At 38.8% G+C, this 60757-nt stretch overlaps 5 protein-coding genes and 2 long non-coding RNA genes across 7 annotated transcripts; 5 read left to right on the top strand and 2 right to left on the bottom strand.

Annotated features, from left to right (window-relative positions):
• The first annotated feature begins 5928 nt into the window (after positions 1–5928).
• LOC129759594 (trithorax group protein osa-like) lies at positions 5929–10492 on the top strand. Its single transcript, XM_055757068.1, has one exon. The coding sequence runs from the start codon at positions 6344–6346 to the stop codon at positions 8003–8005; it is 1662 nt and encodes a 553-aa protein (XP_055613043.1). The 5' UTR covers positions 5929–6343; the 3' UTR covers positions 8006–10492.
• Positions 10493–11229: 737 nt separating this feature from the next.
• On the top strand, positions 11230–14752 carry LOC129759590 (zinc finger protein 271-like). Its single transcript, XM_055757065.1, has 5 exons — positions 11230–11511; positions 11595–12419; positions 12494–13161; positions 13244–13624; positions 14239–14752. Exons 1-5 carry the CDS (start codon positions 11374–11376, stop codon positions 14690–14692), a joined length of 2466 nt encoding a protein of 821 aa, XP_055613040.1. The 5' UTR covers positions 11230–11373; the 3' UTR covers positions 14693–14752.
• A 419-nt stretch (positions 14753–15171) lies between these two features.
• On the top strand, positions 15172–24533 carry LOC129759591 (uncharacterized). The gene is made up of 11 exons (XM_055757066.1): positions 15172–15349; positions 16790–17749; positions 17915–18016; positions 18115–18291; positions 18754–19479; positions 19696–19785; positions 19854–20382; positions 20447–20823; positions 20890–22582; positions 22771–23219; positions 23292–24533. Exons 1-11 carry the CDS (start codon positions 15221–15223, stop codon positions 24246–24248), a joined length of 6189 nt encoding a protein of 2062 aa, XP_055613041.1. The 5' UTR covers positions 15172–15220; the 3' UTR covers positions 24249–24533.
• Positions 24534–24654: 121 nt separating this feature from the next.
• Positions 24655–27482, bottom strand: LOC129759593 (PR domain zinc finger protein 5-like). Its single transcript, XM_055757067.1, has 4 exons — positions 27321–27482; positions 26735–27258; positions 25742–26675; positions 24655–25667 (listed from the first exon to the last, which is right to left on the bottom strand). The coding sequence occupies exons 2-4, from the start codon at positions 27247–27249 to the stop codon at positions 24828–24830; spliced, it is 2289 nt and encodes a 762-aa protein (XP_055613042.1). The 5' UTR covers positions 27250–27258; positions 27321–27482; the 3' UTR covers positions 24655–24827.
• A 6159-nt stretch (positions 27483–33641) lies between these two features.
• Positions 33642–34421, bottom strand: LOC129759597 (uncharacterized). Its single transcript, XR_008740196.1, has 2 exons — positions 34069–34421; positions 33642–33978 (listed from the first exon to the last, which is right to left on the bottom strand). It is a non-coding gene; the product is annotated as an uncharacterized LOC129759597 (long non-coding RNA).
• A 1063-nt stretch (positions 34422–35484) lies between these two features.
• On the top strand, positions 35485–43809 carry LOC129759595 (zinc finger protein 271-like). Its single transcript, XM_055757069.1, has 8 exons — positions 35485–35510; positions 35593–35687; positions 40097–40705; positions 41034–41204; positions 41265–41354; positions 41415–41678; positions 41879–42389; positions 42447–43809. The coding sequence occupies exons 3-8, from the start codon at positions 40172–40174 to the stop codon at positions 42692–42694; spliced, it is 1818 nt and encodes a 605-aa protein (XP_055613044.1). The 5' UTR covers positions 35485–35510; positions 35593–35687; positions 40097–40171; the 3' UTR covers positions 42695–43809.
• On the top strand, positions 36181–38548 carry LOC129759596 (uncharacterized). Its single transcript, XR_008740195.1, has 4 exons — positions 36181–36582; positions 38091–38195; positions 38287–38366; positions 38496–38548. It is a non-coding gene; the product is annotated as an uncharacterized LOC129759596 (long non-coding RNA).
• Positions 43810–60757: the final 16948 nt, after the last annotated feature.

Below are 60757 nucleotides of genomic sequence, written 5' to 3'. Positions count from 1 at the left end.
GACAAAATTGACAAAATTGACAAAATTGACAAAATTGACAAAATTGACAAAATTGACAAAATTGACAAAATTGACAAAATTGACAAAATTGACAAAATTGACAAAATTGACAAAATTGACAAAATTGACAAAATTGACAAAATTGACAAAATTGACAAAATTGACAAAATTGACAAAATTGACAAAATTGACAAAATTGACAAAATTGACAAAATTGACAAAATTGACAAAATTGACAAAATTGACAAAATTGACAAAATTGACAAAATTGACAAAATTGACAAAATTGACAAAATTGACAAAATTGACAAAATTGACAAAATTGACAAAATTGACAAAATTGACAAAATTGACAAAATTGACAAAATTGACAAAATTGACAAAATTGACAAAATTGACAAAATTGACAAAATTGACAAAATTGACAAAATTGACAAAATTGACAAAATTGACAAAATTGACAAAATTGACAAAATTGACAAAATTGACAAAATTGACAAAATTGACAAAATTGACAAAATTGACAAAATTGACAAAATTGACAAAATTGACAAAATTGACAAAATTGACAAAATTGACAAAATTGACAAAATTGACAAAATTGACAAAATTGACAAAATTGACAAAATTGACAAAATTGACAAAATTGACAAAATTGACAAAATTGACAAAATTGACAAAATTGACAAAATTGACAAAATTGACAAAATTGACAAAATTGACAAAATTGACAAAATTGACAAAATTGACAAAATTGACAAAATTGACAAAATTGACAAAATTGACAAAATTGACAAAATTGACAAAATTGACAAAATTGACAAAATTGACAAAATTGACAAAATTGACAAAATTGACAAAATTGACAAAATTGACAAAATTGACAAAATTGACAAAATTGACAAAATTGACAAAATTGACAAAATTGACAACATTGACAAAATTGACAAAATTGACAAAATTGACAAAATTGACAAAATTGACAAAATTGACAAAATTGACAAAATTGACAAAATTGACAAAATTGACAAAATTGACAAAATTGACAAAATTGACAAAATTGACAAAATTGACAAAATTGACAAAATTGACAAAATTGACAAAATTGACAAAATTGACAAAATTGACAAAATTGACAAAATTGACAAAATTGACAAAATTGACAAAATTGACAAATTGACAAAATTGTCAAAATTGACAAAATTGACAAAAAAAATTTCTATCCTTCCCTTCGTGATGTTTCAACTCCATGTGACAAAGAAAGGATTTCAAATTTGTTTAAAAAAAAATTACTTTTATAAAATAGATATCAGTCAAGCTGTAGGGGTATAGTTTAAAAACTGTTTCCCAATGTGAGAAAAATACTTCACAGTTTTCTGTGCTAGTTTTGTTTTGGAAATCAGCACCAAGAAAATCTCGAAGTATCAATAAAGTAAACCCATTAGGCGCAGGATATAACAGAGTTTCCGTTCCGTGGCTGCCATTAACCCCGCCTATCATGATGATGATGATGGCCAACACGTGGTCCACTCCTTTCCTTATTTAAGTTATTTTATTTAAACGGCTTGGTGCTTGCTACATTGAAATATTTACATATGAATAGTTGCTTTGTAAATCTATGTTCTTTGAATTTGTCAGTTAAATATAAGATTGTTTTTAAAAATTACAAAATTACAAAAGTTCAAAAAATATTTATTTTAAAGCCTCACTTCAATCGCAATAACTCTCTTTGATTCAGAAGAAAGCAAAAGGCTTGCGTGACATCAAAACAATGACGTCACGTTTTGGGTTCAACCATCACGACGCCTATATTTATACCCTACGCTAGTTTTAAAGGTGAGGACTAGTCACGCCAGCAGCTGAAAAAGGAAAAATTCTCGACAACAAATAACCGGCTTACGGCAATAGGAAAAACCACATTACAAGCGGTTGTGAAATTCGTTGATCGATTGCAAGCCCCCAAGTTCTATTCAACACATAGATCTGTATACTTATCGTACTTACGCCGTTTAGTCTAGGTCTAGGCGAAGGTACGCCTTAGCTGTATTATTTAGGTAATAAAAGTATTTCAAGCTTCCTGCATTCATTATTCTTTTTTTTTTTGAAATAGCATTTTACTGGAAAGGGTTCACATAAAAACTTTAAACTTCGAGAAATTCATATTGGGTATAAAGAACTTAGCCTGCTATTATTTTCAGTTGGTAGCAAAGTATGAAAAATGATAAAACTTCGTTGAGTAACAAAAAGCGAATGAAATTTGCATTCCACTTCTCGTATTTTTTCCTGCGTACGGAAATACCGAGCAGAGAGCAAACTGAACAACCGGCTCCGATGGCCGTTTCATTTAGCATTCATGGTTTGATGCGTCATTGACAGACAAGGGCATCCAGTCAATGGAACCAAAACATCATCCATCAGAGAGAGGAGTAGACAAATACACTCAGGTTTTTTTTTACGCGGTATTTCGTCCCGCGTAAAAAAAACCCGCGTAAAAAAAACCGCGTTAATTCGAAAATCCGCGTAAAAAAAACCGCGTTAATTCGAAAATCCGCGTAAAAAAAACCGCGTTAATTCGAAAATCCGCGTAAAAAAAAACCTCGTTAATTCGAAAATCCGCGTAAAAAAAACCCGAATTTCGAAAATCCACGTAAAAAAACCATTTTAATTAAAAAATTCGAGCAAAAAAGCACGTTACTAAAAAAATGCGAAAGAACCATGATTATTTAAAAATTTGCGTACAATGATAGTTTATTTTTAAGATTAAAAACAAAATCAATTAGATCGTCTGATGTCTCATGTCTCAGGTCTCATGTTCCATGTCTCAGGTCTCATGTCTTAGGTCTCATATCCCAGGTCTCATGTCTCATGTCTCAGGTCTCATGTCTCATGTCTTAGGTCTCATGTCTCATGTCTCAGGTCTCATATCTCAGGTCTCATGTCTCATGTCTCAGGTCTCATGTCTCAGGTTTCATGTCTCATGTCTCAGGTCTCATGTCTCAGGTCTCAGGTCTCAGGTCTCAGGTCTCATGTCTCATGTCTCATGTCTCATGTCTCATGTCTCATGTCTCAGGTCTCATGTCTTAGGTCTCAAGTCTCATGTCTCAGGTCTCATGTCTCATGTCTCAGGTCTCATGTCTCAGGTCTCATGTCTCAGGTCTCATGTCTCAGGTCTCATGTCTCATGTCTCAGGTCTCATGTCTCAGGTCTCAGGTCTCATGTCTCATGTCTCATGTCTCATGTCTCAGGTCTCATGTCTTAGGTCTCAAGTCTCATGTCTCATGTCTCAGGTCTCAGGTCTCAGGTCTCAGGTCTCATGTCTCATGTCTCATATCTCAGGTCTCATGTCTCATGTCTCAGGTCTCAAGTCTCAGGTCTCATGTCTCATGTCTCAGGTCTCATGTCTCAGGTCTCATGTCTCATGTCTCAGGTCTCATGTCTCAGGTCTCATATCTCAGGTCTCATGTCTCATGTCTCAGGTCTCATGTCTCATGTCTCATGTCTCATGTCTCAGGTCTCAGGTCTCAAGTCTCAAGTCTCAGATATCATGTATCACGTTCTTAGTCTCAGAGCTAAGATTTTCCCAACTACAAAAAGATTGTAAGTGTTTTCCTTTGAAAAAGTCTTAGAATATTTTCTCTCAAAAACCGCGTTAATTCGAAAATCCGCGTAAAAAAAACCGCGTTGATTCGAAAATCCGCGTAAAAAAAGCCGCGTAAAAAAAACCGTGTAAAAAAAAACCGCGTAAAAAAAACCTCAGTGTAGGTACAAGTCGTACAAGGCGCCAGCATGCCTGATTTGGATTTAAATCCGCTCCGCAGTGTTTTTTGTTGTCTCCCGCGCGTGGACGTTTTAACAGCAATCGATTACCATCATTCATCAGGGTGAAGCTGAAATCGCAATGTAACAAAGTAATCCCATTTAACGGTGCCTCACAGAAGGTGACGATTACTGCGCCTACTTCCTAGTAAATGGTAGCCTTCCTGTTAGTAAATAAAAAAGTAAAAAGTTTGCTTGTTCCCAGCCGCCATGCAATGACGTCTGTCAGTGGAAAACAACACTTGAAATGGAAATGAATGATTCAGTCGCGAATTTATTTAGCCTTTCATCGGAAACTTCTGCCTCAAGCTTATCTCAACCATCGGGTGTTCAGTGTTTACGTCGATCGAGTGAGGATCCTCTTTTGCTTGATTGATAATTCAATTACTGATGCTGCTGATATCTACCAGCCACTCTTTGTTGTGCTTTTGATTATGATCAAAATACAATACGAAGAATTGGTGCTCAGCTCATCATAGCAGCCAGCAGCAGATATGAAGCAAAACATAACGATCGTGGGTGGGATAGGGTGGGTAGGGTGGTTGGTATTTGCTGCTCGTGTTCGTTCTCGCGAAATATTACTCATACAATGGCATGTTGTATTACGCATGTGTTTGTGTTGGCATTCAATGTTGTTTTGACTAGCACAGGGTGTTTCTTTTCATGCAACGAAATGTTTATCAAAAATGCACTATTTACACTTTTTTAGTGCATTTTTGAGTTTTGTATATTAAGTTTATCGATTTTAAAGTGTTACTAAATAAAAAAGCTGGCCTCCGAGAATTGACCACCGATAGATAGTTCGTCTAAGGAAGGCATCCAACCTACCAATGGTTGGCCACTCGGTTTGCAATGGTCTCTTCAATCAAATTAACCCCAGATGCATTCCTTCTGAAATATTTATTTTTTGTTATTAGTTACACATCTCACGCTGTCGGCCTCATACGGCATTCAGCGCTTAGGACGTACAATGCCTATTTTAACATAATTTTAAATAATTTTATGTTTTAGAATTGGTCATAAATAAACCGTTTTCGTTGCTTTGCTAATAGTTTTTTTTTTAACCAAGCTGAGTTTTGAAAGTAAGATAATTGTTTGAAATTGGAGCTAAAAAACTCGAAGGCCTTTATTTTATTAATAATTTTAATGTTAAGTTTAAGGGGGGGGGTAGGGTCTAACGGGTATAAAAAAACACAATTTTCATGATTTTTTTCTAGAGCTATCGTTCAAACAAATGTATTAAAATTTTTTGCATTATACAAAGCATTGTTAAAAGAACATTTAGTAATTTTTTCGTAGAAAAATATTGAATAATGAGCCGGTGACGGAGCACGTTCGAGGATGCCTTTTAAAAAACAGGATTTGCGGTGGACACTGTATCTCAGCACAGAATCATCTCAAGTCAAAAAATCAGAGCAAAATATCTTTAATAGATGTTTTTCTGGACCCCAACGTTTTTATTTAACTTAAAAAAATTTTAATGAAATTTTTGTGGCTGTTTTAAGTAAAAACTACGATTTTTCACGAAAAAATCCGCCATTTATCACCTGTAAAATCTCCCCAAAGTAAAAAAAAAAGAAAAAAGAAAAAAGTTGGGGTCTGGTATTTTATCTGTAGAAAATATGTTCCAAATTTGAAAAGAATCGGATAAGTAGTTTTCAAATGACGATGTCCACGGACTTTAAAAATGTGCTTTCGAGAAAAACGCGTTTGAAGCTTCTGCTCTTGCTTTCTTGCAGTATTAGATAGGAGGAGATAAAGGCCTATAATTCCTACAGTTTTGCTTCAATAGACTTGAAAATTTGACACAACGTTCTTGAAATGTTTTACAATAAGAAAATAAAAAAAATAAAAAAATCGATTTTTTGAAAGTGTTAGACCCTAACCCCCCCCCCCCCCCCCCCTTAAGTGGAGAAGTTTAGCTTTTGAAAAATCTTATTCTAGTTATTTTAGAACATCTCGCGAGTCGGGAAACACACCCACACTCATGCACAGCGTTTGGATTCGTGAATATACACACATTTCCGCCTTTCTTTCATCATTATTTTATTCGTTTCCATTATTCCGTTTCTCCATTCCATGTCGAGACAAATCAAATGCCATTCGGTCGGTGTATGTGGAACATTCGGTTGGCGTAACCTGTAGCGAATGGATCGGTGGTTCCGCGCGCTCTCATTACAAGTTGCGAAAAATATGGAAAACTATTGATTTTTCCTTCGGTTTACTTTTTAAACGGACGGTCGTTTGCTGATAGAATAAGTGATAGTATCGTAGCAGAAAATTAGCGATAGTGCAAATAGTTTGGAGTCGAATTAATTGCGCAAATTTTAACACGCAATACTTTGTGAATCAATCAAAAGAAAAAAAATCATTGCGAGATATTCGAAGAAAAGAGAGCTGATCATCGAATCAAGGTGATAAGGGAAGGGGAAGGTGTTTGCAAATTTCTGTGGGGAGGGAGAAGTGGTTTAAACCACTCAACTCGTTTTCGTGTGACGTGTTGCTCTCTGTGTTGTGTGAAGGCAAAATGAATAATAAAAAGCAACGAATACGACTAGACAGAAATAAACTGAAGGTGGTCACGTTTTGCGTATTGCTATGTGCATCCAATTTTTTGCCCGCACTGGAGGCGAAAAAGACCAGCAAAAGCCGCGGCAAGGGTTCATCTTCCGGTGTTAGTACCGGACGAGTTTCGAAACCAGCCCAGCCGGCCCCCGCCTCAACGTACAGCAACCCCGGAAGTCTAAGCTACAGTGGCTACCAACAGAAACCTAAACCGGCTCCATCAGCACCGGTCGATAATACGGCCAACTCGCGACCAATCGGGTGGAATGTCAACAATCAAGCTGGTAAACCACCAGCTGCACCACCGCCATATGCGGCCCAACCGGGCAAGCCTCCATATCCGGTTCAGGCTCAAAACGCCCATCAAAGCCACGGGGCCCCGCCGCCATATGCGGTCAACCCTCAGCACGGTCCACCACCTCCGTATTCTGCCATGAACAATCCGAATGCTCATTCGCCATTCAACCAAGCTCCGCCACCGTATAGCGCTGGAGCAGGCGGTCATGGTTTCCAGCAACCCGGCCATGCTTCGGGAGGATTTGGACAACCCGCCTACGGTCATTCAGGTGGATTTGCTCAGCCAGGTGGATTTGCCCAACCTGGTGGTTTTGCCCAACCTGGTGGTTTTGCTCAGCCTGGTGGATTTGCACAACCTGGTGGCTTTGGGGGAGGTTATCGTCCGGCAGGTGGATATGCAATGCCTCACGGAGGCTTGCAAGGTGGTGGTGTTGCTCCTGTTGTTAACTACGCCCAAGCACCGGCTTTCCCGATAGCAGCTATTCCAGTTGGAGCTTACAAACCGCAATCTTCAGGAATAGGATTAGGTACTATTGCTGCAGGCGTTGGAACCGGTTTATTGGCCGGTGCGGCCGGATCTGCCATCTACAATGCTCTCAAACCTGAGGATCGAGTAATCTATCGAGATAGACCAGTACAATCGCAGCCAGCTCCTGCTGCTGCTGCTCCAGCGGCCGATGCAGCTCCAGCTCCAGCTGCTCCTGCTCAAGCTGCCGCTCCCGCTCCGGCTGCTCCCGCGGGTGTCGCTCCAGTTGTTCCGGTTGCTGGTGGGGAAGCAGCTCCAGCTGCTGATAAGACAATGGCCAGCGTTCCGGACACTCCGACCATCATGAACAACAACTCAACCGAGCAACAAATGAACAATTCAACCGAATCATCCTCCCTACCTCCGTTGGCCACGGCCGACAATAGCACAGCTCCTGAAGCCGCAGCATCTCAAAAGCAGTACTACCCACCACCTGGTCAATATTATCCCGCCACCGGTCAGTACGTTCCTCCGGGAGAGTACGATCCAGCTACGGGAGTTTTCACCCCCGGTCGATATATTCCAGATACCATGATTTTCCAGCAAGGCCAGTTTGACCCTTTGACTCAAATCTTTACGCCCGGTATGTACGATCCAGCAACCGGTACCTTCAACCCCGATCCCAACAACGGACCCGTTAATCTGAACACTGAGCTAGCGGCCTTGAGCCAGCAGGAACCCCAGCAACAAATGGCAACGCCTGTGCCGACCACGACCGCCGGCGTAGCTGGCCCGTATACGTCTTCATTTACCATGCTGGTCGTCGCCCTGATGGCCACCATCGCACGCTTCATGCACTAAACTGCTGCGAGTGACACTCATTACTAAAATTTACATGAACAAAATGACATCAACTCACGCTTTTGGCTAGGAATCTCTTAATTTTCTTGTGCAGTAGCGACAAAAGAACCAAAACAACCATGAACAACAACTAGGAAGTACGATTTGCATTCATTAGATATTCTGTCGATAAGTACCTATCATCGGGGCAACGTATTTTAATGCTAGATAGAGAGAAATCCACATTGAAATCCATTCAAAATATGTTGAGAAAAATCAATAAAGTAACGTACCTTCTACAAAATACATCTGCTTCTTAAGCATTTATTTTGAAAAAGGAATAGAGTTTTTATAAAGCATAATTTTTTTTATGAGAACCAGTGTCTATAAAATTAAAGAAAAACAGCACATGTTAGCAACAATATTTTGTATGAAGAACCATCCTTGGTCGCTGAAAGGCTAAATTGAATTCAATTGGAATAATTAAAGTGGGAAAGAAAAACGGTCATAATAAGAGCACTTTAATTTGGAGCTGTCGTCATAGAGCCTAAACTTGCACGTTTAACGTTAGGTTTTGGTAATTTTGAAAAGCAATGATATTTAACGGCACTGACCAAGACCAGTAGGGCTACTTTTTGAAGATGGTGTTTTATCCAAATAGCAACTTGGACGTAAAAATTAGAGGAATAAATTTGTGTGATTTTACTAAGGGTAACAGAAAATAGTGCTTTTAAAAATCGTCCGACTTAGAAAAAAGAAAAGCTACATTAGAAGTCTGAAATCGGACAAAAAATGATTTCCTTTGAAACGTATAGCATTATTATCACGTCCGCAAAAAAATTATCCCACTTTGAACAACCTGTAATAGTTATGCCATATATACCATTACTAAGAACAAGTGAATCAGATTGTTGAAATTTAAAGTAGTGAGAGCATATGAAAGGAATGATAAACTCACACTGATTAGTTGGAAAATTCCAGACACACGACAATGGCATCAGATTATAATAGGAATAGGACTTAATGTTTCACATTAATTGATCACGCTCTCTCAACAACGCGAATTGCACACAAAATCACAATACGGAGTTCTAACGAGCTTCGAATTGAATGTCGCTAATGGTCATCACACTTCAACACCCGTCAGATCAGAAAAACATTTCACTCGTAACCTGTTTGCCAAATATCTTTACACAAAACGTTCATCAGCAATTGTCACATGCTATCGTAACAAAAAAATATATCAGAAATTGGAACTCGTGGCTTGGTCCCTGACCAGCAGACATTAGGCAGCACGACTGATCTTTACAAACTTGTGTATATTAACGATAATTACCATCATTTCGGTATGTCTGTTGATGAAAAAAATGGAGAGAAAAAACTAAATCCGATCTTCAGCAACAGCGTGTGTTCAACAGAGAAGCTGTTCAGATTTCAAGTGGATCGAATTTTTATCATCAAATTATAAGCATCGTAGTATCGATCAACGATATCCAGACACAGTTGAGTTTAAACACATAAGCAGACCTAGTTTTTGAGCGCAACGTTACAAAATGGCTTAAGAAACATTAGTATCTTAGCCTTTTTATCAATGTCCTCTCTTCATGAATGTTAATTTACACATTCTTCAAAATGCAGCTAAACAAAATTGCATGCTAAAGTTTTGTAAGACCTCTTGTCATTTAAAGGCACATTTCAAAACTATTGCAAAATTCAGGGCAAAAGGCCACTGTGTAATTCATTAAAAAATAAATCAAAATCTACCTATCGAGTGTGATATTAAGTCATGGGAAAAGAACCTTTACCAACCTTTCAATTTGTGACCCACGTACACTATTCACTTCTTTATTGGGAGAACTTCTTAAAATGCTTTTGTTTTGTCGTTTTCAAGTGGGTCTTTAATCTAATGTTATAAAAAAAATTTCGAACGTTGAACAACTGTTATGTGATAAAAAAAAACTAATGATATTCGATTAAATTGAAGAAAAAACAACTGAAAAGAGTGGAGTAAAAGAAACAAAAGTATTCTATTAACCCCTTCTAGCCTTTATTATTTACTAAAGCAGGTGTTGTAGGAATTCTTTATACTATTTATATACTAACATACGGTAGTAAAATAAGAATGTAATCTCTTCGATGTTCGGTTTATTACTATCGTAAACTTGAAAAAAAAAAAACAATCAAACAAACCTTCTAAAAACCACGTGGAAGAATCCTTATGTGAGCTAAGCAAATATCATTTTTTTAATGTTCCTTTTATGTTTCTTCTTTTATACAAATCAATATGACCATGTTTTTTTTAAATAAAAAAGTCAACCAGCAAAAAAAAACACCAACTATCAGCAAAATATTTTGTAGCATGTTAGAGAGAATATTCAAAAGTATAATAAGGCGCCCCGCCCAAAGAGTGTGCTTTCAATGTAATTATTGAATCTTTTTCCTTGTAAAGATGATTGTAACAACAGTTTTTGATAATTTTTGTAAATAAAGGATTTTTCCAAGTAAACAGCCCACTTTCTCGAAATTCATTGGGTCATGTAAATCAGTGATGACAGTATCCTTTCTGTTTTTTTTCTTTAATTTTCGAACGTGGACGAGTGCAAATAGTGAAGTGAAAAAGTGTTTAAAAATTGTTATTAGTATCAGCTGGGATATAGATGATTATCCGACGAGGAAGCTGTAGGAAATAAAGGATTAACATTGAATTTGACAAAACAAAATGGCATCCCTTTATCATTGAAGTGGGCGTACGAATACCAAAAAAAGAGAACATAAGAAAATAAAGAGAGAGAGAGTTTCTCTGGAAGCCGATGGGCGATGGGCGCGCTCGCAATCCCGGTATGGGCGATGGGCGTGTTCGCAGTCCCGGTATACGATTTCTCGTGTGTTAGAGAGAGAGAAATAGCCTTCACTCCAATTTCACTCCGATTAGCTGTCATTCTTATGGAAATCTGTGTAAGAGTAAAGAGCAGGCTTTATTCTTTTTAGCAGGCCCAATCCCAATTTCAATGATAAGCATCCTCATTCAGTTAAGTATAAATTTCGAGATGATAGACGCGCGAAGTTTCAAAGTGAAAAAAACATAGGGAAGCTATCTCAAAGAATACTATAGAAGCTTAACAATATTTAAAAATCCCCAGTTAAAATAAACATGCTTAAAAACTGAGACTTGTGGATGCCAATCGATTGATCATTGCAACATGAAATCTGGCATGCCTGCTAAATCTTTTGCTCTAGTACTACAATTGGTTTAATTTATATCCACAGCGACTGTTTCGGAACAAGCATGTAGTTTCGAGCAGTTTTTGAGAATTTCGTCTGAAATTTTACTGAAATCGAAAGCGCTTGTTTACGTATTTCCACCGTAAAATTTTCCAAAGTGCAGTGAAATGGCCGCATCAGAGGAGGATTATCGATGCCGAATATGTCTGGCCACCGAAGTGAACGAGCTGATCTCGATGTTTTGCATAGCATCCACGCAGAATATGCTGATCTCGCATATGACGCTTGCCTGCACTGGCGTTCCGGTAAGACTACCTTTTTTATATAAAGTCATCCTTAAATTTTGATATGCGCACCTTTCCCCATATTGAATACAATGCTCTTTCAGATATCTACACGCGATGAAATGCCGCAGCATATTTGCGACGAGTGTCTCGGAAACATGGACGTGGCGTACGCCTGCTGGAGGAAGGCACGCGAGGCATGGGGAAACTATAAACGTGCTCCAACATTGCGGCTTAACGAAGAAGATTACAGGTGTAGGATCTGTCTCAAAGATGAAGTTGAAGAACTGATATCATTATTTTGTCTCTGCGATACTCAGCAGCTTAAAATTTCTGAAATAATAGAACGATTCGCCGGAATAACCGTGGACGTGAAGGACCGTCGACCGCAATACGTTTGCAACGATTGCTTGGCTGATCTGAATGTTGGATTTGACATTCGAAAACGTTGTCGTAAATCCACTGAGAAGCTTCGATTTGAAAAGGCTTTCAAGCCCATTGTTGTCGAAAAACCACGGCCCGTCCCTGCCGCAATAAGCTACAAGGATGATGAGGATCCCGACTGGGTAGATCAAAATGAATCAGCTGATTCATCTGATGACGAACCCATATCAAGAAAGAAGACTTCGACAAAAAGTCCTTTTAACCAACCAAAGGAAACTAAAAATTCAACGGCAAAGAAGTCCACACCAGAACCACTGGCATCCAAACGTGGGAGACCTCCCAATAGCAGAGAAATGCTCCCACCGGAAAATCGTATATCTTTCTCGGATCCCGCCGTATTGCGCCAGCTGGCCGCCAAAATTATTGCTGCCGGTAAGGCCGGTGGCCTGAACAGCAACACCATTGTAGTCGATGAAAATTTTACCCAGTGGAAGGCAAGTGTTTTCCAAAAACAAATCAACACCGGTAACATAACGCTAAAATCGGTAGGTATCTTCATAAAAAAGGATATTTGGAAAACCACGAAACGTTAATTTATAATAAAACCTCAATCTTTTAGGCTCCTGAAATAACCATTCGTCAAGTGTTTTGTGACGATGGACCGAAAGTCGGAAAAGCTTCTGGCACTAAGAACGATCCGAAAAATGAAAGTAAAACTACTATGTTGGCTTTGCAAAGAATAAAAACAATAGAAGATGACAAGTGGAAACAGTACATCAGATGTCAAATACTCAGTGTAAACTGTTTGGTTTGCTCACAAACCTATAACAATATCAATGCCGTCACCCTTCGATGCAGCAGTTGCAAATTGAGCTTCGGAAATTACTCTCAACTAATTCCTTTTATCGATAAACGAAAAGGAGAACTAAAATCATACTGTTGTAAAAAATGCGGCTTTCTTGCAGCGCCTCTCGAGATCATGCAATCGCACATTAAGAGTAAACATTCAACTGCTAAAAAGCCAACCGTGATTCGCCCGATCGCCATGTATGAGGTTGCAATGGACCTTCCGATGACGGCGAACGCAAATGATGATGCTGATCCCTTGGAAATGAAATGCGAACCGGAAACGGACACGGAGATTGGTCCGGGAGATGTTGATCGCAAACGGCGCCTGTCCGCCAACAACAGTCAGGATCAGGTGCCATCTGCTGCGAAGCAAAGTAAAACAATTTCATCTGCTGGTAAAAATCAGAAACAACTTCGGCATAACGTTAAAAAAATAAAGTAAGTACACTCGCGCGTTCAGAGCATGTATGTCGTTTTTACAGACATTGTTAATTACGTATATTGCTTTCTCTTTTTGTAGAGACTCGCCGTATGATTCTCGTTTCGCAGTCGAGGAGGATTGTGAAAATTATACGCTTCTAAAGTTGGACGGAATCGTTTGCTGCGACTGTCGATCGATTCAGAGCTCTCAGGAGGACATGGACCTACACAAGCAGACGCACAACCTTTACCAGGACGAAGACGGCGATGATGATGAGGACGACGAACACATGTGCAAGTTCTGTTCGAAAAGATGTGCTAATCTGCAGGAGGTGTACAAACATCATGCTCTAGCTGCTAGGAAATTGTTCTTCTACTGCAAACTTTGCGACTTTGTTCTGTGGACCGATGAAGACTATGAGGAACATTTTGATAATTTTCATCTTTCCGAGGAAACAGAAACGGTTCGCATTGATGACACGTGAGTATTTCATGCACATTTCAATAGGTTTCTCGCATTTTCTCCATACCAGCTTTGAACACAACGCTGCAAACAAAGGTTTCCTTACACTTAGTTATCAAAATGCTTATATTTCCTTGAAATTTCCCAACTGTGTAAAAGTCGCCTATAGATAAATCAACATATTTAAAGTCAGTTTGGATTTATCTATAAAAATTGCCTAGTTATTACTATTATTTAGTTTACTAGAGACACTTTACCACTCCTGGGGTGTTCGTATCTTTTAAAATTAGTTTACAAAGATGTAATGTAACATTACAAACTAAATAAGTTCAAACAATTTCGCTTCTTAACCTATGATTAGAAAAAAATTCGCTTCTTTTGCAAATTGCCCGAATATTTCTTCACTAAATAAGCTTGTAAGTGGCTACCAAATCATCGCTTTAAATAGCAATTTAAGCATTGCTGTTTAATTTGAATTCGAAAAAATCTTCCGATTAATTATTCAAATGTAAAAAAAAATATCAAAATCATTTGATACAATAGATGCTCTGAACTGTTGTAAGTTTAAAACTCCGTTATATCGCCTCAATATCATAAGTAACTTAATGATTATGTTTTTTCATTCCTTTCAGTAACGATGAACCTGTTGATATTACAAGCATGAATAAACGAATATTCGATATTCTTCTGGAAACAGATCGTTACATTTTTCTCATGTTGAAGGGCCATAAATGCTGTGGCTGTGAGGTGGTTTATCAAAACAAATCTTCCCTGTTAAAACACTGTATCGAGCACGAAACGTCAGAGGAACCGAGTCCATCGAAAACCTTTGGGTGCAGAATTTGTAAGCAACGCTTCAAATCGAAGTGCGATCTGCAGCAGCATGAGTTGAAACAGGTCACCCGTTTGTACTACTCGTGTAGTGCGTGCCACTATGCACTGGTTCAAGATGAAACCGATATCAAAACACATTTTGAAGAATTCCACAACAAACGTAAAATTACCGTTACATCCAGGGCATTGACACTGCCGCAATCTTTGCTTGTGACCAAGACAAATCGCAATATAAAACTGTATTTTCCTTAGCATCTGTGGCAGTTATTTTATGACAAAGTCGTATGAAATAAATATTTTCATAAAAATCGATCAACCTCTCTAGATTTCTATATCACCACCAAGGTCTCTAGTTCGGGTAATTTATTTTTTGTTAAATGATAAATACAGACCCCGTTCGATTTTTGAAACATTTATGCTTGACCAAATATCATTTGTTTTTGGCAACAAATTTACGGGCATGTAGCCAAAATCGCACGGGGTCTGTAGTATGTCCGATTTATCGATTTGTTGTATGCCAAGCGCCATCGGCTTCAATAAAATCGAACCAAATTCAAACACCTGACGATTCAAAATGTGCTAGTTTTTAATTTCATTACAGAATTACTAAAAAACAATTTAGCGTGTATTCGAGCAGAAAATTAATCGTGCAGATTTAGCGCCAAAACTCGCATCCCAAATTTGTTATAACTTTGTGTATTGAGTACATTGCCGTAATCGTGTAGCATGAACCGATTCAACATCGAAATCTCATTAGATCGCAAAGTTCCACAATCGAATATGACGATGTCTTCCGCAAAATGTAGTGTTTGTTCCACTCCTTCAGAGATTGCAGTTAACCAACTGAAACCGGAGTATCTGAAGCTGTTAAAGGAAATGATGACAAATCCGTCTCCAGCGGAAACACAGGTGAGTTTTGCTTACTTTGTTTGTAATGTTTACATTTAGTAGATAGCGGGCATTTTTCCGCAAATGTATAATATGCGGGTCGAAAATTCGAGCAGTCCCACTTTCAGAATATTTCGACTATATTGATTCACGATGGTAATGTTTAAAATCAATAAAATTTGCGAACTGACCGCTAGTGTTCGTGATAGGTTGTATACTGTTTACCGGAATTCCATTTACCGGAAAACCATTTACCGGAATGCTATTTACCGGAAATTCATTTACCGGAATGAACCGTTTACCGGACTGCTATTTACCGGAATGAACCATTTACCGGACTGACATTAACCGGAATGTACTATTTACCGGAATGCCATTTACCGGAATAAGAATTTTTAAGAACAAATCTATTATTGCATCCCGTTTACCCGTGAACTTTTGTCCAGAATGATTTTTGGTCGAGATTTCGGTACTTTAATTGATTTCATGATAACCAGTGAGTGTGGCTTTCAAAACCGTTCTCGTTTTTAGTATCCGACTCCTCACGCTGCGCGTTCGAACTTGAAAGACATATTGTCCTTCACGCTGTCGCGTGGCGGACGGGGCTAAGGGATCACCCCTAGCTTTCACGCAGACCTAGGAAGCCCCGACAGACCTAGACCAATGTAATAGGGCCGCCGCTTCCGACGGCGGGTCGGCGGCCGCCTCGGATTTGGGAGCCTCGGCGGCTTTGTGCCACCTCTGCCCCTTCATCCTCGTTGGTTGCGGCTTTGCCGCAAAGAATAATATTTTTAAACCCTCTTTTTTAGAAACAAGTTCTTTTTTTCGGATTCCAGTTTGTATAGAAATATTCAATACTCTGGGAAATGGTCCTTCAGGCGAATTTTTTTTTTTTTTAGAAATGGTAAATTTTCGGGGAATTGGGGTACAACCCAAATTTATACGTATCAAAAAAATTCCGGTAAATGGGACTTCCGGTAAGTGGTTTTCCGGTAAATGGTATAGTCCGGTAAATGGTTTTCCGGTAAATGGTATAGTCCGGTAAATGGAATTCCGGTAAATAGTACAGTCCGGTAAATGGTATTCCGGTAAATGGTACTTCCGGTAAATGGAATTCCGGTAAACAGTATACAACCTTCGTGATATTATAGTGATATTATGCTGGTTGTTTCACCAACACTTTCCAGTTTTAGGAAAATTAACCTAAAAAACTTCCATGTTTGTCACTCGTAATACATATTTTACACATTTTCATTGAATAAATATTCATTTTTTTTTTGTTTCACACATAAACTTAGGCACTCATTACAAAATACCGATCTACTAAAGCATTTTATAAAATTTTGAATCAAGGAGTGATTTTCGAAGTAAAATATCCCAGTTCAAAAACATCCTCTTAAACTTTAAACTGCGTTTTCTCTACCAAGAGCCATTTATATTTTACTGCTATTGGAATTTCAGGAATATCATTCTCATCTGAAATCAAATCTACCGGAAGAGATGTGCAAAGAGTGCTTCACAATGCTAGATAAATATTACAGCGTTTGGCAAAGATTTAAACGCACCCGGAAACCGATAAAAAATTGCTACCTGTGTGATCGTTGGAACAACAACATGGTGTCGGTCTTCGTCATCGTGGATATGTGGAAAGTCCAAATTTCAGTCATGATATGCTATTTAACAGGATTGTTATTTCGGCGTCAAGACTTCAAAGAAGAGCCGCGTATTTGTCCTATTTGTATTAACGAGCTAAATATTGGATACGAATTCAAAAAACGACTATTGAAGGCAAATGAGTCGCTTCAAAACACATCGGCCGAAAATGTATTTTTTATAAGTGCCCCAGCACGAAAGAAGGCAAATTTTACAAAAACGTTCGTGAACACTGTCAAGATTAAAAATCGGTGTGAGAAATTAGTTCCACAAATCACAAATGTGTTAGCCAAAAGAATTATATTGGCAACACAAACGGAAACACAAGAAAATCATCAAACCACGCCGGATACATCACTAGCAACAACAAAATATCCGTGGGAAAAGATGACCTACACATCGAAAAGAGAACCACTCCATCTGCTGGTCGACATGTTCGCTACCCTGGTACCCGTATGGAATGAAAAACATTCCCAAATGGTTATTACGGCCTACCGCTGCTCGGTCTGCGGGCTACAGGAGAACAAAGTTCTATCAAAATGTCCTGGATGTTTGTTGGAGATAAGAAACAGTAGAGATGTTCAGGAACTCAGCAAGTTGTCAGTTTGTTTCAATGCTCCTATTAGAGCAAGGATTCCTGAACCAAAGCGCAATTTTATTGATCTAGAAAATAAAAACGTCTTCGAAGACGATGAAATTTCTATAATACCGGAAATGTGGTGCAACGAAAGCTGTCCCTTAGATCCATTAGATACCAAGTACGAACAGGTAAATATATATATTTTTAAGGACTCAAGTACCGGACCTATGTAGGCTGGAACCAGTCATCCATCATGTCTATTACGAAACGTACAAAATCGTTACGCTATCAGCCCAGTCCTGTGTGTTTTGTTTCGGTTTTATTCTGATGAAATAATTTTGTTTTATTCGCAGATTTTTCATGAACATTCCTATGCTCGGTGCAACTCATCCGATGAAAGTGTAGACGGTACAACAACTGGGGATTTTGACATAACGATGCACAAAAAAACTTCGGTAATATCGATAATTACTCTACGAAGAAAACATTTTACCTTCTCAGAAGAAAATTTAGATGCAAAAAATATTTAAAACCTGATTTTTTTTTCTTTTAGAGACATGATGAACAGAACAGCGGATACGAAATAGTTTACGATTGTGCACAGTGTTGCTCAAGATTCACCAAGAAAGCAGAGTATGACATACATTTGCAATTGCACGGAGAAGAAAAGTGCAACCGATCCGATCACTTACGGCACCTCGTGATCAGTGGACCTGTTTTCAAATGTACGGTAGGTATTTCATCCGTTGAAGCTTTAACCCGCTGTTTGCTAATGAATCACGTCAGTGAACGTGTGGAGAAAAAACGTTATCAAAGGTAGTGGTGTAAGTAATTTCAGAATATGCTTATTAGAAAAAAGCTCTGCTTCGCTGATCCGGCTGTTTCAGGCATGACTCTTAGACTTCATTGGCGCTATCTATGAGCAAATAGCGGATTATGTTCAAGTTCAAGCAATGTTTATGGAGTGGAGCCCAATCTCTACCATATGTACATATGTATGTATGGTTCCCCCATCGGACACAAAAGTTTTGTTACCGATACCGGGAATCGAACCCAGTACGCCTGGGTTACCAGACTCGCGCCAGCCTATCCGATAGACCATCTCAGCGATCTTGAACCCTAATCTTTACCATATAACTACAAATATACAATAACATAAAAATAAATTTTATGATTTTTTTTCATGTCTCAGACAACTGACTGTATAGTTGTTTGTCGAACTCTTTCTGCAATAGAACAACACATCGCAAGCAAGACGACGGTCCACATCAACTGTTTCGGTTTAAAGTTTTCTGCAGCCGGCGGCTTCCGTTACACTTGTTGCATACCGGATTGCACGTATCGATGTGTTACTTTCGCCGGAATGACTGACCACGCTAAGGAGAACCACGTAGACCTGCTAAATGCTAACCAATCATTGGTCGACAGAAATCCGTACAGTTGTCCAGTTTGCTACACACGTTTAAGCAGTAATGATGTTAGTAGCGTATTGGCTCATATAGCCTCTGCCAGTACAAGTTCGACACAAAGAAAAACCCAGGCAGACAGTAGGATACAATATCCAGTTTCAACGTACACGACAGCGCAAGATGAGCAGCAGAAATGTGACGATTGCCTGAGAGCGTTCGATAGCGCTTATGCCCTTCGATGTCATCGTATATCAGTGCATACAAAGGCTAAATGGTTTCATTGCAGAAAAGGATGTACACAATCATTCACCTGTTCTGGGCTCAGAGAAAAACACGAAAAAACCAAACACAAAAATTTATCACAGATGATAAGAAAAGCCGATGATCGTGAGAATAAATCGAGAAACGTTGAAGACACTGGATTCGATCACTCAAAAGTGGTTGCAATGAATGAAATAATAATAAGTTCAGAAAGCGAAGATGCTTCTGATCGAGACGATCTGCTAGAGGTTGGTAGATTTTCTAGTTATTCATATCTCTCCATTATGTCTTAGTTAACAGCAAAGAAAATAAAAAACCAAGGCCTGATGATGAGTTGAAAATAATGTCTCGGTTGTTCTAATACGGGTTAATGTGGGGTACAGTTTCGATCGAGCCTGACCGAGGCTTTTCACCCCTCTTACGTTTATCATAAAGCTAAACTTCATAACAAATGAATCCATTAGTTTCAGGTAGAACTTGAAGATCGAGAAGCCCAATCTGATAACAGTTTGATAGATTTGTCGAATGGTGAAATCGTGTCCAGTCCAGCTGAGGTTAGCGACATAGGAAAGGTTAAAAAATAAAGTAAAAAAAAAATAACTGCAGCATTCTATGATTACAGGAAATATCATACGAAATTTTGAAAAAGAAAGAAACCGAGCCCGGTAAAAAATACGTCAACCACGAGATCCGAATTTACCAATGTTGTGTGCCGTTCTGTTCGGCTCAGTTCCTGGAGGCGGATCATTTGAACCAACACTTGAGCTTTTTTCACAAAAGTGACTTCGAAGTCTACGAAAATACCTGTCAATATTGTGATGGAATCTTTGAAAACGAATACCGTCTGTTGGAACATTTTTCAATTTCAATTGTAATGTTTGAGTGTCGTCTGATGGCTGGTTGCGATTTCGTCACTACATCAATCATGAACATGGTTGGGCATTTCAAAAGAAATGTACATGGACGTCAACCGCACCTGGAACAAATACCATTCATTCAGTTTGATGTACCTATTTTCAATCCAATCAGCAGTTGGTATGGTCGAATGCTTGTCCTCCAGCTGGAGGCCAAATTTTGCTGCGGTTGTAAACGGTTTTTCCGATTCAGTTCTGAATTTGAATTACACGTAAAAAAATATCATCCTCGGAAAGGTTAGACAAAAAATAGTTGAGCCCTCATAAATATTTACTTAAATGATCATCAAAATTGTTTCAGATAACAAACCTCTACAGTGCGACACGTGTTCAAGAGAATTTCGTCGAGGGGAGAATTTGGCACAACATGAAGAAATGCTTTCGAACGAAGTTTTCTACTACTGTAAACCATGTCGAATTTTGTTCTGGCACAAAGAAGAAGCACAGAAACACGATCTGGAAGTGAAACATTCCGACGGTCGCTTCGATTTCCGTTCCACTGCTTGGGACGATCGGTATGACATTGTTTTCGTGTGCGACCACTGTTGTCTTATTTATACTACAGCAGACGAGCTAGAAAAGCACCAAAAAACACATCCTTCGGAGGAAAATCTAAGCAAATGTACTCGTAAAGATCATAATCATTACTCGATCAGTGGCAAGACATACAAATGCAAGGTATGTATGTAAAGTTTCATTAAACGAAAAACGAAAATTAAAAGGCATGTTTGTTCTACATTTCAGGTGACTGACTGCTTTTTCATGTGCAAGGAAATATCCCAAATACAAGATCATATAGCGACTGATGACAAATACGTTCACGTTGATGAATTTGGCCTAAATTTTAGTGTCATTGAACCTATTTACAATAAGTGCTGTTTTGTCGAGTGTCGCCAGTCTTACGATTCCTTAGAAAATCTTAAAAACCACGTCAAAAAGGATCACGCTGACCAACTAGAGGCAAACCAGCAAAAATTTGAAGACTATCCTTTCCAGTGTGCTGTTTGTCGGAAAGGATCATTTTACGAAAAAAGTCGACTTAGACATCGAATAAATGTTAATAAACGGGAAGGTGAAAGTATTGGAATGAGAATTTGCTCGAGAAGGTCTATGCTCAATCGATGCTGTGTTGATAAAGGTTGTGACCATCCTTATGAACTGATGGAAAATTTAATTCAACATGCTAAGGATTGTCATGCGGATAGGTTGGAAAAGAACCAAACTCGACAGCGAAAAAAGCCTCACCAATGTCCAGTGTGCTTGAAAACATACCTCGATCCAGCTCATTTAGCAAAACACCGAAAAGCGGTGAACAATGGCCTTTACAAATCTTCCCAAAAAGTCATATGGGAATGCTGCTGCATAGCGAACTGTAACCTAGCTTTCGATAGTCGTGAAAAATTGATTCTCCATGCACGACACAGTCATCAATCGTTCATAGAGACGCAATCTTTGAAAAAAAAGAAAAAAATGCATTGCCAGGTATGCTTTAAAGGCTTTAACAAAAATGGTGGTTTGACAAACCATAGACTAAAGGCAAATAAAAAAGCTAAAGCCTCACACATGAAGCTACATAGAACATGTGAACAAAAAGTTTGTGAGGTATGCCTAGAAACGTTCAACGGCCAAGCTGAATTAGACAACCATACACTAGTGCATTCCAAGCATTCAAATGTTTTCCGTTGTCGATACGGATGTACACAGTACTTCTACGACGAAACTCTGAGACAATATCATGAAAGAAAAACTCATAACAAATCCAAACTTGATAATCAACAGCCTAATGTTATAAATCAAAATGACGATGAAGGAATGGATCATGGCTCACCAGAATATTTAATCGAATATATTGAACATGACATTACAGAACCAAATACTGATCAAACTAGCTTCGCTGCTGAATCCGAAAAACTCGAAGAAGATTTTGATGAAGAAATCATTATGCACGATCCAGTAAACTCGCAAAATTCTAAATATATCGTTAAATTTAAGTCTCGTTTCAAATGTTGTCTGCCAGCTTGTTCTGATTTATTGCCTACGCGCAAAGTGCTGCATCGACACCTATTCATTTACCACCCAGAGGTAGTTTCTGACAGTACGACAAGTTGCAGTTATTGTGGAGAAGAATTTAACAGCGAAACAGAACTAAATCAACATTTCTTGGTAAACGAAACGAGATACTATTGCCTCACTCCCAAATGTAAGTTTTCTACATATTCTGAGGCTGCCATGCGAGACCACCAGATTGCAAACATCCATCCTAAACAATACATTGTGTATGAGATGCGTGACAAAAATCAATTTGAAGTAACGGGTGTGTTGAACAATACTATAGAGATCGTAAAACCGAAAGGAAAGTTTTGCTGTGGCTGTTCGGCCATTTTTACAAATGACGACGAACTGCAGCAACATTTAGAAGAAAACCATCCAGCTCCAAGTAAGTTTCTTGTACTTTTAGTATGAGTTGAATTTGAAAATTCGAGTTTGCTTTGAACAAGCAAAATGTTCTATTTACGCCATCATAACCGCATTTACTACACCACAATGTGTGCTGATGCTGACACTGATTTACTCATAATCGATTGTTGTGTTCTTATCATTTTGGTGTTTTTTTAACTGTTGCAGGTAGTTCTTCGAACCTAGATCCAACAACTTTCCAGTGTGAAACTTGTAACTCACGTTTTGTGACCCGATGTAGTTACACCAACCACCTGTCGAAGTTCGCAAAAGATGCATATTTCTACTGCACAGAATGTAGCAAATTTTTCTGGCAGATTAGAGAAGCCCAGTGTCATCACGTACGAGAACACGTCGTTTCTGTCGAAGGCTTGGATGAAGAGTTTCGTGACAGGTTCAAAGTAACCATCGAAAATGACCATAGCTGTTGTAGCTGTGCTATGAGATTTGCTACTCGCAAAGAATTGATCGAGCATCAGGATAGCATTCATCTATCAGAGAGTGCTGACCTGTGTATCGGTGATCGACAGTGTAATCTTTGTAGGGAACATTTCAGAACTTTTGAAGAATTGGCTCTTCATCAACAGACGAACGATAGTGAATTTTACCAATGCAAGGTATACTCTGAAAACTATATAAGACTACTTTATATTATAGGTAACTTTAAAACTTTTTTTTCTTTCTTCCAGACAAACTATTGTGTTTTCAAAACAAAGAGTTTCGAAGAAATCAAACGGCACATAACGGCACCCTCGAATGCTGTGGTACACATAGACAGCGATGGAAAGAAATTCAAAGCTTTGGACCATAATCGTCAGCAAACTGCTTGTTGCCACAATTTTTGTATTTACACAAATAATGACTATGAGGAACTTATAAAACACTGCTCAGAGGAGCATTCCGCTCAGCGAGAAATGAATCTCAAGCAAAGTACCGGGGCATTTACTTGTGATCTGTGCTGCAAATCGTTCTCCTCACAACGTAAACTTGGAGCACATAAAATTCAACGACGTGCTACACTTTGCAACATTTGTAACAAATTTATCAGTCTTCAACAATGGGCTCTACATACTGAGAAATGCACTTCGAAAACAACTGTATCCTGCAAGCATTGCTCAAAAATTTTCAATTTTAACAGTGAACTTAGAAAGCATGCTCAAACTTGCGAAAAACGAAAAGGTAATGTGAAAGAACCGAAAAACGCTGAACTGTGCAACATATGTGGTAAAATAGTACCTTTGAAATCGTTTGAGTATCACATGGCTGTGCATACTAATGAGCGGAAATGGAAATGTTCTAAATGTCCCTTGGCGTTTAATTCAGAATATCTGCTTGGACAGCACGAGAGTAAGGTGCATTCCGACGAAAAGTCATGTGTGTGTAGATTCGGATGCGGTAAACGATACAAGTATAGCAGCGATCTAGGTCGTCACGAAAAACTGGTCCACCTTGGAATCAAGCCATTTAAATGCGTGGATTGTCAAGAGACTTTCGTGAGAGATCGTGATCTACGATTGCATCGGCGCAAACATACCGGTATAAAATTGTTTCCCTGCGCTCAATGTGGGGACAGTTTCGACGTGAAAAGTCAATATGATCAACACGTTCAACAGTGTGGTTCAGAAAAAACTCTCAACGCCCAATAAAAATATTTCCCAACATCTACGAACGGGTTCCCAGCCTACGTGTAACGACAAATGGAATGCAATGAACGAAATTTTATACTCTTTTCAAGTGTTGGTACTTCAAAGCTTCTTAGATGTTTGAGAAATGTAAATGTAAATTATTAAAAACTATGAATAGCTCATCACTCTGTTGGATGACATCGAACGCCATCATTATTCACTTCCGTTGGGGCCGATTCAAACCAATCAGTTTTGTTCGCAGCAGTAAGTTATCGGTTAATTTTCGTACAAAACTTTGAAATAAGTTGAAATTGAAGAGTTGATAAAAAAAACACTTAGGCTGGCTTAGGTAAGTACAAACAAATCAATGTTTAATTCACAGAAATCTTTACCTTCCTTAATTCAAATATTTAGTTCTATTTTTTTGCTAATGACTTAAGAAATTTTGAAAGGCGTTTGGGTTTAACATCTTATTGGAACGAATACCAACATCATTAGGGTACCCTTTCAAGCGAAATTTAAACGCAATCTTTTTTTTTGTATTTTAAAAACGGAATTGAACGAAAAAATAAAAACATCATTGTAAGATTACACCTTAAACTAATCCATCATATGATTTTCCGTATGGTGACGAGTCAACTCTCGACCATTGTTGGTGGAGAAGTTGCAGCCGACAATCTGACAAGTGTGAAGTTTTACCTTGGTATGGGTAGTCATGTGCAGCCTCAAATCTCGATCCCGTACAAATGCCATTGCGCACATTGTACATTGGAAGGGTTTCTCGTTGAAATGTACCGTTTTGATGTGCCGCCTCCGATCCTCGCCATGGCGGTACGTTTTGTCACAAAACTCACATAGGTACGGTCTCTTATCGGTGTGCGTCAACAGGTGATTCTGTAACAGAGCTTTGATTCCAAATTGTGCTGGACACACAGCACACTTGAACGCCTTTTCGACCAAATGCATATTTAGTTCGTGTTGCTTTAATGAACTCTTTTTGGCAAAAGCTCGTCCACAGGTAGGGCACTGAAAGGGCATAACATTTTCATGAACACGCTTTACATGTTCACGTAGAGTATATTTGGTGGCGAAGCTCGACTCACAGTGATCACACTGGAAGTCCATTTGTGATTTGCGCTCGTGATGAGCGTATTTGTCATGTCTAATCAACAGATCCCGATTGACAAAACGACGGTTACACTTCGGACAAACGTGTTTTCTAGAAGTTTGACTTTTGATGTGTTCCCGATAGGCCACCGGAGAGGGGAAATCGCGCAAGCAAAGCGGACATATTCCCCCGGAGTCATCCGTGTCTTTGCTAAAATGATAATTGTTACTGCGTTGGCCAGCGTGTTCCTCCTGAATGTGTTCTTCAAGTTCTATGCGGGTGTCGAACATAGAATTGCACAAGCGAAAGCAACAGAAAAACTCGCATGGTTCCTAAAAAAGAAATAGAAAAAAAACAATTATGCTCGAAAAACAAAAGAAACATAATGACAGTTTACTATTTTTACCTCTTCTTCTATCGGCTTCGACAAATCATCCGAATTGAAGTGATTGCCAAGTTCGACATGTTTCTTCATTAATATGCGTTGATTGGTCTGAAAATCACAGTCCGCCATACGACAGCAATACAAACGTGTCCCGGACGAATCCTTCAGGTGGTCAGTCAGTTTCAGCATGTTTGGAAAACAACCGTAACAAATCATACACTGGAACCTGGGATTCGGTGGTTGCTCCAGAAAGTGTGTCTCCTTTACATGCTTCATCAGCTGTGCACCGTCTTCAAAATCATCCCCACACTGGCAGCACCTTAAATCCGGGTCATAGATTGTATCTACTTTACAGTTAAACTTTTGCTGTTCCTCCGCCGACTTTTCTAAAACCACATGGAAGCGTGTATACTCGAAATGTATTTCCAATGCGCTCCACTCTTGGGTGATAATATTGCAGATCTTGCACCGGAAGTAAATTTTATTATCGCGTTTTTCGTGGTGTTTTTGCAATGCCAGTGCACTTTTCATGTGTTTGTTACAGTCTTTACATTTGATATAGCTCCAAGATTTTTCTTTAACTGAGTGGAAAATTTGTCGATGTTCCTCTAGATCAAACTCGTCCAATGCAAGATTACCGCAGCAACAGACATGTCCAGTAAACTTAAGTTTTTCCCAGTATTGCTCAACTTGCAAGGTTTCAAAATATGGTCTCAGACGGTCTCCATTCACATCCGCAGCATCTAAGTAAATAAAACGGTCCCGCTCTTCTTCGTCCAATCCGGCAGTTCGAGAACCAGATTCTTGAAGTTTACGTTTTCTTGTAAGCGCCGGCGATGACACGCTCTGACTTAATCCATCTGTTTTGCGATTGTTGAATGGATCAAGCTGGATTCTAGACATGACAGTGTTGCTTGCAGATTCTCGAAGTTCTTTCCGTAGAGCAGTGTCCGATCTATTTTTGAAAAATTGTTAGATGAAGTAGAAATTTTTATGGAAGTAGAGAAAACTTACTTATGTATATCCACTCGGAAATCGTATGCCTTTATCAGTTCATCAAAGCACCGATCACAGATGTTCTGCGGGTAACCATCATCCTGGGCCGGTCGTATGGCTCCAGTAAATTCCCGAAATATGTCAGCTACCAGACGCTGGTTATCGGCACAAATGCAAAACATCGATATCAGTTCTTCGACCTCATCCTCGGATAAGCACATTCGGCACGCAAGTTCTCCAACAGGCTGGCGTTGAATTTTCTTGCGCCTCATGATCCGAAATGAGTCGAGAGCTTTCTGCTGTAAACGGTAATTTTGTTCCAGCTGCTGGAAGCACTCGCCACATATGTATTGGGGCAAACGATCGCCGATTTCCGGTTGCCCAAGGGCATCCATAAGGGACGAGACAAGTTCTACTACTAGTTGAGTGGATTCCGGTACATTTTCTATTGTGCATTCGCATCCGAGAGAAATGAGTTCGTCTACATCGTAAGACAAACATAAACGACAACAAACAAGTTCATCGGTTTCCATCACATTAAGCTGGCGGTAACAAAAAAAAATTATAATGTAATCACTGCATCTAGATTCATATTTTCACTTACGCTTTACAGTGGCTTTACCTAGGTCTAACTTTCCCAAAAGAAGTAAAACAAAATAAAACACCGAGTTTATTTGCGTTAAAACTCTTTAGAGCAAAAAATGACCAAACAGTGAGGAAAAATCCCAACAACTTTGTTCACCCCATAGGAAACGCCTCCTACAAGAGTCAGCAAGTTCTCTACTTTCCCCCTACTTATTTTTCAAACTGGCACTGGAAGACTGGAAAAACGATACATAATTCGTGTTGATGTCCTATAGGGTTTTCGAGCAAAATCGATCGGAATGATGCATGAGCAGGGATGCCAGGTGTTGAGGATAAAAAATCTGGGCAATTTTGAAAAAAAGTCTGTGCGTGTCTGTGCACAAGGAAGATATCACAAATTTGGTAACAAGAGTTTTGCCGATGCGTGTGAGCGGGGGGGGGGGGGGGGGGGTGTATTCGGGTTATTTTCGAGTTGAGAACTATATAACTAACACTGTTTCCTACCCCGTACCATGCCAGTCTTATTTAAAAGAAAAGTTTAATCAATGATTGGTCGAATACCCATGAATACAAGCGAGATTTACAGTCTAATCTGGCACTTACGGATCAAATTCGATACATGAATATCGATTTCATCACTACATTTTGAAAGTCTGTAAAATCTGGGCACTCCAAGCAAAAATCTGGGCAAAATCTGTGTCTGACCAATATCTGGACGAAGGGTCAAAAGTCTTGGTTTTACAGACAAATCTGGGCACCTGGCAACCCAGTGCATGAGACGCGCAGGTTCATTGGACTCTAAGCTGCCCGAATAAAAAAATACTGTTACCAAACATTAACTATAATAGTTATAAAACTATTTGGAACAGCGTAAAAAAACTTTTAGGAAACGACAACTGACATCGTAAAAAACATTCCACTAATTGTGAATTCCAAAACGACGGTCTGCTGAATATGGCGTTAAGTTATGTTACTGTTAAGAACTGTTAAAACGATTGTATGAAGAAACTGTTCTGCAAACTGTTGAGATAAAGTCGAAAAACCGCTCGTGGATAACGTATCTCGGTCATCAAACTGTTTTCAGTACAGTTATTCTTAAAGTTCTCTTGTGTCTGAACATTTGCAGTGATAGTTCTGAAACGATTTGACAAAACGTTTCTTCCGAAGGTATGCCTACGTTTACTGGAATCATACGTGATTGTGGAACGCACACATGTGCAAATTTTTATGCAGGGTTTTCGGATATTTTAATGAAACCATTTTTGTAAGATTTTATTTATTTATTTTGTTTTGTTGGCCTACATTTTCATATACACTTTATACATATTACTACACCATTTCACATAATTTTGTTCGTACACTTTTTATATATACATATTTCACTGATCTTTTTCTGTTCAAAACCTACCCATATGCCACATGCACCTGCCGCAAATACCACATCCTGCAGGTTTACTTCGATATTCCGCATCACAATCCAGCTCTTGTAGAGAAACTGCAGTGGTCGAATTGGTTCCGAAAGATTGGCCGGGAGTGGGCAGCATTCGGGAACTTCATACTCTGCAATATAAAAACTTCAATCAAAAACTTTTTCATGGATTTCAAATGCATTTGCCCTACAAATGCGATCATAAACAAAGCTCACTTACCTACTTGAAAACCAGCAGCATCAACGATTTGCAGTTGGATAAGTTAGATGAAACCGCTGGCGAACCGGTTCCCGGCGAATTAGGATTAATTTTCGTACAATTCGATCTTTCTTATCCGAATACGGACTCGAGAAAACTACGACGCCATTTTAGTTTCTGTCCCTCTGACAAATGTCAGCACTGATGCCAGGTATACTGTTTATTTTTACTACACCTGATTTAAAATCTTTGAAATAATATTTAATTGAAAAGTTGTAAAAAATGCTTTGACTTATTCAGAATTTGGTAATTTTTTATAATCGTTAGGTTTGATTTGTTTGGTTGGCATTAACCAATTAATGTAATGATTTTTCTTAATTTTATATCTTGTCGCATATTATTTGACAAAATTCAAATTATTGTTAACAATGTATTCACGTTTCTATGAGAGATTTGATAGTTGTGATATACTTGTTAAAATGTATATTTTAGTCGAACACCTAGTTTTTCTTTTTAAGGAAAAAAGAATAATAGGAATAGAACTGTGAAAATAAAAAGGGTTTTTAGCGTGGATGAATGAGGACTTTGAAACGAATAAATTACAAACATGAAAAATTCAGTTCACTGAAATACTTCTGGGATAAAAAAAATTATATTTCACTGTCTCAATACTTATTTAAAATAAAAAAAAACGTAAGAAAAAATATAGCTAAAAGTAAAATATTGGTGTATATGATATTTTTCTGAGTTGTGTTAATACTGATAATTGAAAAACCACCTGGCATCCTTAAATGTAAGTTTGGCCGGATGAAAAAGGGGACGCTTAAGGTTACAGTTTGAGGTTGTTTTTACTTTTCACATGAACATCACCTTTTAAATTAACGTATATGTTCCGTTTTGATCGTTCTTTGGAAATTTTGCAAAAAAGGTTTAACAAAACTTTTACGATTACATGAGCAGTCACTGTTTCTGGATCACTTTAGTTAACGTATTGACGTTCAAAGTTATGGTTTTTTCGTATGCGGGTGGTATAACCCAAAACCAAGTTGAAATGCCGCAAAATCGGATGAAACTGGCTCCCGACGAAAATAAGTTTGAGGGGGTTTTCCCAAACTTGAGAATAAACGTCATATTTGCAACTTAATTTTGGGGCCTGTCATGCGGCAGGGATTTTTTTTTGGGATTTTTTCATTTGATGAACCAAATATCAAAAGGGGGTATAAAAATTTTACAAACATAATTTTTTTTTCACATTTCCTTTTTTATTTTACTTCAAAAAAAAGTTGTTCACAATTAACTGACCTTGGATGTTTTTGACAAAGGTAATATAAGAAACCCGAGCCTGATTTATCCCGGAGCAATTTTCAAGGGATTTGGTCAGGAATTACAGAGTGCTGTTGCCAATTATTAAGAACGAAACTTAAAGCACTTTAAAGCTCACATTTTTCGTTCAGAATGGACCTGAATCTGACCTGCAGGATGCACCAGGAAGGAAACCAGGCTGCAATCATCACTGCAATTGACTATCCGTTGGATAATTTAGACGGCTACGATTGATGTGCAGAACAGCCGATTTCATTGTCGAAAACACCTAGTTTAGGAACGTCGTGTCCTCACAATCTTGAGACCTCCTAGAATATTGCTATCCGAAGCTCCCGTTTTCAATAGCTGGCATATGCTGCCATTGCTCCAGATTGTTCTCCGCTTCTTCCGATTTCCCATTGGTTATTCTTCCGAAATTCTCTGGAGGCATGATGTAAATACTGTTAGGTACGGCTTCTGAAGAAGGTATAATGAATGGAAAAACGTTTTCTGAAAATATATAAATTAAAATGAATTAAACATAATCAAATTTTATCAAATTTAAAGCATTTTACCAGACACGCAGAAAAATATATTTTAAAAATAATAATATTTCGGCCAAAAATGATAAAAATTTTGGTTGGGAAAAAGCACAAATATATTTCTGGTCACACTGACTAAAAATATCGATTTGGTTTAAACTTATCGTTTGATTCAAAATAAAATTCACCCTTTTTGAAAATGATCCATGACTCTTATCAAAATAAAAATTTTTTTGGGTAAAACGCATAAAAATTCATTGATTCGAAAGTAATAATAAAGTAAGGTTTTAAGCAGTTTAGTTTTTCCAATTAAAACTAAATTAAGTTATATTTCTTTTAAATTTATGTTTATTTATGAAATTCGGAATTTATAAAATATGAAATTACACAAATATAATGAAAATTCATTTTATTTCGGAATCAGCTCCGATTTGTTGCCACTATCAGAGCAGGACATCTGCGCAGTTGGGTAGCCAGCTTGCGGTCCTCAGATGCGGCACCACCATCACTTTGATACGGACCAGGTACGACGGTTTCAATTGACCTACCTTCCATGCAACTGTCGTCCAAATTTGAAAGCCAAATGCTGCAGCCAATGGGTCCGGGACGTACTACGACAGTTTTTAGGTGATTCTTGGGTCGTAGCATCTGAAAAATGAAAAAAAATATGTAGGAAAAATTATTTCAATTGGCAGTAGAATAATTTTGTTTTCCCGGACGGGCTTGGGTACCCGAATAGAATTGTACGATGAAAAGCCCATGAATTCCATATTCACAAACCATAAGTTTTATGGTTTACACAATGCTTATTATCGTCCACGATACCGTGAATACACATTGGAATTCATAGTTTCCGACCATACATTTCATTGTTTTGGCGAAAATAACCATGAAAAAGGGGTATTGTTATGCAGCGTGACCATGAAAAAAATGGCGATTTCCCATACATTCGGAAGCTAAAAAATATGAAGTTCATGGTGATAACAGCTTCCACTTTTTCATAGTGAAACCATGAAAATCCGACAATTTACATTGTTTGCCCGCTGAAATAAAAATTGTTGCTCTTGCCGGTTTTTTGTTGTTGTTTTTGATAATGTCATCATTGTCATAGATGGAAAACAAATGAATTTATTTATATTATTTATTAAAATTATCTTACCATCAGTCGAACACACAAACTTATTCTCACAAATCTTTTCATCTGAGTTCCACGGTAGCTGGGGTATTTTAAATGCCACTAAAACTCCCTTTTTTCGGCTGACATCCGGGTCTGCCTCCATCGGGATTCCTCGGGGACTCGATCTGCCACAATCTTAAGTCTTTGCCTGAAAAAAACATCCATGCGATACAAGCAACTTCAGTTGAATTGTTTGATCACTATTTGTACTTACTTTCTTTAAAACAGCTAGCTCTTCGGATAAATTTAGTTGGAAATTTTTGTCAACACCAAACACGAAAACATAGACTTACTTTTTTTATTCAACATCAAATGATACACGCTCATTTCAAAATCAAACAAACTGCGTAAGACATACAATGAATTAATATGAATTGACTTTAATTTTCACGGTTACTGTCATAATCATGGTGTTTTCACCGTCATCTACAAATTTTACCTTGAGAAAAAATTATAATTTTACATTGAAACTCACCGTTACCATAAAAATCATTGTTTAATTACTGTAAAACCACGGTCTTTGCTATTCGGGTAGTTTTCAAGACAAACAGAAGATTTCGAAACCTACCTTGATAGCTGCTGGCCGATGGACATGCCGTTGTTGTTGGTTTCGGATCATAATTTTTATAATTATTTTCCGCCTGGGCCATGGCCAGGTGTACTCCGACCATTTTTTCACTATTGTTGTTCTTTTTTCGGTTTCGCTTATTTTTTCTTTTTTCCATTTTTTAACTTATCGTTACACGCTCTTTTAAATAGACCTATTTTCGTTTTAATTTAAACCAAATTTGATTTTTAAGTAATAAAAAATGTGAGTGCACAAATAAAAAAATTGTATTGCTAATTTCATTCGAGTTTTTTATGAAAACCACTGAAAAAAATGCATAGGAAAGCTAAAATAAAATAACAAAACCGTTTTATTGAAACCATTCCCCATTCTTTTTCTGCGTGGAGATAGTTTTCGATGCGACTGACTTTTTTTTTCTTACACACGAAACTAACGGCAAATAAGAGCAAACGCACCAATAAGTGAGTATACGCGGCCCGGTTTTGCTCATTTCAGCGGACCGGTTTTGAGATACACACTCTTTCGTGCACCGGGCGGTAGCATAATTATTTTCAAATTTAGCATTGCACTGAGAAAATTTTTGAAGAAAATCTAAATCTTAAATTAATACGTACCGAGTAAATTTTCGTAGTCGTCTGTTTTTTGCTGAAATTTCGATGAATGTTGGTCTTAAAAGGGCCTGGGGGTGTTGAAAGTTATTTGACGGGATAGCTGCTATACGTATCGTGACGTCAAAGTCTACATCCTGGTTGAACATGCCATACAGCAGCAGCAAGGCCAAGCAGCTTCGAACACCAGCAATCGGGTCCGATGACGGATGCAGCAAGAACTTCCGAGCAGGATGTTTGCTTCGCTTGGCCTCGTCACCATATCTATAGGACACCGCTCTCAACCGGTGGTGGTTGTAAAGCGTTGAGTTTCCCTTACGGTGTTTCCAATTCCGTGTCACCCGTTTGCTGGATTGTGATTAAAAACTTTTTGAATTGTAGGACGACTTGATTGAATAAAATAAGTTCAGATAAGAAAATATTTTCGAATTAAGCTCGATTTTACTTTCAACACGCCGGGCACTTATATTTCCTAACACATGGACCCGAAAAACAAAATTCAACAAACCAAACAATTCAACTAAAATTCAACTTTATTTGTTTATTATATTTATATTAAAATCATACTTTTCTAAAAAATCATCAACTTCTTTTTCTATCCAACGTACTGATTGAAATAATTGCTGCTCCGAAAAACTGGGTCCCATTAGTTCCAAACTTATTGAGAGACCTCGTTTCGAAAGCCGAATCGGTAGGGACAGTACTGGAATGCCACCCATATTGGCCGGTTGGATACAAAAATCATGCACAGCGCACTGGTCTCGATTATTATTACTCCGAGAAACTCCGAGTGACCATTTTTGGTCACAAATTACGATGCTTCAAGTTCATCTGTGCTTCAAGTTTGTTTATCTGAAATTGAGTGAGAAAGGAAAAAATGTTATCAAAATTCATAGGTAGAAAAAAGTCAAAAACAGTATAAAATCAAAATAAATAACTCACCATCATCACCAGCATTTACACTTTCTCGTTCAATTCCTGGAAAAACCCGAAAAAATGTAACGAAATTGCGAATTTATCTGGTTATTACAAAAAAATCCATCCACAATTTTAGTCTGATTCAATTTTTTTCTTAAAATAAATATCAACAAACATCTACACGCTGCGACATCGTTTGTTTATTTCTGCTCAAAACGGTAGAATTTTTTCAGTGCATGTTTGCTCTCGCCCCTTTCTAGTGAGCAAATTTGGTGATTTTGTCGGTCCCGACGGCATCGGCCCTATTTTGCTCACCTTCATACTAACCCCCGGTGCGGTATGGAAGTGGATAAACTCGTGAGCATTTTCACTTTGCTCGCGATTGCTGCGGATGCCCTAAAGGGAAATTTTTTTGGGGTGGTCAGTTCGAGCTTCGAACTTTGATTTTGGTATATTGACAGCAGCCCAAAATCAAGAACGCCAGTCGAACTTTGTTTTGATGCACTGCCGTTCTTATTTTTGGGTTGTTTTGATTCTGAGTGGGTATTTTTTTACCAATTATTTACATTTTACTGTATACCCTTGTAGTTTAGCTTTATTGTTTACCTTTTAAAATTTCCGACAAAATTGTTTCGTTACTTTAATTTTATATAATTACATTACTCGCAGATGAAAGAGGTCAATACTTCATTGTAACAAAATGGATTTTCAATGTCGCATTTGCCGCGAAACTGACCAGAAAAAGTTAATGCCAACTGCAGCTATTACATCGGCGCGGCTAATGCCGGTTTCCGATGTGATTGACAATTTGATGCGACGAAACAAGGTAAGATTTCTCCCTTGAGTAGAACAAAGTTAATTAAGCTGAACAACATAATATTTTATTTGTTAAGATTATTCATTGAACATTGTTTTTATATTAGACATCCGACAACTTGGGGCAAAGTGTTTGCATTGCATGTGTTAATCTTCTAACGAAATCATACAGAATGCTGGAGAATTGTCGAAAGGCTACCGAACATAAAGGCGATAGCACTTGTTGCTTCTGCAGTCGGGAATCCGCATTGATGAGCGTTAATTCCGCATCTACGAAATGGCAGCTAACTCGTTTCACAATCGTCAAACGTTTAATTAACGTTTCGCTTCCAGAGACCAAAAAATGTTGCAGGCTGTGCGCAGAGAAGTTGGACAATGTTTTCAGCTTGAAAAGAAAAATATCCGAAAATGAGATTTCCCTTCGACAGACATCCGTATGGCCATGGCAGAGAATGGATGTAGTATCGCAGAGCCGTCGTCATTTGATTACTGATTTGACTAGTAAATTGATGCCCGCTAATACAGATCAAAATACGCTTTTGTGTTATGTTTGCAATCTGAGGATTGAGACCGGAGATCTACCAGACAAGTGTGCAGGTTGTCTGTTGCCTTTTACTAATGTAGAACAACTTCGATCTACTCCACCTGCAGTAAGTATCAAACAGGCCTTTTTTTAATTCAATGTTCGAAGAGTTAAGATCCTTCAATTATTTTGGACATGCTTTTTTCCAGAAAACTTTACTCAATTGAATCCTGAAAGCATTTTAACGTTAAAGCACAAGAGCGGATTGAAAGTGATCATCAGAACGTGCATATATCGCCAAAAGGTAATATTAACTTGTTTCCTAAATTCGTCTTCTAAACTGTGGTCTATATATGTCGTATGTTTTAAGATAAGAGTTCAAGGATAGTCCTACAACAAATAATTTGCTGCCAGACAATGTTCTTTAGATTTGAAAAATACAACGAATACTACTTTTTTTTAATCTATACACAGCAAATCTCGGATTAAAATTATTAATATTTGCAAACGGTTGGACCTCTGGTTATGAGTTTGATCCGAACAATTCCTCTATGCAATTGAACTCGCTATAGCTCGCTTAGTATGTTTAGCATTCAGTTTAAACCGTTTAAACTCAAAGATAAGAAAAAAAATCGAGTTTTGATCTCTCGCCCTATAAGAGGTACACATTTAGCTCAATCTTATATTTAGCATATTTGAAGAATTACTATGCCCACTATTTTCCCAACGTAAACTACAAACAGCTAAGCGTGCATCTTTCTTCACTCGTGCACGGAAAAAAATTGCATGGGCTTTTCAAATACAGAGTCATGATAATTTTACTATATCCATCATTTAGTATTTTCAACCATGATTTAGTATTTTTTACCGAAAATCTGGGCGATAATACTACGACATAGTATTTTTACTATGCGAACTTTGACAGCTCATAGTAATTTTCTCGTGTCTTAATTACCATGCGCATGATATTTTGATATTACACAATTCGTGTTCTTGAAATTACTATGCCCATGATAATGTTGAAACACCGTCATCTGTGTTGTCAAAAATACTATGCGCATTATAATTCATAGTAATTTTACTATATGTGCTTCGTTCGAGTGTTTGTTTTTTGACGGGTCAGCCGTTCGCAATTTCGGAACGCGAACAAAAATTATCGGATTGTCGGGAAATGATGATCGGGAAATGTATTCCCTCAGGTGAGTAAATTGTGTTTTTTTTGGTTGTACCTCTGTCCGCGGTTTTCACATCAGCGGTATAGTGTTTGGCGGTATGCTATTTTTGCGGTTTACCATTTGGCAAAAGGACCTAAAACGCGGTATGACATATGGCGGTTTGGTCGATTTGGCGGTTTACCATTTGGCAAATGGTCTTGTTTGGCGGTTTTATATTTTGCGGTATGAGTCTTTCCGCGGTTTGTCTTTTTGGCGATATGCAACATTTCGCGGTAAGATATTTGCTCAGAAATATATACTGAGCAAATGTTGTACCCAAATCTTTTTTCTGGTTTCGAGACGTTTCTGAGACGGCTCCTTTTTTCTAGGTCTACTGAAAACCTAGGAAGGCCCCGTGTTTCTAGGTTTACCCAAAGCTAGGGACAATCCCCTAGCCCGGTCCGCAACGCGAAGCGTAAGGACCATACTTCACCCTAGTTCGAACGCGCAGCGTGAGGAGGCGGCCTCTTAGTTTTGAACTACGTTTCTGAGTCGGCCCCGTTTTTTCTAGGTTTACTGAAAACTTAGGAAGGCCCCGTGTTTCTAGGTTTACCCAAAGCTAGGGACAATCCCCTAGCCCGGTCCGCAACGCGAAGCGTAAGGACCATACTTCACCCTAGTTCGAACGCGCAGCGTGAGGAGGCGGCCTCTTGGTTTTGATCTACGTTTCTGAGACGGCTCCTTTTTTCTAGGTCTACTGAAAACCTAGGAAGGCCCCGTGTTTCTAGGTTTACCCAAAGCTAGGGACAATCCCCTAGCCCGGTCCGCAACGCGAAGCGCAGGGACCATACTTCACCCTAGTTCGAACGCGCAGCGTGAGGAGGCGGCCTCTTGGTTTTGATCTACGTTTCTGAGACGGCTCCTTTTTTCTAGGTCTACTGAAAACCTAGGAAGGCCCCGTGTTTCTAGGTTTACCCAAAGCTAGGGACAATCCCCTAGCCCGGTCCGCAACGCGAAGCGTAAGGACCATACTCCACCCTAGTTCGAACGCGCAGCGTGAGGAGGTGGCCTCTTAGTTTTGAACTACGTTTCTGAGTCGGCCTCGTTTTTTCTAGGTTTACTGAAAACTTAGGAAGGCCCCGTGTTTCTAGGTTTACCCAAAGCTAGGGACAATCCTCGTAAGAAAATCCTCGTAATTATGATCATTTATTCGGACTTTTGAACATTTGAAACAGACCGCGAAGTGACTCAGTTGCCAAATATCCATACCGCCAAATAGTCTTACTCGCAAATTGGGAGACCGCGTAATGTTACAAACCGCTGAAAGGCAAACCGCCAAAAGGGCCATATGCCAAATGAGAAACCGCCAAGTGTTACAAACCGCCAAATGATAAACCGCCAAACAGGTTCATACGCGAAATGTCATACCGCCAAAACGAATACCGCGAAATGGTTTACCGCGAGCTGTGATACAATCGTTTTTTTTTGTTACTTCAAATTAACTGCTTATGAAATATGCTAACAGAACAATTTTCCTATATTGTTTACGAAAGATTTCCCAGATTGTGTCGTCGACCAGCTGGAAGGGGCCTCAACGAGCCTTTGAACCAACACACCCGGAGCGGGACAGCAGATCAGTCAGGTCGGAAATTTTTCAGGTTAGTGAGATTTCGTTCTATTTCATTCACCAGCTGATTTACCATTTTTTTCAATTCCATGTGTGATACTGTTTTTTCTTAATTTATTTAGTGTCGGCGAATGCGCTAGAGTTCCTCAACCTCCCGAGATTGGACAACGTCGGAGGACATTGTGACGAAAGCTGCTAACCGGTGAGCTAGCGCACTGTTTGCGGAACGCAATTTCAGTACATCTGCCGGGCTGTTAAATGCAGGTCTTCAGATGAGTGATCGTATTTCCTATAATTAATTGTTTCCCGTTTTTTTTCATTTTCGTTTCAGACGCTAAGTGTGATGCAACCCCTGTGCCCCATTCGTGGGTGGTGCTACCACCATGAATTGAAGTATAAAGAAAAAAAAATTGAATAAATAAATATTTTAATTTGTAACAAATGAATTTTATTTCGAGGTCTTTATACAATGCCGCATGGTAACTTTGTGATGTATATCATGATAGGGTACTCATTTTAATGTGTTATTACGATAATGGAAAATTGCAATTTTACTATGCTCGAAGTAAAAGAGATCATTCTACCATTGACAATTTTACTATGAACGTAGTCAAAATTACTATGCGCAGCCAAAATTAAGACAAAGTAAAATTAATATGTGCATGGTAATATCAAGAACAAAACATTATTGACTCAAAAATATGGTTGCGTGTTGTTCATTTAAACCACGGATCTAGTAATTTTACTATGCTTTTTTTTTGTGTGTGCACTCATGGGTCAGGATAGCTAGATTCTTTAGGTATGCTACTCCGTTGCTTGCATGTGTATTAGTAGGCCAACCAAAAAATAGTTATAGAAATTCCACAAAAATGTATGGAATTTTTTTAAACTATTGGTTTTCTAGAAAAACTACTTATTTTAAAATTCTACAAAAAATATAAAAATGTTAACCAATGTATTTACAATTCATTAAGCACTTATGCGGTTGAAAAACATAATTTTAACGTAAATTTTTTATTGAGTTAAAAAAATTGCTTTTTGCTAAATTCCTAATAACTGATTGTTTTTAAATTTTGTTTTACTTAAAATAAAGTAGCATTCATTACACGTTGCAACAAGTCATTTTTTAGCATATCTTTATAACTATATTTGCAAAAATGCTTTCCGAAATTCGAATGTTTTGCACAAATACTGCTAAATTTCCAAAAAAAAAACTGTCTCGTAGTCAGAATATTGAAAGCATTAGAACATAAATTTTACTAATTTCAACACATGTTATTTCAAAGAATGCGACTGTATACTTATTTGAACAATAAGACCTCGCAATTTTCCATAAATTGTAATTTTGTTTCAAATCCCATACATATCGTTCGAAATTCCATAACTATTTTTGACCCTGCGTTTACACGGCTCCGTCGATTGAGGTTAAGCGCAATGTTTTACCTTATTCTCTACCTATCTTGCTCATGGGTGTCGTGAGTCGTGAGTTGAGCGGGTAAACCTCGCGCCTCGCATACTTTGGTTGTGTTTGTTTAAATGATTTGGCAACCCTTTTAAAGATTGTAAACAAAACATAAGTGATTCGGTTAACAGTTCGACTCGGTGGATTAAAAAAAATGGATTTCCAATGTCGTATATGCCGGCAGGAAGACAAGGATAAATTGATACCAACTCGCCTGAGAACACCGGTAAATCTGCTGGTATACGAACTGATCGACGCCCTGGTGGGTCGAATTACGGCAAGTTTTCACACTGAAATATTTTCAAATGATTTGTGTGTCATGAACACAAACACAGCTTTTAGTAATACATTAGGTTTAATTTAATTATTTATCAAATCATAAATTGCCAGAAAGCTTAAATCCACAAAGTGGATTGTTTTGTTTTCGGCAACTATTTCATTAAAACATTCATGAAAGTTTTTTTTTACAGAAGGGAGAGCATGATCAACTTGGACAAAACGTCTGTAGCTGTTGTGTAAAGCTACTTCTGATAGCGTTTCGATTAATGGAAGGCTGTCGTAATGTAAAGCCACAGAACGCAAATCAATCAACGTGTAACGTGTGCCTCAGGGAATGTTTTCAGTTCATTAATACTGACTCTATATCCGCTATTTGGAACATCAAAATTGAAACATTGGTCCAACAGCTTATCAACGCTCCTCATAAATCATTGGATTTCAATATGTGTTACATCTGTGCCCAAAATCTAGATGCAATTTATGGGCTTAAACAGCAAATACTGGATACGGAAAGTGATCTGACTTTTGAATTGCTGCATCCATGGGAAAAGTTAGAATGCGAAAGCAACGATTCGGAAAACCTTGTTGTGGACATGTCTAGCATGTTGATTCCGATTTTTCCTGATAGAAAAAGTTGGAGATGTAGCGTTTGCAGCTTGTCCATGGAAAGAGAAATGCTCTCGGACAAATGTCCCGGCTGTATTTTGCCTTTCAAAAACATCAACGAAATTTCCAAAAGTACAAACAGCGAATCTGGCAATTGTGAAATTGAGATTGAGGTGAATAATCTTTTCCCATTGGTATGGCGAAGTCTTAAACGATGGCCGGAATTCCATATACCGGAAGTACCATTTACAGGACTATACCATTTACCGGAAACAATTTACCGGCTTTTCTTTGATAATAATTATACATTTGGGCTGTACTCCGTTTCCCCGATAACAATTACCCAGAATAAAGAATCTCCACAGTTTCAATCGCCAGAAAGAACTTATTATAAGATTTTCTTCCTCAGACAAACCATGCCCAAGTCCGGTAAACGGTTCATTCCGGTTTATGGATTTCCGGTAAATGGTTTTGCGATAAACAGTATTCAACCGTCTTGACACAATCGGTTTGGATTTTCAGCTTGAAATCATTGAATCTCCTGAGAAAGAATTATTTGAAACAGATTCAGTAGTATATTCACCGACCAATTCAGATGTAATGGAATATGCACTAGCAACGGATGAGGATTTAATCGAACATGATGGTGCAGTTTTTATGACTGAAGAAAACAATTTCACCTGCTCAAGCCAGGTAAGAAGTAAGTTCACAGTATCTCATGTGTGATTGCATCAAGTTTTCAACAAATTTCAGGAAACCGGCAAAGTTACCGAAAACATTATGTTTGAAGGCACGATGAGCTGTGAAAAATCATCTGAGGAAAATAATGAACACTTGTTCATGGTAAAAATCGTATTTAAAAAAACTGTTTTTCTCAAATTAATTTGTTTTCTATATGTTTAGGGATCATCTCATCCATCACATGAAAACGAAAATGAATGTTCTGTCGGTCGTACTATTGACAAAGTAGCTGCACTCCAATGCTGCTTTGCAGGTTGCAAACCGCAATATCAGGTAAACGAGGAACTGATTCGTCGCCAGGACAGGGAACATCAGCAATACTATACCAATGACACACTGCTAACGGAATATGAATCAGCTGAGGCCTGTTCTGGTAAAGTTCAGAGTACCGTTGGAAGCAAAAAGCACAGTCTAGAAATGGAAGGAGTAAGTTTTTTTTCTAAATTAATCACTATCCTAACTGTTTTTTTTTTAAGAAGGCTACCTTAAAATTTGTTCTTGAATCTTTTTTGAAACGATTTGAAATTTGCTAGAGCGATTCACTCGAAATCTCTTGAAATTTCTTAAAAATTCATTGATTTCCTAATGGAAATAACAAGCAATATAAAATAAATTTTCTCCATCAGGAACCAGAAGATTCATTGATAGATGATTTGAGATACACTCTCTGGCGCGGATTAGTCTACCGCTGTTGTATAAAAGCCTGTTTGAAGGAGTACAAGGGCAAAAGTCAACTCCTGCAACATCTTAAAAGAAACCACGCTGATACATTTAACAGGGACGTTGAAAATGAAACAATTTGCAGTTACTGCGATAAACCGTTTGATAAAAAAGCTGATAAACCGGAACATCATCGACACTTCATCCGAATATTGAAATGTCTGAGCAAGAATTGCATTTTTCGCACTAAATCATTCGAAAAGATGGAAAAACACTGGAAGCTGGACTTGCACGATGGAGGAAGAATTTATCCCTCCATCACTTCAATAGATGAATCGTTATTCACGGTTACGGGTGCGTTAAACAACAAAATTGACGTTTTGCGATTAGATGGAGTGCAATGTTGCGGCTGTTTTCAATTTTTCAGTACCCTTCAAAATCTACAAACGCATGTTGCCGAGAAGCACAGAAGAGATAGTAAGTTTCGTTTCCAGTTTTTACTTTACATAGAAACTAATCGAAGATTATTTGCAGTAATCGAGGAATATCAATGCACCGTCTGCAGTAAAATATTTTTAAGCTCATTTGTACTAGTTAAACATTCAAAAACAACAAAGCAGAGAGTTTTCTACTTCTGTCAAGATTGTTCACAGTTCCTGTGGACTTTAAAGGCTGCAGAAACCCACAGTTCTGCCGTCCATGCTTCGGATGATTCGGAAGTTTTCGATGAAGATGAATATGAAAACAATGGCGACATATTACAAAAATTATCTTCAGGTTGAAGATGATTCTTTTATTTGCTGCGGTTGTTCCAAAACCTTCAATACTCAGGGAACACTTGATAAGCATGTTCTCATGGAGCACGTTGTTGCAAAGAATACCCGTTGCGGTAGTAAGGTTTCTATGGAGTGTGATATTTGCCATAAACAGTTTTCTTCAGATGTTCTTTTGTTGGCGCATAAAAAACTTTCTTGACATAACAAATCTATAAATGCAAGGTGTATGCGAATCTTTTCTTTTTTTTTTTCAAATTTTGAAAACCATTAATTTTTTTAGGTCGGGCATTGCACATTCCAGATGATAAATCATGCAGAGATAGAACTTCACACGTCCATTGATGAAGAAATTGGAACTCATTGAGACAACTGGGGTTTCGAAATCAATATAGAGCCCTCGACCGGTCTGTTTTATAGTTGTTGTGCTCAAAAAGTTCAGACGTATTTCAAAATACACCTGACTAAGCATGCCGAAAATTAACAGAAAAACAAATCAGTCAAAAAAGGAACTACCTACCTACCTAATAAACCGTATAGAACCACAGAAATTGCGCCAGTTAGTACCCATTTGAAGCAAAACTTTCGTCCAAATCGTTTTTAAGTGTGTGCCTGAAAGGGATTAGCAAATCCATGAACGTAAACCGTTTACTAGTTTCACTGTGAAAAAGGATTCAAAAAGATGTAGAAAAGTTAGTTTCATTCGAAATTTGTTGAAGTCGGAATAGATTTTCAATTCCATTTTTCTCAGGAATTTTAAACCAAGTAAATTTATTCATTCCGAAATAGATTTTAAGTTTCGATTAAAACGCTCCCAATTTTCTTATGAGTTAATTTTTTTTTTATTTACAACTAATTTATTAAAGGCCTTTTACTTTAACAAAGTTTAAATGTGCCGAGGGTCTTTGTATCTTATGAGTTAAACGGAACTAAATCTAAGTTAAGTAACGGGTTAAACATTTGAACCTTTTTGAATGTGAAATACAAAACTTTATCATGACAATTAAAAAAACAGTGATTCATCAATGGAATTGTATGTTGCATCCGAAGAATATCCTATTCAAAATTCTCCTGTGTAATGTTGTAACACAACTATTCGTTCCATCATAGTGCATAGCGGTCAGCAAGGCAACGTTTGCAGTTGAGGTCATTGTAGAGTATGCGGTATGCATGGTTCTGTTCTATTCGGGATAGGTTTTAACCTTTTACCCCTAATTTTCTCAGCATGGTGATATTCTGGGTTGCCAGGTGCCCAGATTTGTCTGTAAAACCAAGACTTTTGACCCTTCGTCCAGATATTGGTCAGACACAGATTTTGCCCAGATTTTTGCTGAGAGTGCCCAGATTTTGCAGACTTTCTAAATTGAGTGATAAAATCAATATTCATGTATCGGATTTGATCCGTAAGTGGCAGATTGGACTGAAATCAGGCTCGTTTTCATTGGTATTTGCCCAATCATTCATTAAACTTTTTTTTTTTTTAATAAGATCGGCATGGTACTTGGTAGGAAACAGTGTTTGTTAATTGTTATACAGTTATCAACTCGACAATAACCCGAACACCATAGCACAAACACCCCCCCCCCCCTCCTCCGCTCTCACGATTCATCGAATTTAAGTACCAAATTTGTGATTTTCCTTATGCACAGACACACACAGACTTTTTTTGAAAATTGCCCAGATTTTTCATCCTCAACACCTGGCATCCCTGGTGATATTTCTGTGCGAAATGCTTGTTTGTGAATGTGAGTGTATCAACAAAATTTTAACGGCTACACCGAAAATAATTTTCACTTTAAAGGTAAGTGACATCTGGAGTGAATTTTCGCCATACGTAAATTCATGTGAATTTTAAGTGACCGGTCAAGTGAAATCACTTAAGTGAGCGATTAAGTGAATTTCAAGTGAATGGCAAAGTCAATTTCAAATGTTTGCTCAGGTCATTAATATCTTTCAGTTGAAGTGGTTTTTAGGTGAAATTTCGGAATATCAAACATTAATCAACTTTGTTTCTACAAAACAATTATATATTAAAAAAAATACAACGTAAAAAACGTCAGTTTTTCTCCTTATTTGGGTTCAAAAAGATTTTTCGGCTTCGATCATTAATGATCATTAATATCTTTCAGTTGAAGTGGTTTTTAGGTGAAATTTCGGAATATCAAACATTAATCAACTTTGTTTCTACAAAACAATTATATATTAAAAAAAATACAACGTAAAAAACGTCAGTTTTTCTCCTTATTTGGGTTCAAAAAGATTTTTCGGCTTCGAAAAATCATTGGCTTCCTCACTTTGACGAGACATTTGGGTTCTTTTCTGAAATAATAATAAAAAAATAAATTTAACTAGTATTTATTGCTTTGCATGATACTTACTTTAATTGCACTTGAATATTTCCAAAATAAATCATCATCGGAAAACGTATCCGAAACCTGATTGCTTTAAAAAAGGTCTCTGCGACGTGTTAACCGGTTCACACGATGTTTCTGTCGGTCGACCTATGGAAAATATCATTGTTTAATAACATATAAATTACTTTAATTCTGCACCTACCAACTCAAACAAACCTCTGTTGTTTCTTTTACAAACAGCAATGAAACAATCAATACTGACATTGTTGACATTCGCTATGCAAAAAATCACTTGAATTTTAAGTGATGGGCAAGTGAATATTGGCTTAAGTGACCGGTCAAGTGGATTTCAAGTGAGCATCGAAGACATTCAATGCCGGTCACTTAAAACTCAAGTGATGAGCTAGTGTATATTGATTCGGCCACTTAAAACTTAAGTGAGAGGCAAGTGAAATGTACATGAGCCACTTGAAATGAAGAAATTTACTGCGTTTTCACTTTTAAGTGAATCTTCTAGTGTTTTTTAAGTGTGATTTTGGGTTCAGTGTATGTTTTCATAAGACCAGGCCCACCAATGGTTGCTAAACCTCGAATCGAGTACATTCAGCAACATATCTATCAACCCATCATCGCACCAACAGTCGCTAACTTGATTCGAGAAATAGCATTCGAGCAGTAGGTTGTTACAGGATGCGTTTATGTAGCAACCCGGTAGCAACGCAGCCGGTAGTTGCTATCAGAAAATAAACAAACACAAATACCAACCTGGATCGCAACAATGGGTGCGAAAATAAGTAAGTAGATAAAAACGCAACCAATCAAAACATCTAAAATACCGACCGAAATAGCAACTTGCGGTGGGCTTGGTCTTATGTAGCAGCCCGGTAGCAACGCAGCCAATCGTCGCTATCTGTTGGCACCGCTGGCACCCTTGGACCGAGCAGCGACGCCGCCGAACCAGTGAGCGCGGCGAAGTTTTGCCGCATCTGTAAAAGTGACAGAATCGACGGTTGATATAGAGCATCGTTTTTTCACTAGTCGAAGTAAGCCAACAGTAAATTTTTACCCCGAAGCGCTAATCTAAAATTAGCATTAATTTTGTCGCGAATAAGTTAGGTTTTCGTGTGAGAATCAGTGTTAATTTCACTACTGCATCGTAAGTAAAGCGACTTGTTGCGATTTGTACAATTTTTTAATAATCAGCATTGCATTTAGGCGAGCCTAGCAGAAGGCGACCTGTGCCACATTGTTTGGCAGAAAGCTAAGGGAGAAACCTTGCAAAATCCGTGGTTTTATAGATCCGGAAGTCGATCTAAACCGTAAGTTAATATAACCTTTGTCAAATCACCCTTTTCTTTATAAGGAATTTTATATCTTTAGGCGAGCCTAGTAGAAGGCCAATCGAGCCAAATTGTTCGGAAAAAATCCGAGGAAGAAAACCATTTGTTGTAAGTCGTAAACTTATCTTAACTTTCCTCTAACTAATAAATTCAATGTTTTTAGTTTGAGCTGCTACTGCTACTACTGCTACAATCGAAGTTGCTTCAAAAGCGGTTTTTTATTTCCTCGTCCGAACAAAACTCAAAAACAAATGAGTTCGGCTAGAAGCCTGGAACAGATTGAGGTTATGGATCAAAACCTCCAGCAGCAGTCTAACGCCGAGAACACCGCATATGATTGTGCTCTGTGTGAGGAGCCGAATCATGCTGACCACCATATGGTCCAATGTGACACCTGTCCGCGCTGGTTTCATTACTCCTGCGCCGGTGTTACGGATGAAATTGTCGACGAACCATGGAGCTGCCCCACTTGTTCAACCGAAACAGTTGTCGAAAATGCGTGTGGCGGTTCTCAGGAGGACATTTCCGCCCTGCAGTTTCTGGATCTTGGTGCCGGAAAGGATGCACGCTGGAAGCAAAATGAAGAGCAGCAGAAAGCTGCCGACGAGCAGCACGAATGTGATTTGATGCTGATGAGAAAGATGCAGCGTCGGAATTTCCAGCGACAGCTGCAGCGCGAGGAGCAAAAGCGCTTGGCACAGCTCGAGTTGGAACGTGAAATGCTGGAGATGAGGCGGAAAGCTGATAAGGAGTATCAGATCAAGAGGAGCCAATTGTGGAGTACATACGGGCTCAATCAACAAACACTCAATTATCCCGATGCAAATGATATTCCGCAGCATTCTGTTGGCGGCGCGGAATCAAGAAAAGTTACGTTTGAGTCGAACGTGTATCCGGTGTATTCTACTCCGCTATCCGGAAGCTATTCCCCTCAAGTACCGACGACACCGTTGCGCAATCCCGGGGTGTATCCAGTCAGAGTTATTCCAAGCAACTCGAATGCACCGATCGTTAATCATCCTTTGCCTTCTCACCTGTCGGCGCCTCCGCAAGTTCCGAACCAAATAGATGGGCGCAATCTTTCGAACGTTCCAGTGAATCCACCGGTGAGGCACAATCCGCTGCCAAATCGCGGTCTGCCGTTAGTACCAGAGGAACCAGTGAATCAAAATTCTCCCAACCAACTTTCGCATTCGGCCATGCATCGGCTACATCTAGGGGGCCCAGTGGGTCCATGCGATCCGCCCAATCCGCCTCCCCATTCGGATGCACAATGGCCGCAAATTGCTTTGCCACCAGTAGCGGAGTTGACCAGGGCACAGATCGCTGCTCGAAAAGGACCGTTCTGCAAATTACCGACCTTCAGCGGAGATCCCGAGGGCCGCTGTTTTACAGCAGCTACATCAATGGAAACTTGGCGTGCAACTGGTCGAATTTGGACAATCTTGGGAGGCTGCAGGAAGCGATTCAAAATCCAGCGCGCGCTAAAGTGCGCCACCATTTGATGCTGCCTGAAACGGTACCCGAAGCCATCGAAACACTCCGGAGGCTTTATGGGCGCCCGGAACAAATAATTTCTGCGCTTGTGCGCAAGGCGCAGAATGCGAAGCCACCATGTCTGGAAAATCCGGTTACTTTTTCGGATTTCGGCATCATCGTGCAGCAACTCACCGATCACCTGATTGCGTCCGGACTCCGGGATCACTTGGTGAATCCACATCTAATCGAGATCCTTGTGGCCAAGCTTCCTGGTCAGACGCAGATTGAATGGATCCGCTACAGACGTCAGCAAGGTTTTTCCACTCTGAAAACCTTTTCCGATTTCATCACCGCCATCGGAGCCGATGCCCTAGAACTGGAACACATCAACCGGATGCACGGTTGCAGCAAGGAGAGGCCGAAGCCAGAGAAACCGAGAGCCGACAAGAAAGTGAAGGAGAAAAGTGCTGAGGGTTACCTGCATACCCACATCGGAGAGTTCGAGGACAAGCGGGCAAGCATAAAAAGAGAGCAGTCTGCCCCCTCCTCTTCCTCATCTAAGTCCGTACAACAGCAGCAGACCCGGGTGCCATGCCACATTTGCAATCGCACCGATCATCGCACACGGTTTTGTGACGACTTTGCTAAGCTGTCCTGGGAAGGTCGCGTGAAGGAAGTGGCCAAATGGAAGCTGTGCAAACTTTGCCTCAACGAACATGGTGATTCGAACTGTCGTTTCAAGCGCAAGTGTAACATCGGAAACTGTCATGAAATGCACCACCCACTACTTCACCCAACGAACAACAACAATCCTGTGGCCACAACTGATTGCAACGCTCACAGTGTCGACATTCAACAACCAGTGATTTATCGAATGGTACCTGTCCGACTAAGTAACGGCAACCACTCGGTGAACGTAATCGCATTCCTGGATGAAGGCGCATCCTGCTCTTTGATGGAACGTGAGGTTGCAGATCAGATTCAGCTGGGAGGAGAACCACAACCACTTATCGTCAAGTGGACGGCGGGTATGACGCGCATGGAGCGCGACTCTAAGCGGGTGCACCTATCGATTTCCGCTATTGATTCGTCGGAGCAGTTCGTGCTGAAGAATGTGCACACCGTTGAAAAATTGAAACTACCCGAGCAGAAACTACTCTTCGCAGATGTCGCAAGGAAGTACCAGCATCTGGAAGGGTTACCCGTCTGCGACTACCGCTGCGAAACTCCACGAATTCTAATTGGACTCAAGCATCTGCACGTCTACGCCCCGTTGGAATCACGGATTGGGGCCCCTGGTGAACCGATTGCAGTTCGAACTCATCTTGGTTGGACAGTGTACGGGCCACAAAATTCAGCAGATACCTCCGAAATGTTTTCTGGTCACCACGACATGAGCCCGGCAGATCGCGAGCTGCATGAGCTGCTACGTAGTCAATACATGCTGGAAGAAGCCGGAATCGCAGTTTCAATTTTGCCTGAATCGTCGGAAGATCGTCGTGCTCGTGACCTGTTGGAAAAAACCACCGTGCGAATTGGCCAACGCTTCGAGACAGGGCTGCTGTGGAGGGATGACAACCCTCAATTGCCCGACAGTTACCCGATGGCCGTGAAGCGGCTGAAAGCTTTAGAACGAAAATTGTCGAGAAATCCCGAGCTGAAGGAGAAGGTAGCCAAACAAATCGCCGAGTACCTATTATATCTTTCGACCTTCACTTCCAAACCCCTTTCGCGGAGTTGTTTGAAGTGAGAGGGAAATGCTCTCTGTATTGTTTATAATAATAATGCGTTCACAATGAGTCTGATCGAAGTAAATAAATAGATCAGTCTTAGACTGGAGTTGAAACATCTAAGAAGTGATTTTTGCTACATCATCCGAAAGTTAATAGTAAGTGAATCTTCCCTAACTTCTTAGTCGTACACTTTAATTGACGACGAGGAAAAGTGTTGAATTTTCAATTCACTTCCCGCGTTTGTCTTTTGGTGTGTTACACTACAGCATCCGTAATTCGTGCTAGACACGTGTGAATTCAGAATTCAGAAAACTAATCGCTTTGAAGAGTCGGCTTTTGTTGTGACAAAGCTTTGTGATAGTGTGCTGAAACAAAAAAAGAATTTTATTTGTTCTGTGCAGGCTGCGCTAGATAGCAAGAGAGCTGCACAAGATAGCTTGCCGGAGGAACGGTGTACAGCTAAAGCGGTCAAAGCCAGTTATTAGAGCGCCATTTTAAAGTGCAGAATCGAACCGTCTGTGGATCCCGCCATTGTGCATTCCCGTCAGCAGCTGAGAGAGAGTCGAGTGGTGAGAACGGTGACTGGTGAGAACGGTGACTGGTGGGAAACAAGGGTGCCAAAGTTCTTCATCTCATAGGATTCGGGTGAGTGGTCGAAAAGTCAGCCAACATTGGTGAGTTTCCACATCGTTAACATTGGTGAGTAATTCCGTGAATTTGTGCTTTCAGTGTCCCAACCTCTTCCAATTCGAACTTTTTTTTAAAATGGCTAATGTGCAAGGCAGTATAATTGGCTCGATGGAACCCTATGTTCCTGGTACAGTGTTCAGCCAATATGCAGAGCGATTTGAACACTTTTTTGAATTTAACCAAACCCCTGATGATCGTAAAAGGTCCTTGTTCATCACGCTTAGTGGTCCAGTAATTTTTAGCGAGCTAAAATTATTGTTTCCAGGTCAAAATTTAAACACTGTTTCATACGTAGACATGATAGCTCGACTCAAAGCAAGATTCGATAAGGAAGATACCGATGTTGTGCAATGCTTCAGGTTAGAATCCAGGGTACAAACTGAAGATGAAACGGTAGAAAGTTTTATTTTGGATTTGAAACTTATCGCTTCGCAGTGTGACTTAGGGGATTACAAAGAGAAAGCTATCAGGAACAGAATTTTAGTCGGAATTAGGGACAAAGATCTTCAGCGAGAACTTCTTAAACAGGATCGCCTTACTCTGCAAACGGCTGAACGCATTGTTACCCAGTGGGAGTTAGCATCTAACCGAGCGAAAATCTTGAGTAACAATAACAATGAAAGCTCGCATGTTAGTTCAGTAAGAGAGAGGTTGGGTAGAAGGACAGTTCAAGGTGGAAATAGATTTCAACCAATGCATAGAAGGGATGCTGATTACCGCAGCCGTAGTCGGAATCGTGGAGAACAGAGAGGCAGAAGAGTTTCTTTTAGCGAAAGAAGTCCCAGCAGGAACCGTGACCGTGAGAACCGATACGTTAATCTGGTCTGCAATCGCTGTGGAAGAAAAGGACACATTAAAAGGCAATGCAGTGTCTCTTTCATCAACCGACCAGGTCCTAGCAGTGCAGATCGGATTCAAAGCGTGGCTATCCCAGCTCCTTCACTGAATACTGCTGGAAATATTCATGAGGCCCTAAACAGACTCAGAGTTGAATTGAGTGATGATTCTGAAGAGGATAACGCATCAGGTGACTACTATTTATGTATGATGGTATCGAGTAAGAACAGATTAGACAGCTCATGTTTGATAAATGTTGTTGTAGGAGGAAATAATTTGATAATGGAAGTTGATACTGGTTCAGCAGTGACTGTGATGGGAGAGAGCATGTTTAGAAAATATTTTAATGAAAAAATTTTTAAAAGTAACAGAAACTTAGTGGTTGTAAATGGTGGTCGACTTGAGGTTCTCGGAGAAGCAAATGTGTGGGTCAATTTGAACAATCGTAAAGAAAAACTACCTCTTATTATCCTGAAAGAGAATTTACATCAACCCGCATGTGTAAAAACCCTAACTTGAATAATCAATACTTTAAGTAAACTTATCAAGAAACAGTGACTGCTCATGAAATCGTAAATATTATGTAAAACCCTGTTTAAAGAATTTCTTAAGAAGATATAAAACGAATCATTTACGTTCATTTAAAACGTGATGATTATGTGAAACGTAAAGATGATCTTGAACTACAACATTGAACGTGCGCATTTTCACTCGCCGAAACTTGCAGTCCAAGATGCCAGATTGTTTCCAAATAATTTATATTTGCAGATAAATTAAATCTGTATTTTTCATGGATAATGGATCATGGATGAGCGTCACAACCTACACGAATTACGAATCAAAATATTTTTGCGTACCTTAGTTTTGAATGTTTTACCATCTCTATTATCTTAATTCATAATCAAAACCACTAAAACAAACTTGGCGCCTTCAAACATCAAGGCGGCCCTCATATGCTTCATACCTGTAACTTGAGAAAAAAAAATTTTTTAATCAAACGATCATCTGTTCTAATGAACTTTTTGAAAAATTATGTGTAATAATATAAATCTCGCGTGAGCTTTCATTACGTCGAATGAAACAAAATTTGAAAAACTTAGATATTCACTAAAAAAGCTTCATTATAACATTATCTACCTATGTGATTGATAAAACAATCAATTTAAACCCTTTTAATATATAAAATTTAAGACTTTCAAAATGACGAATGAAACAAAACCTTGATTGCCAATTTCAATGTTGCTTACGTCCCTTCTTCCAAACGGCGAATGTGCAGAGGAAGAAAATCGTAGCACATTCGCTATGGATTCCATGAGCAAACAAGTGTATACAGGTTGAGGTTATCAGAATATCAACCTGGCAATGAATATTATTTCAGATTCTTGTTTTCAAGCGTTCTTAAATCGATACTCAAGCCGGCTTTCGAACGCTGTAAAATAGTGCAGCAAGGAAAAGAAACCGAACAGCAGCAGTACCAGCAAACATAACAACTAACAGCAGCAGGCTGATCGGCAGCAGCCTGGCTGTTAGTCACCCAATCACCCGATTCACTATGCCGAGAAAATTGAAAATTTACCGGTAATTGCCTCAGAAACATTTGGGCGTAAGTGCAAGTTGAACGAATCAAAGGACGAATGAGACAAATTTCCCCTCCAGCTGATCGGCAACAGAAAGCTGATCAGCAGCAGCGAGCTGGTTTGACCGATGGCGCACCCGATTCACACATTTCATTATGCATTTACTCACCAATTTACCGCGACACTAGATATTTCACTTATTAAACAGCCACTATGCCGAGAAAATTGAAAATTTCCCATAGAGTTTGCATCAGAAACATTTGGGCGTAAGTGCAAGTTGAACGAATCAAAGGACGAAAGAAAAGAGACGAATGAAACAAATTTCCCCTCCAAACGACGAATGTGTTCAGACGTATGAACGATTTATGTTTGAATATGTCGTATGTTCCAATATGATTAAAAAATAGCTCTAAAAATTGCAAAAAATTAAATTCATAATGTGGAATATCTAAGACTATTAGTTTCCATGAATATTGCGTATTTTTTGCAGGGTTATCGGCGAAGGAATAAAATTAGGATTTGAAAAACACTCTGCAAATTTCAGAAGCGTTTTTCTCGATTCGGTGTTTCTGTTTCATTCGACGTAATGAAAGCTCACGCGAGAAATTAATAATTTGTTCAGTTTATTTGAAATTTCCTGCAATTTTTTTAAGAACTGTTAACTGGCATCACTGCTTTCACCAGAGGAAAAATAAAATCAAAATGGCGTTAAGTTTGTTTTCGTTTTTAATCACGATGTTTGTGCATTTTTCAATTAATAATTTTTCGCGTTTTCGGACTTCTCGTGGTGCACGAAAAACCATCAATCAGCACCTGCCCTGCCGGTTCATGGTTCCGGTTCATCATTTTCTCTATAGGTCGCCACTCCAGACTCCTGCAGGCCACTACTACGAATCCTAGTACCGGAGGATCAAAGCCCTACACATTATCAACCGCAAACGAATCCATTTGGGCACGGAACAGCAGCATGAAAATTGGCGGAAGTCATAATGACAGCACCGGCGAATTTGTTTCTGCTACACGGAAAAAAATTGAGTGGTCATCCCAAAGACGCTGTCATGATAATTTTACCATTTTAGCGCCATAGTATTTTCAACCACGAAAAGTTTAACATCGATTTTGTGAAAGTGCGCATGAAACAATATTGAAATTACTATGTACCTGGTAATTTTCGATAACTCTCAATGTTTGTTGTCGAAAATACTATGGTCATGATAATTTCATCATAATTTCTATCACAACTACCGTCCGCATAGTAATTTTGACATTGTGGCACCAATTCATATCAACAAAATACTACGCACATCGTACTTTTGAGAACAAAACATATTTGACTCAAAAACATAAGTGCGTATGATAATTTTACTATGGTAAATATTCTTGTTGTTTACACTAATTCAGGATCATTAATCATCAAACCCGTTTGTAAAAAAAACTAATTTTGAGCTGCTTTATAGTTCCATAACTTTGAAAATCATTCCAGAACATCGAGAGAACACACTAACATTGACCGACGTGTGTCGGAAGTGTGAATTTTCATGTTTCAAATAATGTCATAATGCATGCATGCAAATAAACAAACAAACATACATAGTAATTTTACTATTTAAATCAAGCTCCTCGCTCCTCCTAATCTTTATCATAACACATACTAGTTTCATCATGAAACATATTAATTTTACTAGGGACGAAGTAAAACAATGCATCATTTCATTGACAATTTTACTAAAACGTAGTCGAATTTACTATGCGCAGCCACATTGAGCACATGGTAAAATAGCTATGCGTAAGGTATTATAAACAACAAAACATATTTGACTCAAAAATATGGTCGCCTGTTGTTCGTTTAAACCACGGATTTAGTAATTTTACTATGCTTTTTTTTTGTGTGTAGTGAGGAGGACGAGTAAGAGAAGAAGGAGAAAAGAAAAGAGGTGGACGATGGTTTTCGGTGGCCGGGAACGAGCAAACAGCAGGAATAGTCAGTATGGATGATTTCCTGCCCTTCCCTAGTATGGCGAAATACAAACGGAGCGGAACGTAGGAGATGCAAACTATCGGTTAGTAAAGATTGTATTATAAACTTTTTCTTTAATCATTCCTTGGATCTCCTTTTTTAAACGACATAGGTACTAATTTTTTCTTTCATTTTTGTTTCAGCAACGCAAGCGGAGCAACAATGCCGGTACAATTATCGTGTGCGGGAAAGTTACCAGTTTCAGTGGCGATATGATATCGATCTCTCGGTAACACCAGTCGGACTGACTTATCCCAGTGGCGAAGCTGGACCAATTTGACCCCCCAGCTGAACCGGCTCCTTAGCTACCAAAGCTCAGAAGGATTTCCATATACAACCAGTAGTGTTCAACTCAGTTCATTATGGATGGCCTATACAATACGAGTAAATGTGATATTTATTGCGTAAGGTGGAATAAATGATAATTTCCGTAAAATAAAAAAAAACTTTTTATAAACAAAAATTAAGTAAAAATTTGTTTCTATGTGCGCGTGCTTCACTCACGAACGATTCCAAATAAGGTACACATATCGTTGGAAGAACATAAGGTCAAATTGTTACACAACTATAACCCTAAACTTTTAGCTTCAAATACACTTTAAGAAAAACTATAACTGTGACAGTTTTATGATCTAAATGTATTTTCCATGAACAGTTTCTTGACGTTATTTCAACTGTTTGTAGAACAGTTGCCCCATACAAATGTTTTAACAGTTTTAAACAGTAACATAACTTAACGCCATATTCAACAGACCGTCGTTTTGGAATTCACTGTTAGTTTAATGTTTTTTACGATGTCAGTTATCGTTTTCTAAAAGTTTTTTTACGCTATTACAAATCGTTATGTAACTATTATAGTAACAGTTGAGTAACAGTATTTTTGTATTCGGGAAGCCAATTATAATTTGTATCCTCTTATAGGAAGAGAGTGGCTTGACATTTTTTTCCCCAAATGGAAAGAATTATTTGTTTGTGGAACACCAAGTGTTAAAAATGTGACAGTGTTGCCAAAAAAGAGTTGTTTTATTGACGAACTAAAGAAAAAGTTTTCTAACGTATTTGAAAAGGATTTTTCTCAGCCTATTCGGGGGTATGAAGCTGAACTTGTTCTAAAAGATGATAAACCAATATTTAAAAAAGCTTACGATGTTCCATATGGACTTAGAGAGAAAGTTTTGGAACATTTGACAAAATTAGAAAAAGAAAATGTTATTACACCAATTGAAACAAGTGAATGGGCATCACCAGTTATAGGAGTAGTAAAGAAAAACCAAGATATTCGCTTAGTTATAGACTGCAAAGTTCCGGTAAATAAATGTATCATTCCAAATACCTACCCCTTGCCTCTCGCGCAAGACATTTTTGCGAAACTTTCAGGCTGTACAACATTTTGTGTTTTGGATCTTGAAGGAGCTTATACTCAGTTATCGTTGTCAGAAAACAGCAAAAAATTTATGGTAATCAACACAATCAAAGGTTTATTTACATACAATAGGCTTCCTCAAGGAGTATCTTCAAGTTGTGCTATTTTTCAAAGTACAATGGAAAAAATTTTGGCGAATATTGAAGGAGTTTCAGTGTATTTAGATGATGTGTTGATATCTGGACGAAATGCTCAAGAGTGCGAAAAGCAATTAATTCTTGTACTAAGCCGATTGTCGGCGGCTAATATAAAAGTAAATTGGCAAAAATGTAAGTTTTTTGTACCGGAGTTGTCGTATTTGGGCCATGTTATTTCAAAAAAGGGTCTGAGTCCGTACCCTGATAAATTGTCAACAATAAAGAACGCAGCAGTTCCGTCTAATACAACAGAGTTAAAATCGTACTTAGGATTAATAAATTATTATGGTAAATTTGTTCCTAAGCTAGCAATACATCTTTCTCCGTTGTATAGTTTGCTGAAGAAAGATAACAAATACAAATGGACTGTTGAGTGTCAACAATCTTTTGATTTAAGTAAAAATGCTCTGTTGAAATCTAATGTTTTGGATTTTTATGATCCTACAAAGCCTTTAATAATCATAACAGATGCTTGTAGTTATAGGTTGGGAGGTGTTTTAGCGCAGGTAGTAAAAGGAGAAGAGAAACCAATTAGTTTCACTTCATTTTCATTGAATAATGCTCAAAAATCTTATCCCATTTTACATTTGGAAGCTCTTGCACTCGTGTGTACCATAAAAAAGTTTCACAAGTATCTGTTCGGCCACAAGTTTACAGTATACACAGATCATAAACCTCTTATAGGCATTTTTGGGAAAGAAGGGAAAAACTCTATATTTGTCACCAGACTACAAAGATATGTTTTAGAGCTATCAATCTATGATTTCAACATATGCTACAGAAAAGGAGAAAAGCTGGCAAATGCTGATTTTTGTTCTAGATTTCCTTTGAAACAACATGTTCCTTCAAACTTAGACACTACAGTGATACAAAGTTTAAATTATGGTAGCACATTACCTTTAGACCATGTGAAAGTAGCGAAAGAAACAGAAAAAGATAACATTTTGAATCAAACTTCAAAATTTGTCAAAAATGGTTGGCCTCAGAGGATCGAAAAAGAATTCAAAAATATGTTCTCAAAGCAAATAGATTTAGAACTATTAGACGGGTGCTTGCTGTTTCAAAACCGTGTAGTTATACCTAAAAGTATTGTTCCTGAAGTATTGAAATTGCTTCATGTTAATCATTCCGGAATCGTGAAAATGAAGCAGCTTGCGAGACAAACTGTTTATTGGGAAGGTATAAATTCAGATATTGAGAAACATGCACATAATTGTTTGACATGTTGTAAAACGGCAGCAGAGCCAGTGAAAGTAAAAGATTCAAAATGGATTCCTACGACCAGACCATTTAGTAGAATACATGCAGATTTCTTCTACTTTGGACAAAAAATATTTTTAATAGTGGTTGACAGCTTTTCTAAGTGGATAGAGATAGAGTGGATGCGATATGGCACAGACGCAACAAAAGTTGTGAAGAAATTTGCAAAAATATTTTCAATATTCGGTTTACCAGATATTGTGGTTACAGACAACGGCCCTCCTTTTAATTCTCAAACCTTTATCAACTTCCTCAAAAATCAAGGAGTTCAAGTTCTTAAGAGTCCACCTTATCATCCATCGAGCAATGGACAAGCAGAGAGGATGGTAAGATTGGTGAAAGAAGTATTCAAAAAATATTTGTTGGAACCAGAAATCCGATTATGGGACACTGAGGATCAACTTAATTATTTTCTAATCAGTTATAGGAATACTTGTATAACAAGTGAAGAAAGATTTCCATCGGAGAAAATATTCAGCTATAAACCAAAAACGCTAATAGATTTGATAAACCCCAAAAATCATTTTTCAAGAAATATGAGTGAAAACAAAGCTGAATATAGACAACGAAAACAAATATCCATTGAAAAGTCGAAATCAAAAGATGAGTTTGACAGTTTAGTTGTAGGTGACAAAGTATGGATCAGAAACTACAAACAAAATGTAACGGAAAAGTGGATAGAGGCCATATTAGTTAAACGGATTTCTTTGAACATCTTTCAGGTGGCGTGTGGAAGCGTGATTACCAACGTTCACAGAGATCAAATGAGGATTCAGAATAAGATGCCCAACCGACAAAATATTGTAATACCAGTTATATCCAACAAAAGAAGAAGAACATTGTCAATAGATGAAGAAGAAGATTTGGAAGGTTTTGAAAATGAATTAAGTTTAGGAAGTAATCAATTGAGAAGTTTAAATGAAAACAATTTGCAATTAGAGCTCGTTAGGAGATCGGCCAGAATAAGAAATAAAAAAATAGCTTTAGGAAATAAATGAATTATAAATATAAAAAAAAATAGTTGTAAGCAAGATTTTAAAAGGGAAGAATTATTATATCTTTCGACCTTCACTTCCAAACCCCTTTCGCGGAGTTGTTTGAAGTGAGAGGGAAATGCTCTCTGTATTGTTTATAATAATAATGCGTTCACAATGAGTCTGATCGAAGTAAATAAATAGATCAGTCTTAGACTGGAGTTGAAACATCTAAGAAGTGATTTTTGCTACATCATCCGAAAGTTAATAGTAAGTGAATCTTCCCTAACTTCTTAGTCGTACACTTTAGTACCAAGAAAAGGGATACGCCCATAAGGCGACCTCTCAGGATTACGCTGACGCTGCTGCTGGTGCCAAGGTCTGGTACCTCCCCTTAAACGTGGTCCTCAATCCAAGAAAGCCAAACAAGGTCCGCCTTGTTTGGGACGCGGCGGCCGCAGTCAACGGAATTTCGCTCAACTCGGCTCTTTTGAAGGGGCCCGATATGCTGACCGATCTGCCTGGAGTTCTGTTTCACTTCCGAGAGCGACCCATCGCCTTTGGGGGTGACATAATGGAAATGTACCACCAAATTGGTATACGACGAAGCGACAAGCAGGCCCAACGTTTCCTGTACCGGGATGAGCCTACTGATCCGCCGGAAATCTTCGTCATGGACGTGGCGACCTTTGGCTCTACATGCTCACCGTGTTCCGCCCAGTATATAAAGAACCGGAACGCAAAGGACTTTGCAGATGAATATCCGGATGCAGCAGCGGCGATTGTCGACAATACTTACGTTGACGATTACCTTGATAGCGCAGATTCGGTGGAAGAGGCGGTCATGCGGGCACAGCAGGTGAAGAAGATCCACTCAGCAGGTGGGTTCCGAATTCGAAACTGGGTCTCAAATAGTACCGAAGTCCTGGAGAAATTGGAGGAGCCGACGGAGCGCCAAGTAGTCCATTTCAGCGCCAACAAGACAACGAACATGGAGCGCATTCTTGGTGTGTTCTGGGATCCAGTCGAAGATGTCTTCCGGTTTTCAATAAAACTCCGCACTGATCTGGAGCCGTTCATGGACGGCAGTCAACGACCTACCAAGCGACAAGTAAGCGGCTGCGTCATGAGTTTTTTTGACCCTCACGGTCACCTTGCCCCTTTCACTATCCACGGGAAGCTGATAATCCAAGACTTGTGGCGTGAAAGCTGCGGCTGGGACGAAGTCATCAGCGATCAAATAGCAGCCAAATGGGAACGGTGGATCAAAGCACTGCCAGAAGTCGAGGCGCTCAAGATTCCACGGTGCTACTTCTCTTTCGCGTCGTCCCAAGATCGCAAATCAATTCAACTACACGTCTTCTCGGATGCGAGCGAAAACGCTTATGGGAGCGCAGCATACTTCCGGATCAACATCAACGGTCAAGTACATTGTGCTATTGTTGCCGCGGAAGCGAAGGTGGCCAGGCTGCAGCATTTATCGATTCCTCGACTGGAACTCTTGGCAGGCGTCCTCGGTGCGCGACTAGCGCAATGGATTCTCGCAAACCATGACCTATGCAACTTGAAAATTTTCTTCTGGACGGACTCGTTGACAGTCCTCTCGTGGATAGTATCAGACCATCGAAATTACAAACAGTTTGTTGCTTTCCGAATTGGCGAGATTCACTCCCTGACGAACATCAACGATTGGCGGTGGGTACCCACCAAGTTGAACATCGCCGACATCCTAACTAAATGGGGAAATGGCCCCCAACTATCGTCGAATGAGCAGTGGGTGAACGGTCCGAACTTTCTGTACCTTCCGGAAGAACAATGGCCCCAAAGAGAGAAACCGACCCCGAATGTTGCCGAAGAGCTTAGAGCAATCCACAACTTCCACGATATTGTTCTACCTGAGCCGCTTATCGACTGCACACGTTTCTCACGCTGGCTGGTGATGGTCCGCACAATAGGATGCCTGTTCCGGTTTGCATCCAATTGCCGTCGAAAGAAGGAAGGTCAGCCGATCCAAGTTGTACCCGTTCCCGAAACCTCAAAGCTCCGGAAACTAGTTATGAAACCCTTGGAATGTACAGTAGTCCCGCTAACACAAGAGGAGCATCGTCGTGGTGAAGGAGTTCTGTGGGCGATGGCTCAGAGTAAAGGTTTTGGTGACGAGCTGAAAATACTGACGAAGAATCGTGACGTGCCGCCGGAGAAATGGATTGCCATCGAACGTGATAGTCCCCTTCACAAGAAATCTCTTCTT

This window comes from Uranotaenia lowii, unplaced genomic scaffold (genome assembly GCF_029784155.1).
Source record: "Uranotaenia lowii strain MFRU-FL unplaced genomic scaffold, ASM2978415v1 HiC_scaffold_198, whole genome shotgun sequence".
Classification (NCBI taxonomy): Eukaryota; Metazoa; Arthropoda; class Insecta; order Diptera; family Culicidae; genus Uranotaenia; species Uranotaenia lowii.
This window is presented reverse-complemented; position numbering and strand designations above follow the sequence as displayed.

Bases quoted from the DNA above. Each gene is read 5' to 3' on its own strand.
- LOC129759594 (XM_055757068.1), top strand. From the start codon at position 6,344: ATGAATAATAAAAAGCAACGAATACGACTAGACAGAAATAAACTGAAG.
- LOC129759590 (XM_055757065.1), top strand. From the start codon at position 11,374: ATGGCCGCATCAGAGGAGGATTATCGATGCCGAATATGTCTGGCCACC. The intron at 11,512-11,594 runs GTAAGACTACCT...ATGCTCTTTCAG, and splicing joins TTGCCTGCACTGGCGTTCCG to ATATCTACACGCGATGAAAT. The intron at 12,420-12,493 runs GTAGGTATCTTC...TCAATCTTTTAG, and splicing joins GTAACATAACGCTAAAATCG to GCTCCTGAAATAACCATTCG.
- LOC129759591 (XM_055757066.1), top strand. From the start codon at position 15,221: ATGACGATGTCTTCCGCAAAATGTAGTGTTTGTTCCACTCCTTCAGAG. The intron at 19,480-19,695 runs GTTGGTAGATTT...TGAATCCATTAG, and splicing joins ATCGAGACGATCTGCTAGAG to TTTCAGGTAGAACTTGAAGA. The intron at 23,220-23,291 runs GTATACTCTGAA...TCTTTCTTCCAG, and splicing joins GTGAATTTTACCAATGCAAG to ACAAACTATTGTGTTTTCAA.
- LOC129759593 (XM_055757067.1), bottom strand. From the start codon at position 27,249: ATGGAAACCGATGAACTTGTTTGTTGTCGTTTATGTTTGTCTTACGAT. The intron at 26,676-26,734 runs GTAAGTTTTCTC...TTTCAAAAATAG, and splicing joins TTCCGAGTGGATATACATAA to ATCGGACACTGCTCTACGGA. The intron at 25,668-25,741 runs GTAAAAATAGTA...TTTCTTTTTTAG, and splicing joins CGAAGCCGATAGAAGAAGAG to GAACCATGCGAGTTTTTCTG.
- LOC129759595 (XM_055757069.1), top strand. From the start codon at position 40,172: ATGGAAGGCTGTCGTAATGTAAAGCCACAGAACGCAAATCAATCAACG. The intron at 41,205-41,264 runs GTAAGAAGTAAG...AACAAATTTCAG, and splicing joins ATTTCACCTGCTCAAGCCAG to GAAACCGGCAAAGTTACCGA. The intron at 41,679-41,878 runs GTAAGTTTTTTT...TTTCTCCATCAG, and splicing joins ACAGTCTAGAAATGGAAGGA to GAACCAGAAGATTCATTGAT.